General features: G+C 43.0%; 1 protein-coding gene across 1 annotated transcript; it reads left to right on the top strand.

Annotated features, from left to right (window-relative positions):
* Positions 1–14,882: 14,882 nt before the first annotated feature.
* On the top strand, positions 14,883–55,483 carry LOC112235614 (bromodomain-containing protein 4). Its single transcript, XM_042317352.1, is given in 24 exon segments — positions 14,883–15,512; positions 28,345–28,780; positions 33,292–33,429; positions 33,770–33,905; positions 35,333–35,721; positions 36,198–36,599; positions 36,807–36,935; positions 37,433–37,711; positions 38,032–38,246; positions 41,980–42,359; positions 42,660–42,767; positions 43,037–43,246; positions 43,249–43,397; positions 43,879–44,107; positions 44,498–44,667; positions 44,670–44,761; positions 44,763–44,958; positions 49,821–50,130; positions 50,379–50,470; positions 50,943–51,106; positions 52,277–52,418; positions 52,879–53,084; positions 53,463–53,730; positions 54,120–55,483. Coding segments are annotated over 24 exon segments (5,013 nt in total). The 5' UTR covers positions 14,883–15,408; the 3' UTR covers positions 54,189–55,483.
* The last annotated feature ends 16,606 nt before the right edge of the window (positions 55,484–72,089 follow it).

The following is a 72,089-nucleotide window of genomic DNA, read 5'->3' as shown; positions in this document are numbered from 1 at the left end:
ATCGGGATATATTGTATAAAAATACCTCTCTGTTTTTAGAATATTGGTTCCGAAATAATATCTATTGGTGAGCCAACTGGTAAATGCAGAGGGTCTTTTACTCAGTTATAAAGAATTCTTATCACTTTACAAGGTCCCTGTAACACCTAAAGATTTTGCAATTGTTTTAGATGCCATTCCCTCAGGTGTTGCTATGTTATTCAGGAACATGTCAAGACCTGACCCTCAGAGCCTACCTTCTGTTGACCCTGTTGACTCATCAGTGGGAAAGATTTGTTTCTCTTTTGGTCCATTCAACAACAGAGCGATATGATCCTTGTTTCAGCAGGATGTTGTATCTATACCTTATGTCATACCTTATTGGAATGGATTTACTGATAATATCTGTTGGAAAAAAGTTTGGATGCTGCCACACACATACCTACTTGTTAACAAAATTAAGGAAGTTTCCTTTAAAATTATTCATAAATATTATCCTGCCAACCACTATATGAAGAAGTTTAAGGAAAACATCAACTCAAATTGCTCCTTTTGTAATGACCACCCAGAAACAGTTGTGCATCTTTTTTGGCATTGTATTCATGTAACTGTGGCAAGACATCAGTATATTTATAATTGAACACATTTATGAAGATTTTACACTATTGTGGAGAGATGTACTGTTTGGATTCTTTACATACAATAGAAATAAGCGCAATCATTTTTACGTAATTAATTTCATTATACTTTTGGCCAAATTTCATATACACAAATGTAAATTTACAAACAGAAAAACACATTTTCGTACCCTACAAAAAGAAATTGAACTGTATTTTAAGACGGTTAAATGCTCTACTAACAAAAAAGCTGTTAGAATTGTAAGTATATGCATGTCCCTTAAGGTCCTTGTGTAATTGTAATGTGATATTGTACCCCCTAGCTCGATTGTCTATTGTTTGTCATCTATGTATGCTTGTGTTCCCTCATGTGCTTTATGTATTGATTTGATATTAATATATATATATATATATATATATATATATATATATATATATATATATTAAAATGTGTTTGTAAAAAATAAAAATAAATTTAAAATAAATTTAAAAAAGACTAGAGTCCCATTTATTTACGGTCAGCGCTATTCGCGGTCCTTGGTACGGCCTTTGATACTGTAAGCCATACGTTTATTTTTAATACCCCCCACTTTTTTTTTTACATTTGGAGATGTCTTTATTAAATCAATAAGAACTCTTTACAATGGAAGTAATAGCTCTGTAAAACCACACCACTACATTTGAAGTCAACAGAGGAGTGAGGCAAGGTTGCCCAATTAGTCCATTCCTCTACTTCTTGACAGCTCAGTTTTTTTCTTTTTTTTCCTCACCTTTATTTAACCAGGTAGGCAAGTTGAGAACAAGTTCTCATTTACAATTGCGACCTGGCCAAGATAAAGCAAAGCAGTTCGACAGATACAACAACACAGAGTTACACATGGAGTAAAACAAACATACAGTCAATAATACAGTAGAAAAATAAGTCTATATACAATGTGAGCAAATGAGGTGAGATAAGGGAGGTAAAGGCAAAAAAGGCCATGGTGGCGAAGTAAATACAAAATAAATAAAATAAAATAAACACTGGAATGGTAGATTTGCAGTTTAAGAATGTGCAAAGTAAAGATAGATATAATGGGGGTGCAAAGGAGCAAAATAAAGAAATACAGTAGGGGGAGAGGTAGTTGTTTGGGCTAAATTATAGATGGGCTATGTACAGGTGCAGTCATCTGTGAGCTGCTCTGACAGCTGGTGCTTAAAGCTAGTAGTGAGGGGGATAAGTGTTTCCAGTTTCAGAGATTTTTGCAGTTCGTTCCAGTCATTGGCAGCAGAGAACTGGAAGGAGAGGCGGCCAAAGTAAGAATTGGTTTTAGGGGCTGACCAGAGAGATATACCTGCTGGAGCACGTGCTACAGGTGGGTGCTGCTATGGTGACCAGCGAGGTAAGATAAGGGGGAATTTTACCTAGCAGGGTCTTGTAGATGACCTGGAGCCAGTGGGTTTGGAGACGAGTATGAAGCGAGGGCCAGCCAACGAGAGCGTACAGGTCGCAGTGGTGGGTAGTATATGGGGCTTTGGTGACAAAACGGATGGCACTGTGATAGACTGCATCCAATTTATTGAGTAGGGTATTGGAGGCTATTTCGTAAATGACGTCGCCTAAGTCGAGGATCTGTAGGATGGTCAGTTTTACAAGGGTATGTTTGGCAGCATGAGTGAAGGAGGCTTTGTTGCGAAATAGGAAGCCAATTCTAGATTTAACTTTGGATTAGAGATGTTTGATGTGTGTCTGGAAGGAGAGTTTACAGTCTAACCAGACACCTAGGTATTTGAGGTTGTCCACATATTCTAAGTCAGAACCGCCCAGAGTAGTGATGTTGGACTGGCGGGCAGGTGCAGGCAGCGATCGGTTGAAGAGCATGCATTTAGTTTTACTTGTATTTAAGAGCAATTGGAGCCCACGGAAGGAGAGTTGTATGGCATTGGAGCTTGTCTGGAGTCCAAAGAAGGGCCAGAAGTATACAGAATGGTGTCATCTGCATAGAGGTGGATCAGAGACTCACCAGCAGCAAGAGCGACATCATTGATGTATACAGAGAAGAGAGTCGGTCCAAGAATTGAACCCTGTGGCACCCCCATAGAAACTGCCAGAGGCCCGGACAACAGGCCCTCCGATTTGACACACTTAACTCTATCAGAGAAATAGTTGGTGAACCAGGCGAGGCAATCATTTGAGAAACCAAGGCTGTCGAGTCTGCCGATGAGGGTGTGGTGATTGACAGAGTCGAAAGCCTTGGCCAGGTCAATGAATACGGCTGCACAGTATTGTTTCTTATCGATGGAGGTTAAGATATCATTTAGGACCTTGAGCGTGGCTGAGGTGCACCCATGACCAGCTCTGAAACCAGATTGCATAGCGGAGAAGGTATGGTGGGATTCGAAATGGTCGGTAATCTGTTTGTTGACTTGGCTTTCGAAGACCTTAGAAAGGCAGGGTAGGATAGATATAGGTCTGTAGCAGTTTGGGTCAAGAGTGTCCCCCAAATTTGAAGAGGGGGATGACCGCAGCTGCTTTCCAATCTTTGGGAATCTCAGACGACACAAAAGAGAGGTTGAACAGGCTAGTAAATAGGGGTTGCAACAATTTCGGCAGATCATTTTAGAAAGAAAGGGTCCAGATTGTCTAGCCCGGCTGATTTGTAGGGGTCCAGATTTTGCAGCTCATTCAGAACATCAGCTGACTGGATTTGGGAGAAGGAGAAATGGGGAAGGCTTGGTTGCGAGTTGCTGTGGGGGGCGCAGTGCTGTTGACCGGGGTAGGGGTAGCCAGGTGGAAAGCATGGCCAGCCGTAGAAAAATGCTTTTTGAAATTCTCAATTATAGTGGATTTATCGGTGGTGACCGTGTTTCCTATCCTCAGTGCAGTGGGCAGCTGGGAGGAGGTGTTCTTATTCTCCATGGACTTTACAGTGTCCCAGAACTTTTTTGAGTTTGTGTTGCAGGAAGCAAAAAAAGTTTTACATCTACTAGTATCCCAGAATTCCTTTACGGGTATTAAGATAGATTAAATAATTAACACTTCTGCATAATCAAAACAGCTTATGTTAAAGTTCACAGTTGGCTAGTGTTATGTAAATGCAAGCTCAAAAGAAGCAGTGGCCTGGCTTTGGCCCCAGGTGAGAGCAGGTGCCCATGTAAATGGAAAGTTCGAGCCTTTTGGGTAAACACTTGTGCGTTGCTTTGCCATGTGGTATAATGAACTGAAGTAGATAAACCAATGATGAAGCTGATAATGTGTAGCGTGATCATTTTTGTTGTGATGCAGCGCATGGGATTGTGAAGAGTAAAATGTACGGTATAGCAATGTACTAATGCAACCTGTGCGTGTACGCGGCGTTACGTACTTCACGTTCTGTCTGCGCATGACGTCACCGACGACGAGAGGTGTTTGTTCTGGATCCTGGGAAAGAAAGATCCCGCGCACCTTGACAACCGAATAAACGAGGTAAAACGTATTCGTTTTTTTTTTTTTTCACACCATGTGAATGCACGCCTTTATAAAGTAATGTATTTCACACGAAGCTCCTGTTGAGCACAAATCTAAGGACTTCGTCGTTTGAGGTCGACGTAGCGTGCGCCTACAGGGAGCGAGCGGTCTGTGAAGGCCTGCTACTGAGACACGGGAATTAAACAAGCTAACTAAGATATCCCTTTCTAATATCTCTGACTAAGCTAACAAAAAACGAACCCTTCAGTGTTAACGTTATGCCCTAGTATTGTCCTGATTACATCACAACCTACTTCGTTTGGATTTCCACGGGCCTCTCTTAACACAAGATTACAGTAACGTTAGCTAAGCTAACTGTATCAACTAGCTACCTATCATCACTAGTATTAGATGACTACCTTTCCACAGGTCGTTGACTTGGCTAGTTGTTGGCCAGCTAACAACATCAACAGTATTGACATCTAGTTGATTAGCTAGCAAGTAAGACAACTAAAGTTGCTTTCGTATGAGCTCAGTTTGCTGTGTTGGATGGTATGCGCGAGACTACCTAACCTTTTGGGAATACTGGTACAAAAAATTGTTACGTGGTTAGCTTACATTCTAGAAGAGAAGATACGTAAGAAACACATGATTTTCAGTTCAGTAGGTCGCTAACTAGCTGGATTTTTAACAAATGGTCACTGTCCAAATTTAACGAGGATGAACGTGTTTACTTCTCACATATCTGGCCTGACAATTTGACAATGACAAGTGACTGTTCATTACAACGCCATTTTCGTTCCCTCAACTGGATTTGAAGTAGGTAATATTTCGTAACTACGCCAAGGATCCACCACTGTAATGTTAACTTAGCTTGCTAGCTAACGTTAGCTGCTTCGGACTGGACTCTGTATATCTAACGAGACTTCGTTTTAAGCGTTGTCCCTTGCTCGGTTTGGCGAAACCGTGACATCTGCACTTATGCAGTTGCCACTAGAGTAATATAGTAACAAAACATTTGAAAAGGCGTTTGGGATTTTGAATAGGGACTTGAAGCTGCTTGCTTGCAGTCGCCATTTTGTGTTGTCCCAGGAGGTCTGAAGAGAAGGGGAAAAACGTTGGTGTTTTATAGAACAGATGTAAGGAAACAAGCCGAATTGTCATATTTTGTTTGTCTAAAATCTCATCCATAGAGTGAACATTGTTGGTGTATTTCAAGTACAGTATCGTAGCCTTGTTTTCCGTGACAATTTCGCTGCTGCTGTCGACGCTGTACTTTCGTTTTGACTGGTAACTCTCGACTTTGGCATACCGTTAGTATCCTCTGATTAGGGATAGAACAAGCATTTCACGTATTGGTGTTGCCCAGGCCTTGTATTTGTATCCTTAAGTACAGACACTTCACTTAATGGTATTTTTCCTACTCTATGTACCAGGACCCCTCGGGGGCTGTCACCACTTTTTCTCTGTTGCATTGCTTTTCTGACAATCAATTGCATTTACCATTAACGTTATTGGTTAAGTTGAATTGCTTTTATGAAGCTTTTAGGTTAGTGTGTTTATGTCCATCCGTATCTATCTACACTGGTACCAAATGCATCTGGATTTGTGTCAAAGGGCAGTGGAAATAGTTAGGGAGCATCCAATAAAATGTGCTGTAAACAGGAGGGGTGTTGAGTTTAGAAGAAGAACAGGAGAATTTGGCTAAACCATTTGATCAAGTTAAATGTGTGACGACACCACTGTTTAGCCTAGCAACGAAGCAGGATGTAACCAAATATTTCCAGAAAAATGCATGTTAAATATTCACAATATTAGTAGAGTGAGAAAGTTAGGGCTATATTAATTTAGGATGTGACAAATGGAAGAATAATCATTTTTTAAACTGCTATTTTTTTAACAGGTTAGCACTAAAACTATAAAATGCATAAAGTTCCATGTGAATTCACAATGCAGCTTTGCTGCTGCTGCTGGCAATGGTTTGGGTCCCACGGTGCATCCCTTTCAAATGATTAAGCATTGCACCTGTACTGCCATTACTGTATTTCTTTCTCATTTAACTGCTTGCCATACAGGACTTTGTTGCTGTTGCTTGTCTTTTGCTGCCATTTTCCAACTGTTAACAATGATGGCTTAATGGTGGGTAGTTGACTCAAATAATTGATGAATCGACTCCTACAATGTAGTGATTAATTGTCCTACTTCCGAGAACACAGACACTCGCATCTTTCATAGCTAGCTTACAGAGGGACGGGGAGAGGGCACAGTATAAGCAGGTTGACCACCAGGTCGACAGTCAAAACCGTGCACTAGGCCTGTCTATCGGCAATCAAAAACTATCTCGCAATGGAATGCTGTATTTCATAATTTCTTGGCTTGCAATGTCTCAAACCTTCAATAAACCAGGGCCTAGCATCAATGAATTGGCTAGGATATTGAGATGAGTGAGATGCAACACTTCGCTAAAACACAGTATTATGCGCAGGTTTGGTAGCCAGGGCAACCAAAGAGCTGGGAAGTTGAACCTCGCGCTTCAACACTCTTAGTTGTTGCAGAAATTGAACCACTAGGCTGTTTACTTTCTGCATCAACATTTTCACTTTGGGATTTTTCTTGCCGTTAAGGATCCCAATTTCTTTTTAAAAGTTTTAACATTTAAACATTCACACCATTTAATAGTAATCTAATACAACTCTTGAATTGAGTTGTGACCATCCCTAGTGAGGATATTGATTTTGAGGCCTACGGTGGGGGATGGATAATTTCTTGGCTACATCTGTCTATATGCTGTTCAGATTGTCATTGAGGCCATGTAAGCTATAGGGCAATTCCACAGTGACAGAATGATGCTGAGACTCAGATTTGCCTCTTAAAATGCATGCCAAACAAAAAAAAACAATGATTGCAAAGTTAAACAAACATACAACTCTATGCACAAGAAACACTTTTAACAATTTCCACAAAAAAATTCATACGTTTGCTTGAACGGTGCAGATGCAAATTTTGGTCACAGAATGCCAGCACAAATAGCAAAAACCAGAATTCTGTTACCAAAACATTGCATCTGCACTGTTCAAGTAAATTTGTTTTAGTAAAATGTTCTGTGAACATATTAAAAATAGTCCAGTATCATTCTGTTACTGTGGAATTGCCCTCGATCTTACTTGCCCTCCTTAAGAAAATCTGCGGGTACTCTGTGGTTAAGTAACCATGGTAACTCCATCCTTGGCCTAGTTGTGGGAAAACCTCAATGGAGGGGAGCTAATGGAGTGGAGGATAAACAAAATCACTTAATTTTAACCTTGTCCTGTTTTAATCATGATTCATTAATCAATAATGATTTACAGTCTTGATTATTACCATGTTATGGTCAAACTATACTAGTCGTCTAATATTAAACAGCTCGTATGGATTTTCTTTCCGTCTCCCTGATGAAATTGTCTGAAAGCAGCTCCTGGAACATTGTTGACTCATCATGCCTCCCTTGTATGCCATTCCATAAAAGCCTTTCAGTAGAGCTGTGTCCGGCATACACTACATGACCAAAAGTATGTGGACACCTGCTTGTCGAACATCTCATTCCAAAATCATGAACATTAATATGAAGTTGGTCCACCCCTTTGCTGCTATAACAGCTTCCACTCTTCCAGGAAGGCTTTCCTCTAGATGTTGCTACATTGCTGCGGGGACTTGCTTCCATTCAGCCACAAGCATTAGTGAGGTTGGGCGATTAGGTCTGGCTCGCAGTTGGCGGTCCAATTCATCTCAAAGGTGTTCGATGGGGTTGAGGTCAGGGCTATGTGGATGCCAGTCAAGTTCATCCACACCAATCTCGACAAACCATTTTTGTATGGACTTCGCTTTGTGCTTGGGGGCATTGTCATGCTGAAACAGAAAAGAGCCTTCCACAAAGTTGGAAGCAAAGAATCGTCTAGACCATCATTGTATTCTGTAGCGTTAAGATTTCCCTTCACTGGAACTAAAGGGCCTAGCCCGAAACATGAAAAACAGCTCCAGACCATTAATCCTCCTCTGACAAATTTTACAGTTGGCATAGTTGGCACTATGCATTTGGACAGGTAGCGTTCTCCTCGGGTAGCGTTCTCATCACTCCAGAGAATGCATTTCCACTGCTCCAGAGTCTAATGATGGCGAGCTTTATACCACTCCAGCCAATGCTTGGCATTGGGCATGGTGGTCTTAGGCTTGTGTGCGGCTGCTCGATCATGGAAACTCATTTCATGAAGCTCCCGACGAACAGTTCTATTGCTGACGTTGCTTCCAGAGGCAGTTTGGAACTCGGAAGTGAGTGTTGCTCTCGGGTGCTTTTAGTCAACTGTAAGTGCTGTTATTATATATATATATATATATATATATATTTTTTTTTTATTTTTATTTTTTTTTGCACTCTGCAGTACTGTTCTGTGAGCTTGTGTGGCCTACCATTTCGTGGCTGAGCCGTTGTTGCTCCTAGATGTTTCCACTTCGTTTCCACTTCACAATAACAGCACTTACTAAAAGCAGCTCTAGCAGGGCAGAAATTTGTTGAACTGACTTGTGCCACGTTGAAAGTCACTGAGCTCTTCGGTAAGGCCATTTTACTGCCAATGTTTGTCTATGGAGATTGCATGACTCCCCCCTTGCACACCTTTCCTAAAAACAGCCGTCTGATTGCATCATGTGTGCCAATGCCAGGACCAGAGGATGTAGCACCGGGCTGCGTTCAGCATGAAACAACTTTTAGGTTCGTTGAGAATCAGATGTAGGCGTAAATATTATATAGTAGAGTAACACCCATGCCTCTTACCTGTAGCGGGTGAATCATGTCAGCTCTTCTGGTGACATTTCTATCTGACATTTCTATCTGTACGTTGCACCTTCCTGAATGCGACCCAGATTTCTAGACCCTAGGGTCTTTGTGCGTGCGTCATGTTTTAGAGTTTGCTTCCCTCTCTCTCGCTGGTGTTCTCATGGGCTGTCCTCTCTGTCCTTTTCCCAGGTGTACTCCCCTTTTCCTCGTCAGCAGTGTGCTCTGTGATCAATTAGCTGGGTTTGGACCAGCGTCTCTAAGGGGACTCTTCTCTGGATCAGGTGACGGGCCGGGCCATGCGGCACCTCTTTGCTGAATGAGGCCGGAGAGGAAATGCACTCTCGATTAAGGACCTCCACGCAGAGATACACATGTAAGTTTATCATCTAGCGTACTAGTATATTTTCCTCTGGAACTGACTGAGGGAAAAGTATAGCTTCCCTGGGCGTGTGTGTAATGTGTACTGGATCGTGTTCAGGGAGAAAGCGTTTCAAATTGAAGTGAAACAGTGAGGCACTAGGCTAATACCTGCCTTTGTCCAATAAAACCACTGATTGTTGTTGCATGTAAAAACACACACACCCAGAGCCAGCAGATTGGCTGGCTGTCCCTTCTCTCTCCTCGACCGGGGTCCCTGTTGGTTTTGGCTGCTCTGTTGCCCACATGATTAATGGCCTCTGAAGTCTGAAGGCACTTCCTCCTCCTGGCCCACTCATCTCCTCTGTGTGTGCGCGCGAGAGATGGTGTTTAATTCTTCTTGTGTGACTTTTTAAATAATTTTTGCTCTGCATTGTTAAGTGCTCATAGCAAGTATTTCAATGTAAAGTCTTCCGTTGTATTCGACACATCTGACAAATAACATTTGAATTGTGTGTGTGTGTGCCTCCACTGCTGTCTCTGCCTCTCCTGCCTTCTGACCCAACCCCCCCATCCCATCCTCCCTAATAATGCAGGAAGCCAGACCCAGGCAGCCCCCTACTCCCCTCTCCCATCCATGACTGAATGTTGCAGTAAGTGCTCAGTAAGGTAGGGCGATGTCAACATTAGTCCTGTGTGTCTGTTTGTGTGGTACGCACATAATTGAGCAGTGACCGTCTGGGGTATTGTTTGTAGATTGCTGAGGATTTTTTATTTATTTAATACATTTTTTAGAATAAGGCTGTAACTTAACAAAATATGGAAAAAGTCAAGGAGTCTGAATACTTTCCGAAGGCACGGCTTTTGCCCAGGTCCGAAAGCAATAGGGTGCCGTTTGGGACGTAGCCCCAGCCTCTATGAATCTGGAGCTTTGTCACTCTGGCAGCTGCTGTATTGTCCCTGGGTAGGGGTGTGTATGGCACGTGGATAGTCTGGGAGGAGGGGATGGGGCGTGCTGCTAGGAAGACAGTGTCTGTAGTACAGAAGGTGTCCTAGGGGGCGTTTGAAATGGCACCCTAATCTCTAAAGTGCATTACTTTGGACCAGTGTATACTTTTGTCCAGAGCCCTATGTTACCATAATCTTTGTGTAGTGCACTACTTTTGACCAGAACTCTATGGGCCCTGGTCAAAGTAGTACACTATATAGGAAATATAGGGTGCCATTTGAGACACCCCTACACTGGCTGTATGTGTGAAATCAGATCTGACACATCTCTCACTGATCAAGGCTAGACAACAGTATAGAAATCAGTGCTCAGCAAAATTGAATGAACTTAGTGGGAAAATCAACTAAATGTATTGACTTGATTAGAAAATCCATTCATTTGCCAAAGATTGTCATAAGACATGAACGAAATGCGTAAGTGATACATATTTTCCTTCAACTTGCTGAAGTGGCAAAAGCACAGGAATGCCCCTGTCTGTGTCTGCGCGTGTTTGTCAACCACTTTGTGTAGCCCAGGCTAAATCTAAGCCACCCTCAACCATAATAGCTTCATTATTTTATAAAAAGTTCAACCTGCTTTTTTAAAATGCAGTAATCACTGGTCTGACTTTTGTCTTCTTCAAGTAATGAAAATGCCCATTTTGTTATAAAGTTAAGCAGAACCATGCATAATGCACATTCACTAATAATGGCTAACTTTTTGTAGCACTGCAGGCATTATAGAACATTAACACAGGTCTCAAAATCAATCTCTCAAGCACAAACCCACGTGCTAGTGAGCAGCCAGCTAATCTTTCTATTTCAAGTTTAGCCAACTTGGATCTATTTGCTAACTGACAAGGTAGAACAGTTGAATTGTTATGAACACACCCTTCTGTCCGTCCTCAACTGTTTGAACAGCATACTAGCCTGTCCACTTGGTTCAGATGTTGAAATCAAGTGGCCTACCTTATTTCTCAGATTGAGAACCAGTTGCCAATTCCTTATATAATTGTGCTTTATGCTTATTGCAGATGTTGTGTGTATAAATGGGAAGGAGCACATGGCACAGGTGGAGATGTGACCAAAAAGACATCTCGAGCTTGATTCTTGCGATACAGGCATTTGGAATATCACGCTAAACATACATTTGAATTAATTTGATGTATTGCCCAGCGCTACCCGATTCTCCTTTGACCATTGAAATGCGCAGTCTAATTGTGTAGGTGTTAAGAAACAAATATGAAGATATATATACACACAGCCCTGATTGGCTGATAGGATGGTCTAGAGCCCATCCCCTTACTCAGAAGAACAGTCATTGGTCTATTATAATCCGATCACATTGTGATGTAATGATGTGGAACAAAAGTTCCATCCCACACGAAAAGGCTGAAATTCCAAACTTTTTTTCCCCTCCCAGCATCTTACACAAAATGGCATATCATACTTTTCACAATTTCAGACTTATTTCAACCTCGATGTAGAAATAAAAAAACAAAAACCATGTTTTTTTTAAACTGCACTGCCCCTTTAAAGTGTGTGTGTTTAGTGCGGTGGGGGTGATTGATCTGCACATGTGCCAACACCGGTAGCGCAAGCTTTATATGTCCAAATTCAGAATCAAATAGTATTTGCAAAAATAAAATGGTCACTAACTGTGGTAAAACACCAATTGGGTTGCTGATTTTCTGCTTTGATCACAAGTCCCATCAGGTAGCCTGATTTCAGATGTCATATAAACAGGATGATTAGAGAGATTGTTCTTCTTGCAAAGTATGTAAATGTTTTAATTGAAGTCATATTTGAATTTGATTCTCCACAATTGTATTATTGTGTGCATGTAACCGTGCTCTCTTTCTCTCCCTTCCTCTCTATCTCGCTTTCCATCTCTTTCTTTGCCTCTCGCTCTCTCGCTCTCTTTCTCTCTATTTCGCTTGCACATAACACACATTAATCACGTGATTTTAGGTCAATTGAACAGTGAACAAATGGTCTGACAGACACCGATATCTGTTCCACACAATACATTTCTACCTGAACATTTGTTCTGTGACGTTGCACCCCCCTGAACAGAGCCTTGATCTGTGCATCAGAGCCATGAGGTAAAGGTGTCGTTCAGTTGGTTGAGCTCAGTCTACTACTCAGGGTTTTCGTTAGCTGTTAATACCCGGCTTTTGCCCATTTAAAAATAATGGAAAAGACGATAAATACAATTGGCACAGGCCACATGTCAGGGAAAAGAAGAAGAAAAAAAAAATATGAATTGCTTTTTAATTTTTATGAAGCTTAGACCAACTGGTTGTATGACTTTGGGATCTTCCGTCCCAGAGTCTGTTTAGGCTATTTCTTTCTCGACAAGCTGACCAATAGAATATGTAAAGTTTTCTACTATGGTGGATAGTAGGTTGACATAGTTGACATACTCTTGTCTATACCAAAATAAATACAATTATTCATAATAGGCTAATAAAACATGATTTGGCCACAGAGGATCATTAGCTTCCCCTAGCCTTCAAAATAAATATTTTGTCTACAGTCACATTGCTTACTATCGGAAGGAAAGGCAGTGCACGCAATTGGTGCAGCACGTGCTGCAAATAGCAAATATATTATTGAGTTGCACCTGTCAGTGAAAAGTATAGGCCCAGCCAGGCATATGGCAATATTTCCAAATTAAATTGCGGGATAACATAGTTTGGAAAGCGAACGGCTATTGTTGTAAAGAAAATACACTAAACTAAAAAAAGGACACATATCAAAAAACTTAATTGAGCGAACAACAGTAGGCCAGCGGAGTGCATGAGTGCGCACAGCACATCTTCACTCTCATTGTTGGGTCAGTACCACTGTTTGTCTCCCCTTCTCATAGGCCTATTATATGGACAACGTCATTTTTATTGATCTGTTGGTCAGTGTCAGCACCGTAGGCTACCCGGTAGTCTACCCGGTAATCTAATCTACTCATCACATTACGAATAGTAGGCTATCTTACATCAGTCTGCAAATGCGATGATTCATGGAATGCTTTATTATAAAGATGCATTTTTATGGGGAAAATTTGCTTCACCAAACAACTCAGGCTTTGCCTATGCATAGGCTAGTGATTTTTCTGTTCCTTACAAGTCTTGTTGGCTGAGGAAAAGTAAATGTGGTCAGTTATTCTAACATCTTCAAGGTGCAAGGAAAGGACACACATCCTTGCATCCTCGACTTGAATGTTCTGTTAAGATGAATCACCATAATCTAAATGTGATTTCTGTCATTCTGATTAGGGTGGACACCCTAATCGGGCTACGGACCCAATGCATATGGGTACATTTCTCAAATGTCCTGTAAATTAAAATGTTGCTGGCCAAGTGTCTGGTGCCACATTTTCATAACTGAAACCCTGGTACTACTGTACCCTCAGACACCCCGGTCTTAATTACAGCACAGCAGGCTTCATTCTCTCTCTCTCTCCTGCAATCTATCTCTCTGGACATGGGTGATCTCTCCCTTTACTTCTGCTCTGTCACTCTTTCTGTCATGCCCTCAATTTTCTCTCTTGCTTTCTCTCTCCAGTTGTATGTGACGTGGTCTCTTGTCATCATGTTATTTGGTAAGACAGTAGTTACGAGGTACACACTGATTGGTGTCATTTTAATGGGTCATGATGAGGTGAATCACTGTTTCTTGAGACAGATGGCTGGCTGATTTACGGGGGGGGGGGATTATTAACTGTCTTCTGGGGAACGCTGTAGCTGTGTGTGTCACACTCTCTCCCGAAAACGCACACAGCCTTGAATGAAATGACTACTTGCTGACAAGTGTTTTATTATGCTCGTAAAGCAAGGGATGCCTTTCTGTTAACTTGTGTGGGAATTCCATTATTCCACAGTATATTGTTGGGCAGTATGTTTGAACAGCCTGTCTCGTGCCAAATTTCTCCCCCGTGTCTGAGTTGATATCAATTTGTGGGAGATGAATATCCACTGTTTCAAGCAGGATTTATTTCAGCCAACTGCGCCGTCTCTGACCAATGTTTTATATAGGCCTTCCTATTGGCTGCGGAGACAAAATGTTGGTTGTTTTAAAGCTAATTTGTTGCAGTTCTACACATTTTGCCACGGTTTACACTGTGTTCTTATGCTACATACTTTATCTCGCTTAAGTTTACTCTGAATGTTTACCATCCTAAAATGTGTTATTTTCAATTTAGCAGTGGCGGCCCGCTGGCCTTGTGAAGAAAGGAATGGATAGCTCGATCCTCCCCTTCTGATAGCACTGTCTTACATATCTCTCTCTCCCTTTCATTGTTTCTCTTCTTTCTCTCTCTGCATTGACAAAAGCCTGGCCGGCGTGGATGCTTTTGTTTTGGTCTAGTCTAGACCTGCTGCGTGAGTGTGCGCGTGCAGCAGCTGTGTGGTGGTGAGGGAGGGATGTAGGGAAAAGGAGCGAGAGCAATAGATAAGGTAGCCCTTGGTTTGGTGGGGGTAAGCAGGCTTTGGTTCACAAGATCAGCCCGAAAGGAGAACAGCAAGTGGGGGAGGGGCAGGGTGTTATGGAAGGAGGGAGGGAAGAAGGGTGGTGTGCCAAAGGTGTGGAGGGAGAGAGAGAGAGGGAGGGACCTCAAGCTATTGATGGGGGAAAAGGGAGGGGTGGAGGGAGAGGGAGGGGTAACAAGCTGTGGGCTGAGACTAGCGCTCAATGAGGAAGCGAAACAGCCGAGCCATTTTCAGCGTTGAATAACCACCGCACGCCGCTTGCTGTGTGTGTGTTTGAGAGAGCGAAGAGCTACGAGAGAAAGGAAAGAAGCAAGCTCTCCTGGATATTTATTTTTTTACCGGAGCCCTCTCCTTCCTTTCACACTCTTACTGCTTGTGAGGGGGAGGCCCGGGGTGGACACACAATGGGGCTAGGAGCCTGTGGCTACTGGGCCGTTGTATTGCTGCTGAGAGGGGGAGGGGGTCGAGCGAAGGAGACCGGCACACACAGCTAACTCAGCCAGCCGGCTCCAGCCAGGCCTCAACAGGCTCAATCTTACCCCGCTCCCTTGCCCTTTTCTGTTTTTTTGTGGGGGTTTTTCAAGGAATACCCCTCACTTAAACCTGGATCAATGGATTAATCGTGTGTGGATTATTGTTTTCGATTTCCGATTTCTCTCTTCCTGTGTTTGTGGGATAAGGAGAGAAAGGGAGCCAAACTTCTCCTGTTTTCTTTTTTTGCTTTGTGTTGAGGGAAGCTTCTAGATGGATTACAAGATGCATGCTAAATCTAACAATCTGCTGGATTTTCAGACTCTGGATGCCCTCTTGGAAAAAATTGCACATTATTCTTCTGTATCTGTGAAAAGGTAACGTTTGGCAGATAGAGATTTTTTTTTAAGTATATATATATATATATATATATATATATATATTCCCTCGTGTTTCCCATTCAAGATTTTACTGAGCTACAGTTGATAGGAGGAAATCAGTCAATTTAAATAAATTCATTGGGCCCTAAACTTATGGATTTCACGTAACTGGGAACACGCATGTATCTGTTGGTCATTGTTGTCCTTAGCTTATACCTGCTTATAACCCCACTGCTACCATGGGGCACTCTGTTCACAACGTTGACATCAGCAAACCGGTTGCCAACCCAACGCCATACAAGTGGTCTGCGGTTGTGAGGCCGGTTGGACGTGCCAACAAATTCTCTACCGTAATTTAATGTTCATTTCTCTTATCTGGCAACAGCTCTGGTGGACATTCCTGCAGTCAGCATGCCAATTGCACGCTCCCTCAACATTTGACAGTGACAAAACTAAACCTTTTAGTTACCTTTTATTGTTCCCAGCACAAGGTGCACCTCTGTAATGATCATGCTGTTTAATCCGCTTCCTGATATGCCACCCCTATCAGGTGGATAGATTATCTTATCTTGGCAAAGTAAAAATGCTAACAGGGATGTAAGCAAATTTGTGCAAAAAATCTGAGAGAAATAAGCTTTATGTGCGTATGCAACATTTCTAGGATCTTTTCATTTCAGCTCATGAAACATGGGACCAACACTTCATAGGTTGCGTTTGTTTTTTTAATTCAGTGTACATAAACTAAGCCTACAGCTTACATTTGTACTCTATTAAGGCCACCTAATCTAAAATGTGGAACTGAAATGGAAATCTCCAGTTTACAGAGAGAGGTCTTTGTTTGTGGACATCAAATATGACCTATTAATGTGTCATTTTCTCTGAAGTAGCCTATTAGTTGAAAGCCTGTGGTAATCATTGGTTTCGGAGGATTGCATTGTTTGCCACCATTCTGCCAGTAACTCTCCTGAAGGGCGACAGGTGTGGGGGGTTATAGAGAGAGTGGGTTGTATTTGTGGCAGCAGGGCTATTTTCTGGGGGTAATGTATCCTGATTCCTGGAAATGCCTTGGTGAATGAATCGGCCCTGTGAGTTCAGCCTGTGAGGAAGGGAGGGAGAAAGAGAGCAAGGGGGTTCCTTTATCTCCAGTTCTCTGTGTTTTGTTTACAAAGTGACTCAGTGAATCGTATGTGAGCGTTATCACTCTCTTCTCTCCAGTCTTGGTGTGTGTTCTCCTCACCCCTTCGTCCTGGCTTTTTGTCCACTTTTAACAGATTATTTTGTGTATTGAAACTTTTTGCTCCTGTTGAGCACCACTCTGTGTGTTTGGTGCACCTAGATGCAAAGTCACAGATGAGTGTTTCACCACAGTGTTCTGTGACTTCGACCAAACACAACCAACCTGGTTAATGTAGGCTTGTCACCAGCAGCAGTGCATGTGTTAGGGTTGGCTGATATACTATATGAAAATATTGAGTATTGGTGATATTTGAACTTGACAAATCAAAACTGTGCAGTTTTATCAGTGTGTATCAATATGAAGTCTAAATTAATAAAGCCTCTTTTTTTTTTTGTCATATGTATTTTTTTAATGAGAAGGCAACTATACTATCATAAATAAGCACAGTGGAATTATTTTTGTCATCAACAATGCACAATGATAATATCACATATCTGCAATATTTGGAGTAGCATATCATGGAATAGGTCTCCCCAAATATCGCCCAACCCACGTGTGTGCGCATGCGTGTGTGTGGTGTTGAGTCACTCAGAGGAAGCCTGCTTGCCTCTACAGAGCCCCACAGCACACACAGCCAGTAGAGAGAAGGAGGACTTTGAACAGTCAGACATTACGCATGCTTCTGACTCAGATTGGCTCCCTCAAAAAAGTGGGTTTAGGTTCCATGAATGGCATGCCAGATGCGTGCATGAGCCTGCATCCATGTAGGTGAGAGCTGACGTGAGAGTTGAGGCAGTTTGCCTCCCAAATGGCACTGCCTCCCTGGTCCACAGTAGTTCCATATGTAAGGCAGGATTCCCCAACTGGTGGTCTGCAAGTGGTTTTAATTTGGCCCCCAAGTTTCCAAATATTGTTGTTGCATTTTCATTGTTGGAAATAAAAACACCAGGAAATCACCTACAATTGATTTTAATTCGGCAGTTAACAAGGTTTGAAATAATTGTTTTAGTCAAATATTACATATGTTTGGGCTTCTTGTGGTCAATTTGCAGTATACTAATTACTTGTAATTATGTTCTGGCCCCTTAACCATCCCCTCAATACAAAAATGGTCCCCCGGCTGAATCTAGTTGACGATCCCTGATGTAGGGAATGAGGCGTTATTTGGGACAAAGACGTAGCCTAAATCTGGCCAGGCTGACCGAAAGCATGCTGTGCCCATTACGGACCCCTACTGGGTGAAGATGTGACGGTTCACTCCACTGTCTTACGCACAACATACTTTAGACGGAAAGAGTTAAAAATGAAATAGGCTAGACCCATTAGTCTATAGGCTGTGTATTTCCCTCAACTTCATCAAACCAATAGTTTATTTATCCAATGTTTCAGATTTTTGTGGCATAAATAACTAACTACAGTTTGTGTCCAAATATGAAATTCCAGAATGATGAGTACTTTTGATTGCCGACTGCTGGGTCTAGCGCACGGTTCTGACTGTCTGCCTGGTTGCCGACCTGCCTATACTGTGCCCCTCCCCTCTCTCCGTCCCTCGCTAGCTTGCTATGAAAGATGCGAGTGTTCTCTGAAGTACGGCAACTAACCAGTCTCCTCCGTTCCAAAAGTAAAGAATCTTAGGAGTCGATTGAATGTTAACAGGTAGAAATGGTGGTTGACACTGGGAGTTGATGTGCAAGGAGTCATGGAATCAGTTATTTTTGGAGTCTACTCTCCACCACTGTCATCACTGTTTAAGTTGGAAAAATGGCAGAGGAAGGCAAGTGACAGCAGTGAAGTCATGTTTGGCAATACTGTGAAGTAAAATGAGAAGGAAATGCAAACTTTGCGAGGTGGAATTGAGGTAAAGTAATAGTAGTACAGGTGCAATGCTTAACCATCTGAAACAGCTGCACCGTAAGACCCAAACCAATGCTGGCAGCAGCACCGCTGCGTTGTGAATTCACATAAGGAATTTTTGTGGAATAACTATGTAAAAATGTGTTTTGCAGTTTAAACATCAACTTTCTTTGTGGCCACTTCTCTAGTCACAAGTAGTCCACTTTTTTTTTTAGCCATTTGGGACCTACTTGTAGCTGCATGTCTCTTACTGCACTGTTGTATAGAGTGGGATCCTCTGGCCTACTTTCCTACTGGCTGCAGCTACCTCCCCTCCCCAGGTGTTTTTAAATGTTTTATTTGACCTTTTATTTAACTAGGCAAATCGGAACAAATTAATATTTACAATGATGACCTAAACCGGCCAAACCTGGACGATGCTGGGCCAATTGTGTGCCGCCCTATGAGACTCCCAATCACGGCCGGTTGTGATACAGCCTGGATTTGAACACGGGTCTCTGTAGTGATGCCGCGAGCACTGAGATGCAGTGCCTTAGATCGCTGCGCCACTCGGGAGGAAAACGTGAATGATTATTTACTTTCTAGATGGAATAGATTAGCCTAGTAGATACAGTACATCTATTTTGTAACCTGACATGAGGTGTGTGTCCCTCAAATGGCATCCTATTCCCTATGACGCTAGTCAAAAAGTAGTGCACTATATAGGGAATAGGGTGCCGTTTAGGACAAGATTTCCCTTTTCAAGTGACAGTCACTGATAGATCCTGATTTCCTGGCTACGACTAGGCCCCTTGATAACCAGAGCCGCCTCCTCCCCTCTCTCCCAACATTCCTCGGCAGTCTGTGGTGATCTATGTCCAGGTCAACTGTTGTTCCAGAGCCCAGAGCGGTAGGGGGTATGTGGTAAGACACGCACATCGGTAGGCAGGAAGTCACAACTCTTGTTGGAATCTGCATCTGCTGAGTCATATTTACAAAGTGCATCAGAGTAGGAGACAGTGCTGATCTCGGATAAGGTGCCCCCCATCCATATAATCGAAAACTGATCCTAGATCAGCACAGCAGCACTCCGACTCCTGAGACTTTTTGTGAATACGGGCCCTGGTGTTGATGCCCTTTGGACCGCAGCAGGAAAGAATCAGAGCGATTTATGTATTTATGCTGTTTTCTTTTGAAGTGTGGTCGTGTAATGCACCAAGACTGAGCCCCCCTCCCCAGTGACGAAACAGTTTAATCGCAATGGATGTGTTTTGGCCATCAAGCATTGGTCAGCCATCAAGCATTGGTCAGCCATCAAGCATTGGTCAGCGGCTTTGTCAGCATCTCGATTAGCCACTTCTATTCCTGGTGAGATTAGTCTTTTTGACATGTTACATGTCCATTGTCTGTTGGACTACCAGTCTGAAAAGGTTCCTGTTGCCAATTGAAACCAAACGTTTTGCTGTCACTTATGTGAAGTAGGAAGATGAGAATGGACCCAAGTAGACCTGATTAGGGAACATGTCTCAAATGGCACCCTATTCCCTATAGTGCGCTACTTTTGAACTGGTCATAAGTAGTGCAATACATAAGGAATAGGGTGCCATTTGGGATGCAACATATGTGTAAAAGGGGGGGAGGAGGGGGGGCTAAATAAACATCTCTTCAAACATGGGAAACTGCAGTAAAATCTGGTGAAAACCAACAGGACTTGTGTGGCATCTTTGCCTGAGCTAATCGTGTTTGCTCTGCATCTTATCTGGTCAAATAGGTTCAGTCAGCAGTTAGTTGAGGGTTTAAGTAATCACACTAAACTAGACCCAATAGTGGAGCAATAGCACACAGTGGGGATAAATTGTGTACTTTGTACTGTGTGTGTGTCCCTGGATTCCCTGATTGTTGTTGCCTGGCTTTTGTGAACCATCTGGTGGTTATGTTTGTGTGTGCTGGTATACGTCGGCAGATTCCTAGTCCCAGAAAACACTCCATCCCGGCCCAGCCTGTTGTTGTGGCTAGCTAGAAGCTACCTAACGAACACATTGCTACACTCTGTCCCTGTAGAGGGAGCCCTCCTGTCTGTCCCTGACCTGTCAGTCTGTACTTGCCACAGACACCTCCCCAATATCTGTCCTCCTCCTGTGTCTAGGAGCTGGGTGGTGTTCTTCTGTTTATAACAGGGAGGGAACTGTCCTGGATTTGTCCATTATGTCCAATGAGGAGATTTTAAAATGTTTTCTGCCTGCCCTAATGAACACGAACGACCCTGTTCTTTGCGGAGGGGACTGTCAGTTTCTTCCTTATGTCTGCTGCTACTGCTGCTTGGTCCTATTGTCTGTCCCGGTCAACTTCTTTTGTACCTCCACCTCAGTTGAGCACACACACTGTACAACTCACACTGTCTGTACCACCCAAATGTATTGCCAGAGGAGCCCCAGCTTCTCCCTCCTTTAAAGTTGCATGGTACCAAAGCCACCACTGTCGCAATCTGCTTTCCGCTAGGGAGTTATGTGGATCTTTGTCTCTTAATGCAGGCTGCTATTCGGTCATCAGCAGCAGCTCTGTCCTGTAACATGTCTAGCATTATATTCAGGAAGTTTGTACTCTGTTATAAGAAACGTTCAATTAAATGTTTTGGGTGGTGCTTTGACCCGAGTGGGAAGGCAAGTAGCAGACAAGTTAAAATTCCTCTTTCCTGTTGTCGTCCCATACAGAGGTCAGTCAGTCAGTGTGTGGGTGTGTTTCCTCCAGGGAGGCCTTGGCAGTGATCATGTGCTTGGTTAACTGCTAATTTATCAGAAAGGTGACTCATCAGGAATGTGGTTAGTTCGAGTGAGGTCCACGCAACTGGCCAGAGTTCTAAACTAAAACCCCTCATGATCAATAATTTATGGTATGGCACATTGCTACACTTTGCTTTGTCTTTGTACTCTGTCTCCAACACACTGGCCTTGTGACGTAGTAGCCTGGGAGGGGCAAGGACAAGAAGGGTAGAGGCAAGATGAGGCATGGGAACACTGGGTTCCACCAGCAGCCAGATGATGCCAAATGTACCACACACACACACACACACACACACACACACACAACACAAACAACCTCCCACATCCTGAAACACTCCAGAGACCAGATATTTCCAAGGAATGGGATAGTCTGTTTCTTACCAGGGACCCGCATAAACCATTACAGCAACACACACAAGCCCTGCCAAAACCCCAGTGATGACCTAACCACTAACCCACCTCTGATCTCTCTCACACACACACACACAGTGTTGGGGTCAATTTCAGTTCTAGTCCATTCAGAAAGTAAACCATAATTGGAACTAGTATAGTTTCAGTATAGACCTTGAATTGACAGGAATTTAAATGGAATTAACCCCAACCCTGACAGCCTTTTTATTTTTATTTTTTGAGTTTTATGAAGGTCTGGGGGGGGACCGAAGGCCTGTGTCCCCCTTTTGGACTCAAGAGATTTTTGCGTTTTTGTACACCTTGTAACTGCCATTTCCTCCAATCCAGAGCAAAAATAATCCTTATATTTTTTTTATTTTACACAAAGTGGAGCAACGCCTCTCTTACATTCTTTGGGGAGAACCCTGAAACCTGTAAGGTCAGAGCTCAGAACAGGGATGGTTGATCTTCCTGCAATGCACCAACTCACAGAACACATCTGGTTTAGGTGCGGTAATTGAATGTGGGATCATGATGATAATGACGACGCAGGATTTTTTTGTGGGTAGGTTTTGGGGCATGATGGTAGCGCTGGGATGATAAACCGAAAATTAGACACACATTGCCTTCCTCTTACTGACGCATTTAGCATACGTTTTGTAATTTTATGTGATTTTAGTTTCCCAACGTTCTTGTAGATTGTTCTAAAACCATTATTTGTTCAACAGTAATGGCCTGTGCATTATGTTGATTCCTGCCATGAAAGTGTCTGCCTGTTCTTGTTTCGCTGTCGGCTGCTGTATGAGCGAGCCACTCACACCCCTTCCCCCGCTGCACACGGAGAAGGGGGAGATGCATCGTGAGAAGCACAACCATATGACCGTTGCGCAAAATGCAATGGCGGAGAAAAATACAGTTTTCACAGCAACTACTGTATTAGTTATAGTTATAGTGAGGTGTCATGTCTTTCTGTGAGTATATAATTTAGTTCTCCCCTTTTTAATATTGCGTTCATGGCACCATTTTACAACCGGAGTAGGGTGTGGTAGCCTATGGTTTTGATGTGCCCGCAGAGCACGCCATTCGCAGTGAAGCCTATCAAGTAGCCTAGGCCTAGCACTGGAAAGTTTTTGGAGTAGCCTACATTTACTGATTAGATTAATCAAGTTGCCTATATGGCTATATAGCAACACTATCATAGTTAGAGTTAGCAATCTAGCTAAGTGGGTTTTTTTGAGTTCGCACTTGCTCATGTTGTGAATAATAGGTCAATATGGTCAAAGATTCTGCAAGTTCTCTGAAGAGGCAAAAATACACCTGATAATTCTGGGTCCTATTTTTGACAGGTTACCATCAAAATATAAATTATGCATTTCCTGGATATGTTAGATGAAATAGGCTACGATCTCAGTTGTCTTACTTTAATTTGCTCTAACTGTTGTGTTCCCATGGAAAGCCAGGTTTTTGTTATATCTGTGTTGTCTTGTTGTGGTTAAAATGTCACACGCTGAGTAGAATGGGGAAATCCCAAAACATTTAGGAAACTACAGTACTCTACCCGCAAACTGTGCAAACTGGACTGATGGACTGTACAGAATTTAACTAACATTTGTTGCATAAACGCATACATTTTCCATTCTAAAGAAAAATCTGCTGCTGATGGAGCTCATAAGCTGGGCCTCTGAGCTGACGTTTGTGTGCGTGAATGTCTGTGGTGTATGCACTATGTAAGCACCTGAGCTGAGCCATAAGGGAGACTAGATATCTACCCTAATCTATATCAGATTGGGGGGCAGATTGGGGGGGGCAATGTAACCTATGTTTTTGCCACCCCACTGGTTCTGCAATGACCTACTAATTAACAGTATTCTGACCCCTTGACTTATTCAACATTTTGTTACGTTACAGCCTTATTCTAAAAAAATTTTTTTTTTAAATCCCCCTCATCAATCTACACATAATATCCCATAATGACAAAGCAAAAACAGGTTTTTAGAAATGTTTGCCAAAAAAATTAATAATGAAATATCACATTTACATGTGTACTCAGTACTTTGTTGAAGCACCTTTGGCAGTGATTACAGCCTCAAGTCTTCTTTGGTATGACTCTACAAGCTTGGCACACCTGTTTTTGGGGAGTTTCTCCCATTCTTCTCTGCACATCCTCTCAAGCTCTGTCAGGTTGGATGGGGAGTGATGCTGCACAGGTTTCCTCCAGGCGTAACGCTTGGCATTCAGGCCAAAGAGTTCAATCTTGGTTTCATCAGACCAGAGAAACTTGTTTTTCATGGTCTGAGTCCTTTAGGTGCCTTTTGGCAAACTCCAAGCAAGCTGTCATGTGCCTTTTACTGAAGAGTGGCTTCCATCTGTCCACTCTACCATAAATGCCTGATTTGTGGAGTGCTGCAGAGGTGGGATAACTTTCCATAAGGACAACCATCTCCCCAGAGGAAATCTGGAGCTCTGTCAGTGACCATTGGGTTCTTGGTCACCTGCATGACCAAGGACTTTCTACCCCGATAGCTCAGTTTGGCACAGCAGCCAGAGTCTTGCTGGTTCCAAACTTATTTTATTTAAGAGTGATGGAGGCCACTGTGTTCTTGGACCTTCAATGCTGTAGAAATGTTTTGGTACCCTTACCCAGATCTGTGCCTCGGCACAATCCTGTCTCGGAGGTCTACGGACAATTCCTTCGACCTCATGGATTGGTTTTTCCTCTGACATGCACTGTCAACTGTGGCACCTTACATAGGGACCTTTCCAAATCATGGCCAATCAATTGAATGTACTACAGTTGTTGAAACATCTCAAGGATGATCAATGGAAACAGGATGCACCTGAGCTCAATTTTGAATACTTATGTAAATAAGATATTTCTGTTTTTTTAATTTTATATACTTTAAAAAAAAAATGTGTAAACTGTTTTTGCTTCGTCATTATTGGGGATTGTGTGTAGACAGAGGATTTTTACATTTGAATCCAAGGCTGTAATGTAACAAAATGTGGAAAAAGAGAAGGGTTCGAAATACTTACTGACTCCACTAGGACAACTTTAGATTTCACTATCTCATAATCTAATGGTTTTGAATTTTTCGAAGGTTAAGCAGTGGTGTTCTCTGTCTTCGGCCATGCAGGGCTCTCGCAAAAGTGATGTCCTCGTTGTGAAATGATCAATTTTACTCTATCTAATAATGGCCATATAGACTGACTGTTTAAAGCAAAACTACCTAAACTATTGCTGACAGTGAACCTGAACGATCAAAATCAAATCAAATGTTATTTGTCACATGCGCCGAATACAACCTTACAGTGAAATGCTTACTTACAAGCCCTTAACTAACAATGCAGTTAAGAAAAATACCTAAAAAAATAAATAACAAATAATTGAAGAGCAGCAGTAAAATAACAAAGCGAGACTATATACAGGGCGTACCGGTACAGAGTCAATGTGTGGGGGCACCGGTTAATTGAGTTAAAGTGACTGCAAATTAAATATATTGTAAGCCCCCTTAAGCAGGTAGGCTATTAGCCTGATGACATTTCTCCGGTAGTTAACGTTTTTATTAAGATGAAACAATTTTCAACAGAGTGGATAACAGTAGCCTACCTAGCAAATTACATATGTTGGATCAATGGCTGTCACTTATATGCAGTTCGAAACTGAAGGAGAGGACTCATCAGTTGTTACAAGAGATTCGATTTTGAGAAGGTAGAAAATGTAATACAACGTGAACCGGCCATTTGTATCTTAAACATTTTGAATCGGGGACCGATACATATTGGTGAATCGTTACCATGCCTTTCGGAGTTTAGCAGCTGCCGAGTCACCCACAGAGTCACCCACAGAGTCACCCACAGAGTCACCCACAGAGTCACCCACAGAGTCACCCACAGAGTCACCCACAGAGTCACCCACAGAGTCACCCACAGAGTCACCCACAGAGTCACCCAGAGTCACCCACAGAGTCACCCACAGAGTCACCCACAGAGTCACCCACAGAGTCACCCACAGAGTCACCCACAGAGTCACCCACAGAGTCACCCACAGAGTCACCCACAGAGTCACCCACAGAGTCACCCACAGAGTCACCCACAGAGTCACCCACAGAGTCACCCACAGAGTCACCCACAGAGTCACCCACAGAGTCACCCACAGAGTCACCCACAGAGTCACCCACAGAGTCACCCACAGAGTCACCCACAGAGTCACCCACAGAGTCACCCACAGAGTCACCCACAGTCACCCACAGAGTCACCCACAGAGTCACCCACAGAGTCACCCACAGAGTCACCCACAGAGTCACCCACAGAGTCACCCACAGAGTCACCCACAGAGTCACCCACAGAGTCACCCACAGAGTCACCCACAGAGTCACCCACAGAGTCACCCACAGAGTCACCCACAGAGTTGCAAAGGGGAGGGTATATTACTGGAAACATTCAAAGTTTACCAGTAAACTACCATTCATTTTGTTAACTTTTAAAGAATATATGCAATTTTATCATTACATTTATTGGCTTTTTTTGGGTACTCCAGGTAATCACAGCTGTCTGTAATTATCTCTGTCCCTCTGTGGCTTTATCACGTCTTTAAAATATATAGATATTATTACTTTTTTACAAAAATCTAATCTTTTTTTTAAAGCTGTATAACATAATCCTAAATATATAAACCATTAATTTATTGAATACCATTGTGGGTTTCAGTGTTCTTTTTTTTTGCACACCTTTTATTTTGTCTTTGTTGTACATGTTTTAGGACCAAACTGATGGCAGTTGTGAAAAAAAGACAGTTGGAAGAGCTATTTTCTCTTGAACCTGACAGTCTATCCACTAGAAGCTCATGGACAATATGGGCACATATAGAAAAATGTATACAATATATGAAAAAGTTATTCAAGTATAAATGACCAAAGTGGCAATAGATTACCTGTTACTTACCAAAATGAGTGAAGATTCCGGTAACTGGTAAATTAGAGGGAGCTTTGCAACCCTACAGTGGGGCAAAAAAGTATTTAGTCAGCCACCAATTGGGCAAGTTCTCCACTTTAAAAGATGAGAGGCCTGTAATTTTCATCATAGGTAGACTTCAACTATGACAGACAAAATGAGGGTGAAAAATCCAGAAAATCACATTGTAGGATTTTTAATGAATTTATTTGCAAATTATGGTGGAAAATAAGTATTTGGTCACCTACAAACAAGCAAGATTTCTGGCTCTCACAGACCTGTAACTTCTTCTTTAAGAGGCTCCTCTGTCCTCCACTCGTTACCTGTATTAATGGCACCTGTTTGAACTTATCAGTATAAAAGACACCTGTCCACAACCTCAAACAGTCACACTCCAAACTCCACTATGGCCAAGACCAAAGAGCTGTCAAAGGACACCAGAAACAAAATTGTAGACCTGCACCAGGCTGGGAAGACTGAATCTGCAATAGGTAAGCAGCTTGGTTTGAAGAAATCAACTGTGGGAGCAATTATTAGGAAATGGAAGACATACAAGACCACTGATAATCTCCCTCGATCTGGGGCTCCACGCAAGATCTCACCCCGTGGGGTCAAAATGATCACAAGAACGGTGAGCAAAAATCCCAGAACCACACGGGGGGACCTAGTGAATGACCTGCAGAGAGCTGGGACCAAAGTAACAAAGCCTACCATCAGTAACACACTACGCCGCCAGGGACTCAAATCCTGCAGTGCCAGACGTGTGCCCCTGCTTAAGCCAGTACTTGTCCAGGCCCGTCTGAAGTTTGCTAGGGAGCATTTGGATGATCCAGAAGAAGATTGGGAGAATGTCATATGGTCAGATGAAACCAAAATAGAACTTTTTGGTAGAAACTCAATTCGTCGTGTTTGGAGGACAAAGAATGCTGAGTTGCATCCAAAGAACACCATACCTACTGTGAAGCATGGGGGTGGAAACATGATGCTTTGGGGCTGTTTTTCTGCAAAGGGATCAGGACGACTGATCCGTGTAAAGGAAAGAATGAATGGGGCCATGTATCATGAGATTTTGAGTGAAAACCTCCTTCCATCAGCAAGGGCATTGAAGATGAAACGTGGCTGGGTCTTTCAGCATGACAATGATCCCAAACACACCGCCCGAGCAACGAAGGAGTGGCTTCTTAAGAAGCATTTCAAGGTCCTGGAGTCGCCTAGCCAGTCTCCAGATCTCAACCCCATAGAAAATCTTTGGAGGGAGTTGAAAGTCCGTGTTGCCCAGCAACAGCCCCAAAACATCACTGCTCTAAAGGAGATCTGCATGGAGGAATGGGCCAAAATACCAGCAACAGTGTGTGAACCTTGTGAAGACTTACAGAAAATGTTTTACCTCTGTCATTGCCAACAAAGGGTATATAACAAAGTATTGAGAATTTTGTTACTGACCAAATACTTATTTTCCACCATAATTTGCAAATAAATTCATTACAAATCCTACAATGTGATTTTCTGGAAAACATTTTCTCATTTTGTCTGTCATTGTTGAAGTGTACCTATGATGAGAATTACAGGCCTCTCTCATCTTTTTAAGTGGGAGAACTTGCACAATTGGTGGCTGACTAAATACTTTTTTGCCCCAATGTATGTCTGACAGAGATGCTAATGACTGTCTTTTTCTGTCTGTCCCACCCGCTTCTCCTAGAGAGCCTAGTGAGGAGTGCAATGGAATCATCGGTGCTCTCTCAGTGGAGTCGTCCGCGCCGCCGTCGAGACTAAACAGCTGGTGTCCCGCGGCCTCCGCCGCCCCTACCCCAACCCTTACCCCTGCTCCAGCCCCTGTGCCCGCGCCCCCAGTCACCTCTGCAAGAATGGGGGACGGCCTGGACGCAACCACAGTGCAGATGTCTTCGTCGGGCAGCAGTAGTAGCAGCCAGGGGGGGCAGCCCCAGCCATCCACCTACGTTCCAACCGTGCCAGAGTTTAACCCGCCGCCCCCGGAGTACATCAACTCATCGCAGCCCAAGCGGCAGACCAACCAGTTGCAGTACCTGCTGAAGGTGGTGCTGAAGACCCTGTGGAAGCACCACTTCTCCTGGCCCTTCCAGGCACCCGTCGATGCTGTCAAACTCAACCTGCCGGTGAGTGTTGTGTTTCTGCCTGGCTGGCTGTTGTGTCTCACTTATATGGACTAGAAAAGGAGAAACGTACGACCTGAAAATAGTCTTTGAAAGTTTATTTAATTTAAAAGTTGAATTCACTAAATATTCTTCAGAGCAGGGTTGGAGTGTAGCCTGCTTTAGACCTATCCTGACTACCCATCCACATTGCTCTGACCAAACGACTAGTGTTTCTTCCCCACCATGAGTCTGGGTTTGCTTTTCTCCCTGGTATTTTATAAAATGACCTTTCTGATTGGTCCCAGATACAGAAGGGTTGGGCCAGAGCCGTTATTGGCTTTGATACAACGCCCCTCATTTTGACGTCAGCACAAATTTTGGGGGGTGGCAGTTTCAGACTAAATAAATGTATGCAGTGGAATTAATTTCAGGATGAATCATCAGGCAAATTAATTGCATTTCTATTTATCAAATCAGTTGTAGACCAACAGTGAAATGCTTTCTTAACCTCTCTGGGACCGTTCGGGACATGAGCGTCCCACCCCTCAACAGCCAGTGAAACTGCAGGGCGCCAAATTCAAAACAACAGAAATCCCATACTTACAATTCCTCAAACATAGAAGTATTTCGCACCATTTTATAGATAAAATTCTCGTTAATCCAACCACCGTGTCCGATTTCAAAAACGCTTTTCGGCGAATGCACAACATATCATTATGTTAGGTCAGCAACCAGTCACAGAAAGCATTCAGCCATTTTCCAACCAAAGAGAGGAGTCACAAAAAGCAGAAATATAGATAAAAGTAATCACTAACCTTTGATCTTCATCAGATGGCACTCATAGGACTTCATGTTACACAATGCATGTATGTTTTGTTCAGTAAAGTTCATATTTATATCCAAAAATCTGAGTTTACATTGGCGTGTTACGTTCAGTAGTTCTAAAACATCCGGTGATTTTGCAGAGATTCACATCAATTTGACAGAAATACTCATAATAAACATTGATAAAAGATACAAGTGTTATGCATGAAATTTTAGATCCACTTCTCCTTAGAGCTACCCCTCCCGGATCCAGGAGAATTGTCATCAACTGACACTAATTAGCATAACGCAGCGGACAAAAAATATTACTAGAAAATATTCATATTCATGAAATCCCAAGTGAAATATAGTGAAACACAGCTTAGCCTTTTGTTAATCACCCTGTCATCTCAGATTTCGAAATTATGCTTTACAGCCAAAGCAAGACAAGCATTTGTTTATGTTTATCAATAGCCTAGCATAGCATTATGTCCAGCAAGTAGTAAGGAACTTGGTCACGAAAATCAGAAAAGCAATCAAATTAACTCGTTTACCTTTGATGAGCTTCGGATATTTTCACTCACGAGACTCCCAGTTAAACAGCAAATGTTCATTTTGTCCCATAAAGATTATTTTTATAGCCGAAATACCTCCGTTTGTACTTCACGTTTGGTTGAGAAATCCACCGGAAACTGCGGTCACGACAACGCCGAAAAATATTCCAAATTAGATCCATAATATCGACAGAAACATGGCAAAAGTTTTTTATCCTCAAGGTGTTTTTCAAATATCTATTCAATAATATATCAACCGGGACATGTGGCTTTTTAGTAGGAAAGAGAGAAAAAGTGGCCGCATTTGTCTATTATGCACAAATCACTCTGAGAGCCACCAGCTGACCACTGACGCAATGTTGTCGTTCAGGCTCATTTTTCAAAATAAATACCTGAAACTATGTATTGTGACACTAGACACATTAGGGAAGCCATAGAAAAAGGAATCTGGTTGATATCCCATTCACTGCTCAATAGGGACGCATAGGAACGCAGAGCTTTCTAAATAAGAGTCCCTTTCCTGATTGGATTTTTCTCAGGCTTTCGCCTGCAATATCACTTCTGTTATACTCACAGACAATATTTTTACAGTTTTGGAAACTTTAGAGTGTTTTCTATCCTAAGCTGTCAATTATATGCATATTCTAGCATCTTGTCCTGACAAAATAGCCCGTTTACTTTGGGAATGTCATTTTTCCAAAAATGAAAATAGTGCCCCCTAGTTTCAAGAGGTTAATGTCAGATTTAAATAATAATAATAATAATAATAATAAAAACTCAACTGAAAAAGCACACCATGCTATAATCTGAGTAGAGCGCTTAGAGTCCATACATATGTCTGCCATGTTGTGGAGTCAACATTAGTCAGAATAGCATTATAGCATACCTTTGATCTTCATCAGAATGCACTCCCAGGAATCCCAGTTCCACAATAAATGTTTGTTTTGTTCGATAATGTCCATTTATGTCAAAATAGCTCCTTTTGTTAGCGCGTTCAGTCCAGTAATCCACATTTTTAAAGCGTGTTCACTAGTTTCAGACAAAAAGTCAAAAAAGCTTTGTTACAGTTAGTAGAAACACATCAAACGATGTATAGAATCAATCTTTAGGATGTTTTTAACATAAATCTTCAATAATGTTCCAACCGGACAATTCCTTTGTCTTCAGAAATTAAGTGGAACGTAGCTACCTTTCACGTGAGCGCGCGAGACTGAGCCTGTGGCACTCTGCCAGACCACTCACTCAAAGAGCTCTTACGAGCCCCTCCTTTAGAGTAGAAGCATCAAACAAGTTTCTAAAGACTGTTGACATCTAGTGGAAGCCGTAGGAAGTGCAAAATGACCAATATCCCACTGTGTATTCGATAGGGGCTGAGTTAAAAAACTACAAACCTCAGATTTCCCACTTCCTGTTGGGATTTTTTATAAACTTCAGTGTTTTCTATCCAAATCTACTAATTATATGCATATTCTAGCTTTTATGGCTGAGTAGCAGGCAGCTTAATTTGGGCATGCTTTTCATCCAAAATTTCCAATACTGCCCCCTACCCCAAAGAAGTTAGCGGTCCTTTTCCAACTATTTTAATGTTACGGGACCTTTTCTAACAGAGTTAAGATAAAGAACAATGGTTTATTTTGTGGGGGAGGTAGTGACATGAGGAATAAATACACAGTGGATAATGAGAAACAATGAGTCCAAGTAACATGGCTATATACAGGGAGTACCAGTACCAAGTTGATGTACAAGGTAATTAAGGTTGCGATGTACATATACATTCATTGACCAGTTTATTAGGGACACCATCTAGTACTGACTCGGACCCCTGTTTACCTCCAGAACAGCCTGAAATATTCAATTGTTGCTCAATTGGTATCGAGGGGCCTAACGTGTGCCAGCAAAATATTACACCACCGCCACCAGCCTGTACCATTGACATCATGCTGCATTGGGGCAATGGATTCATGCTGCTTACATTAAATTTTGACTCTGCAATCAGCATGATGCAACAGGAACCGGGATTCGTCAGACCAGACAATGTTTTTCCACTTCGGTTGTTCAGTGTTGGTGATTGCGTGCCCATTGGAGCCGCTACTTCCTGTATTTAGCTGATAGGAGTGGAACACTGTGTGGTTGTCTGCTGCAACAGCCCATCCGATGAATTGTGTGTTCCGAGATGCTGTTCTGCCCACCACTGTTGTGCTGTGCTGTTAATTACCTGTTTGTATCCCGCCTGTTAGCTTGCACGATTCTTGCCATTGTCCTATGACCTCTCGTCAACGAGTTGTTTTCGCACCCAGGACTGCTGCTGACTGGATTATTATATATATATATTTTTTTTGTCGCAGTATTCTTTGTGAACCCTAGACACTGTCACGCTTGAAAAGCCCAGGAGGCCGGCCGTTTCTGAGGTTTCTGGAACTGGCGCGCCTGGCACCGATGATCATGCCACGCTCCAAGTTGCTTAGGTCACTCGTTTTGACCATTCTAACATTCAATCAAACAGTAACTGGATGCCTGTCTGCGTGATTTATGTAGCAAGCCACGGCCACGTGACTCACTGTCTGCAGGAGTGAACCAATTTTATGAATGGGGTGGTATTCCTAATAAACAGGCCAGAGTGTAGGTAAGAGTGAAGTGACTGTGCAACAGGATAGATAATAGACAGTAGCGTGTGTGTGTGTGGCGTCCGTATGCATGTGTGCGCATGCTGTTTGTGTTATGTCTGTGGGTAGAGTCCAGTGTATGTCCATAGTCGGTGCATGACAGTTGGTGCAAAAAAGGGTAAATGCAGGTAGTCTGAGTAGCCATTTGATTAGCTATTTAGCGGTCTTGTTTAGTTGTGTTATGGCTTGGGGTAGAAGCTGTTAAGGGTCCTGTTGGTTCCAGACTTTGTGCACTGGTACCTCTTTCTTTGCGGTAGCAGAGAGAACCGTCTATACTATTTCCAGTGAGTGATAGTTTTCCCTTTTCTAAGTCACACCCTTACAACTCTGCACCCCAAAGAGCTTTTTTTTTTACATGAAGTATTGAGTTGATTATTGATTCTACTAGTGTTTCTATGTGTGGCTGTGCCACCCAAGCACCCAACATGCACACTTGGCAGATTCCTCTGTCTGACTGCGACTGTCTTGTTTTAATTGAATTGTACTTAAAAAAAAAAAAAATGTTTTTCAGGACTACTACAAGATTATTAAAGTTCCTATGGATATGGGAACAATCAAGAAGCGACTTGAGAACAGCTACTACTGGAACGCCCAAGAATGTATTCAAGATTTCAACACCATGTTCACCAACTGCTATATTTACAACAAGGTAACGATGCAGTAATGTACTGTATCTGTTGTCAACCACCACCATAGAAATATCATCTATAGAAAGGGCTTGGAACCACTAACCCTGACAATTTGAATGAGGTGGTTCATTTTATGACCACCACACCCCATATAGTTAGTATCAGAGACATATTTAGTTTGGCTAACTTTTAGAATGGACACTGTTTTAGAATGGATGCCTTTTTTTAGGTAGTGCTAGATAAATGTATGTCTAGGTCCTAGATAGTGCTAGATCTGTGTACTTCTAGGTCTTAGGTATGTATAGGCTTTGGTTTCTGGTACTGTATTAACATGGAGTGTCTGTCTCCCCATGACTGAAGCCTGGAGATGACATAGTGTTAATGGCTGAGCAGCTGGAGAAGATGTTTCTCCAGAAGATTACTGAGATGCCCCAGGACGAGACGGAGATTGCTGTCATGACCTGCAAGGGACGAGGCCGGGGCCGACGGGAAGGAGGTAGGGTACTGCACACAAACACACAGGCACACACTGAAACGCATACACACTCCTGGCCTGGGGTTTCCAATACCCTACTGAACTGTGCTGGCCAGGTTATGCGTCCACCATAGTTGCTGGAACTTTGCTCAAACTTTGCACAGTAGGTTTCAGGTTGTCTTTTGTCATATCTTGTGACTTTTTGGGGGGGGTTTCATGTTTCGAGTGTGTAACCTCCACTTTTCATACTAAATAAAAGGAATAATTATCACTGTGTATCATCATAATGTATGTTTGTGTCAATTAATCCTGGGATGGGTTGCCAACTGGCACCAAAATACATTTAAGTTAATTCAATTTAGGGTTTGGCGGTATCCACGTTTTTATACCGTCATACCTTTTTTGTACCATACCGTGTATACGGTGTTACCGTAAGTGGACGCAATTTAAAAATTGTGTTTTTACGCTCAACAATTTAGGCAACAGGGATAGAAGAAGAGAAGTGTTTCCAATTACATTAGTAGACAATTAGTATGCAATGCCTACTCATAATAGGTTGAAATCACACGAGGCAACAACAATGTAATTGGAAACACTTATGTTCCTCTGCCTTTTTACTGCAAAACATAGATATGCACGATTTTCACATGTTTATTTTGGGGTGGTGCTGGAGATGATGAATATGAAGTATAATAAAACAAATTTAACCACATGAAGAGACCACTTGAGGTCTGGGGAAACATTTGAGAAAGTAACATTTTGGGGTGAACTTACCCCTTTAATTACAGTGCACACCAGCAAAAGGCTGTTATTTAGCTGTGTTGTTTTGGCACATGTGATGATAGAGTTTGCTAAACAAATATCCACTGGATTGATGCAATAGGCTACTTTGTAGTTAACGTTTAATTGAGAAGGTTTTTGTGGAAGCCTTTCCATATACCAGAAGACTTTTCATTAGCATCATGCTAACGGCTGCACAAAGTGGTAGCGCGCACCGTACATACATAGACAGGGAATGTTCCTTGCGTCTTCAGAAAGTTGCAGGAAATGCAAATCAATGATGCATTCTGTTCATGTCTTATGGTAAACTTGGATTAATTGCTACGTTTTCTATACATTTAGTTGATTCCCTACTAAGTTCAATGCATTTTAGAATTTTGTTGAATTCCGTTTTAATGTCTGGATTCCGTGATTTCCGTCCACATTCTACGTATTGCGGATTTTATAGGGCCCTAGATCATTCTCCAGGAGGGGATTGAATGTCTACTGTAACCAAGAAGCTTGATCTTGACATCTAGCCACTTATCTAGCAAGTTAGAAAACCAAATGCATAGCTGGAGCCCTGAGCTGGATATCATTTAATTAACATCTTAGATTTCTTGTAGTTCTACTTATTCAATTTCATTCACGCATTGTTCTGTCTCTCTGTGTGTCTCACACCCTCTCAGGTCTGAACTTGAAGCCAGGCCCGACTATGGATTCTCCGTCCACCACCCCCCATACACGGGGCTTCTCAAGCCACTCCCCAGGCCCTCAGACCAGAGGACCACCAGTGCAGCAACAGACCCAGGACCAGGGGCCACCATCTCTACCTCCTCAGCCCCTCATGCAGGCCCTGCCCTCCCGCGTGCCCCCAACGCTACCTGTCCACACCCATGCCCATGCGCCACAGCTGGGGGCCCCCTACTCACTGGCCCCGTCGGACCTGCCTCTCCAGGCCCCTCCTAAGCTCCCGATTATGACCTCCGTGCCTCCTCCACCCACCCAGACCACTCTGCCCCCCACCTCCATCCAGAGCACTGCCCCCATACTGCAGAACCCCGTGCCCATGGCCAAAGTGAGTCAGATGGAGGGTTTGGCATGCACAGGGAGGGTGCGGGGTATATTGCTTGCAGAACTGGGTTGTGTTTATTATAGCGCAAAATGGAAAATGAGAATGAATGAGAGTTTCGAGGTGGTCCCTCCCTTGTTTGTCTGGGTTTTTTTTTTTTCATTTTGATGCATAATGAACGACCCTTCAAATAGTATTTGATTCAAATAGTGTTTGCGTTCCTTCAAATACTTTGAGCTTTTAATTGAACCTCTGGAGTGCCAAATGGACATGGTTTGCACTTTTAGGGCTACTCCATTGGTTCCATTGCGCCAAGGAAGCTCAAATCGATCGCAGTTCAGAATGCTTTTGACAAAAGTACACTGTGTATTACCTTGCATCTGATCTAAAACAATCACATTCTCCTCTCATACTCTGCCTCTTCTCCTTCCCCTTTCTGTCCCTCTCCCTGTGCCCCTAATTTCTCTATAACCCCCTTCTAGCAGAGAAAGAGCCAGAAGAGGAAAGCAGACACGACCACCCCCACGGCCAACGACCAGCTGAGTGAGTCTTCTCCAGCCGAGTCCAAGTCGGGGAAGACACTGCCGCGACGTGAAAGCGCCAGGCCCACCAAGCTAATCAAGAAGGAGGCTCCAGACTCCCAGCACCACCTGGGCCTTGGGATAGGTCTCGGTCTAGGGGGACCTGGAGGACCAGGGGTAGGGGCTCATAGCCCCAAGCAGCAGGAGCAGCTACGGTACTGCTCCAGCTTGGTCCGAGACATGTTACATAAGAAGCACGCGGCCTACGCCTGGCCCTTCTACAAGCCAGTAAACGTGGACATGCTGGGGCTGCACGACTACCACGACATCATCAAACACCCCATGGACCTTGCCACTGTCAAGGTGGGTTTGAATGGAACACAATTATGGCTGTGTCCCAAATTGCACCCTTTTCCCGATATATAGTACACTGCTTTTGACCAGGGCCCATAATAATAGTGCAGTACTTTCGACCAGAGCCCTATGTTGGATTAGGTTTGGCAGGAAAGCCTGAAGAAGGATTCCAGCATTGTGACGTGGTTTTGTTGACATGTTGTGATGTGTTTGTAGTTGAAGCTGGACAACAGGCAGTACAGAGACGCCCAGGAGTTTGCTGCCGACGTGCGGTTAATGTTCTCTAACTGCTACAAGTACAACCCACCTGACCACGAGGTGGTGGCTATGGCACGCAGACTACAGGTAATACACTTCTAACACGGTAAATAATACCCTCATAATTATATTTAATTACTTACATTTTCCAGAAGGAACTTAAGTTGTGGCAAGTCTGATGAGATAAAGATAGTATAGTATAGTAAATATATAAATAGCAACGTTCACGTGTGACAGATAAACATGTAAGGTAAATACGAGATAAATGTAAGTCACAAAAATCTATTTCATAACGAATGCCCACATGAGCTTAGGCCGTTTCATGTACCTGTTTGCCAAACTATTTTCTGTGTTTTACTGGTGCAGCAGATGTCTTTGAAATCTGGGTTGTTCAATAGGGAGAATACGTTTTGAAACCGAGTGAAATTCATAGGTTCCTGAACTTTTCCAAAATCAGAACGCCAATGTTTGCTTTTCCATTGCAACTAGTTTTGCTACGGTGTGTCCGATTGAACACCACCCAGTTCTGTTCTCTATCCAGACTCTGACACTGAGTATGTCCCCTCCCTCTCTCTCTCCAACAGGACGTGTTTGAGATGCGCTTTGCCAAGATGCCAGATGAGCCCGAGGAGATGTTGGCTTCGGCTCCTGCCCCCGTGCTGCTCCAGTCCTCCGCCCCCATCATCAAGGCCCAGCCGCCGCCCATCCTAAACCCTGCCTCTTCCATCCTAGGTCCTGCCTCCTCGGTCAAACACCCCGCTTCATCCTCGGACAGCTCCAGTGATTCTTCTTCTGAGTCGGAATCCTCCACAAACGACTTGGAGGAGGAGAGAGCCCAGAGACTGGCCGAGCTACAAGAACAGGTGAGGAAAGACCGAAACAACAACATGGAATGCAAATAGGATTGGATTTTTCCCCCTGATTGGGGGATTCCAGCCTCTCTGGTGACATCTCTATTCATCATACATTATTGAAATGAACCATAACCCCCTCCTAACTCTTTTGGCACTAATAACATCCAATTGTGATACATTTGATGGATAAATAAAGTTGTTTCAAATCTAATTGAATCCCTGAAGATGGATGAAGGGTGCTGTGTCTTTTCTGACCCCTGGAATATTTGGTGATGTCCAGTCAATGACTATCCATTGTTTTTTGACCGTTGTCTGTCTGTCTGTTACAGCTCAAAGCTGTCCACGAGCAGCTGGCGGCCCTCTCGCAGCCACAGGCCAGCAAACCAAAGAGAAAAGAGAAGGAGAAGAAGAAAGACAAGCACAAAAGGAAAGGAGCGGTGGAGGAGATCCCGGAGCCGGCCATTCAGTTCCCCAAGAAGACCAAGAACAACAACAGCAGCAGCAACAACAAGGAGCTCCTGCCCAAGAAGACCAAGAAACCCAGGTTGGAACAATAATAGCTTTTTCACACTACTGAGCCAAGCTGAGAAGAGGGGTATGCTACAAAGCAGGACCAAGGAGTTAGCCAGCTAACTTGCCTGAATAATTTTTTTAAGAGGAGCTTGAAATGGGCAAATTCATTTAAAAAATGGTGGAAAAAATATTTAAATGCAGCTATTTTAATTAAACAGAAAATCACGAGTTATTTCCGGTTGCTTATTAAAGTTAGCTGGCTAACTCCGTGATCCTGGTTTGTCATATACCCATCTGTACTGCACTGACCCGGTTCTCCATCAGTACAATACACAGCTATGGGAATTTCTGTCTTAGGTGTGGCATTGGGGCGGCAGGTAGCCTAGTGGTTAGACCGTTGGACTAGTAACCGAAAGGTTGCAAGATCGAATCCCCAAGCTGACAAGGTAAAAATCTGTCGTTCTGCCCCTGAACAAGGCAGTTAACCCACTGTTCCTAGGCAGTCATTGAAAATAAGAATTTGTTATTAACCGACTTACCTAGTTAAATAAAGGTAAAATATATATTTTTTTACAGAAGTCAGGACCTGTGACATTTTCAAGGGGACACATAATTTGCTGAGCGCATGGATTGTATTGGCACATTATAAAAGTACTGAAGCTGTTTCGTTGTTAATCCTCTAAGCCATTTATAAGCTTCTGTCTCATTTCCACGGCAAGTGTGGTAACATGATTTGTATACTCCCTCTGCTCTTTCTGCATTTCACAGAGATGTTACGTTACTGTGGCTACATTACAATGCCCATCTTCTAGCATACTATTTAGAATTCACTACTTCAAATCTAAATTTTATTTGTCACATACACATGGTTAGCAGATGTTAATGTGAGTGTAGCGAAATGGTGCTTCTAGTTCCGACAATGCAGTAATAACCAACAAGTAATCTAACCTAACAATTCCACAACTACTACCTTATACACACAAGTGTAAAGGGATAAGGAATATGTACATAAAGATATATGAATATGATATATGAATGAGTGATGGTACAGAACGGCATAGGCAAGATGCAGTAGAAGGTATCGAGTACAGTATATATGAGATGAGTAATGTAGGGTATGTAAACATATTAAGTGGCATTGTTTAAAGTGGTGAGTGATACAGATTTACATCAATTTCCATCCATTTCCATTATTGAAGTGAGCTGTTGGCAACAGCCACTCAATGTTAGTGGTGGCTGTTTAACAGTCTGATGGTAGAAGATAGAAGCTGTTTTTCAGTCTCTCTGTCCCTGCTTTGATGCACCTGTACTGACCTCGCCTCCTGGATGATAAGCGGGGTGAATAGGCAGTGGCTCGGGTGGTTGTTATCCTTGATGATCTTTATGGCCTTCCTGTGACATTGGGTGGTGTAGGTGTCCTGGAGGGCAGGTAGTTTGCCCCCGGTGATGCGTGGTGCAGACCTCACTACCCTCTGGAGAGCCTTACGGTTGTGGGCGGAGCAGTTGCCGTACCAGACGGTGAAGTTTGTGAGTGCTTTTGGTGACAGGCCGAATTTCTTCAGCCTCCTGAGGTTGAAGAAGCGCTGCTGCGCCTTCTTCACAACGCTGTCTGTGTGGATGGACCAATTCTGTTTGTCCGTGATGTGTACGCCGAGGAACTTAACTTACTACCCTCTCCACTACTGTCCCGTCGATGTGGATAAGGGTGTGCTCCCTCTGTTTCCTGAAGTACACAAACATCTCCTTTGTTTTGTTGATATTGAGTGTGTGAGGTTATTTTCCTGACACCACACTCCGAGGGCCCTCACCACCTCCCTGTATGCCGTCTCGTCGTTGTTGGTAATCAAGCCTACCAGTGTTGTGTTGTCCGCAGACTTGATGATTGAGTTTAGAGGTCAACCGATTACGATTTTTTTCAACGCCGATACCGATTTATTGGAGGACCAAAAAAGCCGATACCGATTAAGCAGACGATTTTTATGTATTTATTTGTATTAATGACAATTACAACAATACTGAATGAACACTTATTTTAACTTAATATAATACATCAATAAAATCAATTTAGCCTCAAGTAAATAATGAAACATGTTCAATTTGGTTTAAATAATGCAAAAACAAAGTGTTGGAGAAGAAAGTAAAAGTGCAATATGTGCTATGTAAGAAAGCTAACGTTTCAGATCCTTGCTCAGAACATGAGAACATATGAAATCTGGTGGTTCCTTTTAACATGAGTCTTCAATATTCCCGGGTAAGAAGTTTTAGGTTGTAGTTATTATAGGAATTATAGGACTATTTCCCTCTATACCATTTGTATTTCATTAACCTTTGACTATTGGATGATCTTATAGGCACTTCAGTATTGCCAGTGTAACAGTATAGCTTCTGTCCCTCTCCTTGCTCCTCTGTGGGGTCGAACCAGCAACACAACGACAACAGCCACCCTCGAAGCAGCGTTACCCATGCAGAGCAAGGGGAACAACTACTAGAAGGCTTAGAGCGAGTAATGTTTGAAACTCTATTAGCGTGCGCTAACTAGCTAGCCATTTCACTTCGGTTACACCAGCCTCATCTCGGGAGTTGATAGGCTTGAAGTCATAAACAGCGCAATGCTTGACACACAATGAAGAGCTGCTGGCAAAACACACGAAAGTGCTGTTTGAATGAATGCTTCTGCCTACCACCACTCAGTCAGATACTTAGATACTTGTATGCTCAGTCAGATTATATGCAACGCAGGACACGCTAGAAAATATCTAGTAATATCATCAACCATGTGTAGTTAACCAGTGATTATGATTGATTGTTTTTTACAAGATAAGTTTAATGCTAGCTAGCAACTTACCTTGGCTTACTGCATTCGCTTAACAGGCAGTCTCCTTGTGGAGTGCAACGAGAGAGAGGCAGGTCGTTATTGCGTTGGACTAGTTAAATGTAAGGTTGCAAGATTGGATCCCCCGAGTTGACAAGGTGAAAATCTTGTCGTTCTGCCCCTGAACAAGGCAGTTAACCCACCGTTCCTGGGCCATCATTGAAAATAAGAATGTGTTCTTAACTGACTTGCCTAGTTAAATAAAGGTGTATAAAAAATATATAAAAAATCGGTGCCCAAAAATACCAATTTCCGATTGTTTTGAAAACTTGAAATCGGCCCTAATTAATCAGCCATTCCGATTAATCGGTCGACCTCTAATTGAGTTGGAGGCGTGCATGGCCACACAGTCGTGGGTGAACAAGGAGTACAGGAGAGGGCTCAGAACGCACCCTTGTGGGGCCCCAGTGTTGAGGATCAGCGGGGTGAAGATGTTGTTACCTACCCTCACCACCTGGGGGCGGCCCGTCAGGAAGTCCAGTACCCAGTTGCACAGGGCGGGGTCGAGACCCAGGGTTTGGAGGGTACTATGGTGTTAAATGCTGAGCTGTAGTCGATGAACAGCATTCGCACACAGGTATTCCTCTTGTCCAGATGGGTTAGGGCAGTGGGGTTGCGATTGCGTCGTCTGTGGACCTATTGGGGCGGTAAGCAAATTGTAGTGGGTGTCAGGTAGGGTGGAGGTGACATGGTCCTTGACTAGTCTCTCAAAGCACTTCATGATGACGGAAGTGAGTGCTACGGGGCGGGGTGGTAGTCGTTTAGCTCAGTTACCAGGAACCTACTTCATTCTAAGTAGTATGCTTGTTTGGACATTGGAATAGAGACAAAGGTTATTCTCTTCCAGTTGAAATTGTACTGATAGTTTATATATTCTGCTCTGATCTTGCAGTAAGAAGGAGGGAGGTGCGGTGAAGAACAACCACTCTGCAGCCCTGGGCCCTCAGGCAGCGCTGCAGCCCCCAGCTCTGCAGCCCGTGTCGGGCTTGGGGGAGGGCCTGGAGGACGACCCGGCTGCAGCTGGAGCCCCCGGGGAGAAGGGTAGGCCCATGTCGTATGAGGAGAAGAGGCAGCTGAGTCTGGACATCAACAAGCTGCCCGGCGACAAGCTGGGTCGTGTGGTCCACATCATCCAGTCCAGAGAGCCCTCGCTGAAGAACTCCAACCCCGACGAGATCGAGATAGACTTTGAGACGCTCAAGCCGTCCACGCTGAGAGAGCTGGAGAGATACGTTTCGTCGTGCCTCCGCAAGAACAAGAAGAAGGTTCCTGGTGAGTCTCAACATGCGTATCTTTGCCTCCCCCTGTGGCCAAACAGAAACTCCCTAACCTCCTTTGAAATGTAATGATGTTGCGTAATTCATTCAAATCAATCCCGAAATTACAGTTACAAAACATGAATAACGAGGTATTGATAACTTTTCCACAGCTTTCCTTTAGCGCCTAGGTCACTTTTTATCATTTTGCCAAGCGGTTTCCTTTAACTTTGTCTTAGCAATGTAGTTTTATGTTGACCTAACATGTTAGTGTGTCTTGAGAAGATGTCGAGTCATGTGCCGCCCTCTCCTATAGTGGCAGAGAAGACCATGGAGGCCATGACTGCCGCCAAGATCAAGGCCAGCTCCTCCTCTGACTCCGACAGCAGCGACTCCAGCTCCTCAGACAGTGATGAGGAGAAGGGTAGGGACACGCATTAAGCTCTTCTCATTTCACTCCTCAAATGTTGTTTTTAAGCCTTTATTATCTTCTTTGGTTTGAAGCGTAACATTGAGGTATTTCGCATGTGCCCCATATTATTTACCTCATGCCTATATCATGGTCAATACTTGAATATTTGACAATCTCACATTGTGGCTGTGGTCAACAACAGATTTTTATCACGTATTCAGAATTGATAGACGAAAGCTTAATTCAGTAGTCAGGATATCCTCTCTGCCTTCTCTTGTCAGGAATCCCTCCTAAACAGAAACAGAAGAAAGGCCACGGGACCAACGAAGGGAAGAAGCCCCATCTCCACCATACCATGTCTGGAGCTGGGCCCCTCCCCCAGGGCCACCCTCACCCCCAGGGCCACCCTCACCCCCAGGGCCACCCACCCCCAGGGCCACCCTCACCCCCAGGGCCACCCTCACCCCCAGGGCCACCCTCACCCCCATGGCCCCCTCACCTCCATGGCCCCCTCACCCCCATGGCCCCCCTCACCCCCATGGCCACCCTTACCCCCAGGGTCCTGTCCTGCAGCCCAGCATCCACCTGAAGCAACAACAGCACCATAACCCCTCCCCCGCCACCTACATGGCCCCTCCCCCGGTAAGATTGATTGATTGAATTTATGAGAACTAAAAGTAGTAGGCTGCCCCAGCCGGAGACATATTTAACAGTCGGAAGTACATGTTCCCTCAGAAAAGTCAGTGCTAGTAGGAAAATACACAAGGATTTATTTAAGATACTTAACATTACATACATGATCCATTATCCAGGATAAAAACACAAAGCTTGAATGTTTATTTCATATGTGGTTTGAAAGATACGACATGATAGAATGTTATTGTCTGTTTTCATAAAAGCTTATTACAGGACTTAAAAACAGCAGTAAGATGAAATAGAAAACATGTAGTGGGGCACTTCTCTACACACACAATAACATCTGCTAAATATGTGTATGCGACCAATACGATTTGATTGGATGGGGACTGTACAGTGGGACTTTACAAATGACTAAAATAGCATTTGAAAAAGTGCAGCAGTGAAGTTCATTGTATGATGGTGCGTGCGTGTGTTTAATGCCTAGGTAACGGTCACGGCGTTGGAGTCCTCCCAGTTGCTGGAGAACACGTTTGATTTGCTGCCCCACTTCGGCCAGCAGCCACTCATGCACCTGTCCCAGCACCACCACTCCTCGTCGCCTGCCTTGCCCCCCCACCTCAACGTTCACTCGGCAGCGGGGCCGGTGTCCCCGGAGACGCACCCCTTTCTCAACCAGCACCCCATCCACCCCAACCCTCCCAACCCTAACCCAGGTAAGTCCCGGCCTCTTCAAGCCAGACCTGCCTGAGGTCAGATAGTCTTTCGTATTTTTTTATAATGCCAATACTATGGTTGATTTGAGCTTGCCTGGCGTAATGGGACCAATGGACAAGTCTATAATTTGCCAAACCCACCCATCTGGTGCACTGGGAAGGAGCGATCAAACGCAAGATAGGTATTTGAAAGAACACTATTTGAACCCAGTTCTGCAATAAGCTGGTCTTGGGTTATCCGAAGGCTTCCTAAAAGTTTATTCTAAGAATTTGTTGACCTATGATTAGATTAACTAGGCAGTCCTTTGACTTTTTTTCATTGTGATGTTTCCATCATGACTCTCCTAACCACCTTTTCTCATTATTTCCCTTCCTCCTCTTCACATGTAGCTTTGCACAACGCCTTGCCCCAGCAGCCATCTCGACCCAGCCACAGGGCAGCAGCTCTACCTCCCAAACCCCCGCAGCAGCAGCAACCAGCGACCCAGCCAACCCTACTACTACAACAACAACAACAACAGCTCCAGCCACAAGCCCCTCCACCCCAGCACCACCTCCAGCCCCACATTCTCCACCCCGCCCCCCCAGTCCCTGCAGCAGCGGCCCCTTTCCCCCCACCCTCACCCCTCAGGGTCTGATGTCCTCCCTGCCCCCAGATGCTCCTGGAGGACGATGAGGAGGTGATTCCGCCCTTACCCCTCAGCCAGGTGCATCTCTACCTGCAACAGCTCCAGCAGGGACAGAGCCAGGGAAGACCTGGCCAACAACCACACAATCCCCAGCAGATCATGCAGTCTCTCCAGATTCGCCAACAACAACAGAACCAGGCTCCCCTCCTGCAGTCTGTACAGGTCTGTATTGTGTATACGTTGAGTGTGTAATATATTTTAGGGCTGTCCCCGACTAAAAAATAATATTGGTCGAATGAATGGTTCTTTCGACCAATCCATTTGTTGAAATGTTTAAACTTACTTTTCCATATATGGGCAGACACAACCTATGTGTTTAAATAAAATCAACTACGTACGCACTGAGCTTGTCTGATACACACGGTTTGATGAGTATAGATGACTGGAGCACGTTGTCTCGCTCTCCTCCCTACTGCAGAGAAAGACAGCACAGCAAGTGTTTATGTGAGCTGTCTGTGCTGAAGCTGCAACATCATTACAGCCATATAGTTTCTCACTTGTTTCTGACAGAAGTTCTGTTACCGAAATCCCAAATTGGTTTAGGAAAAACTTTCCCTATTCCCTCAACCCTTGCTCTCTCTTTACGTGACACATGTAAGCATCGCATGTATGTGACAAATAGGGCCTGACCTATAGCCTATCATAATCACATCAATTAATTGGTTAAAATAAAATAAACGCAGTAATATCGACAGCAAAATGGAGCGGATGACGTGAAAAATAAACACTAACTGTGCCAGAGACTCTGTTCTAACGAATAATATATAAAGCCTTTATTACAGCAGGCTAAAAACAGTTGCATGCATTTGTGAATTGCGGTTTATTTCTTGTTTAGGTTAGTTATCCAAAGCTCCCTTTATTTAATTTTAAAACAAAACTGCTTGATTTCATTTCAAAGCATGAATGTCTCGTGTGATTGCATGAACGAATAAATGATTGATTAGACTATATATTAAAATATAGGCCTAAGTAATTTACCGTATTAAGACTGAACAGGACACGCTCTTAGTCCTAAAGCTCGATTGTGGTTGTACAAGGCTACTCTACAAAGCCTTCTAAGGATAACAACATTACTTATTATTATAATAATTGTAATAATAAGGAGAAGGAGATAAAGAAAAAGGAGGGTATAGGAGCGAGAACTACGCACATATTATCCATGACAAACAGGTGCTGTGATGGATTAAAATTTTATTTTTCTGCTGGTTTGTGACAGCGTAAACGCTAAATAATAAGTAATACCAGTCTGTTCTAACTCAAGAAAATTATAAAGCCTTTATTATAGCAAACATTTAAAAAAGCAATTTCACAGATTTGGCTGTTTTCAGACATTTTGCCATTTCATGAGACTTGGTGCTCTTGGAATCAGTAGGCTATTAAACACTCAACAGAAGCTAGATCTGTCTTATTTATTTAGATACAGTACCAGTCAAAAGTTTAGACACACCTACTCATTCAAGGGTTTTTCTTTATTTTTACTATTTTCTACATTGTGGAATAATAGTTAAAACATCAAAACTATGAAATAACACATGGAATCATATAGTAACCAAAAAAGTGTTAAACAAATCAAAATATATTTTAGATTCTTCAAAGTAGCCACGCTTTGCCTTGATGACAGCTTTGCACAATCTTGGTATTCTCTCAACCAGCTTCACCTTGAATGCTTTTCCAACAGTCTTGAAGGAGTTCCCACAAATGCTGAGCACTTGTTGGCTGCTGTTCCGTCATTCTGCGGTTCAACTCATCCCAAACCATCAATTGAGTGATTGTGGAGGCCATGTCATCTGATGCAGCACTCCATCACTCTCCTTCTTGGTCAAACAGACCTTACACAGCCTGGAGGTTGTTAGGTCATTGTCCTGTTGAAAAACAAATGATAGTCACACTAAGAGCAAACCAGATGGCATGGCGTATTGCTGCAGAATGCTGTGGTAGCCATGCTGGTTAAGTGTGCCTTATTCTAAATAAATCACAGACAGTGTCACCAGCAAAGCCCCCCTCCATGCTTCATGGTGGGAACCACACATGCAGAGATCATCCGGTTACCTACTCTGCGTCTCTCAAAGATGGTGGTTGGAACCAAAAATCTCAAATTTGGACTCATCAGACCAAAGGACAGATTTCCACTGGTCGAATGTCCATTGCTCGGGTTTCTTGGCTCAAGAAACATTATTGGTGTCCTTTAGTAGTGGTTTCTTTGCAGGAATTTGACCATGAGGGCCAGATTCACGCACTCTGAACAGTTGATGTTGAGATGTGTCTCTTACTTGAACTCTGAAGCATGTATTTGGGCTGCAATCTCAGGTGAAGTTACTCTAATGAACTTATCCTCTGCAGCAGAGGTAACTCTGGGTCTTCCTTTACTGTGGTAGTCAGTTTCATCATAGCGCTTGGTTTTTGCAACTGCACTTGAAGAAACTTTGAAAGTTCTTGATATTTTCCGGATTGACTGACCTTCATGTCTTAAAGTAGTGATGGACTGTCGTTTTTCTTTGCTTATTTAAGCTGTTCTTGCCGTAATATGGACTTGGACTTTTACCAAATAGGGCTACCTTCTGTATACCACCCCTACCTTGTCACAGCGCAACTGATTAGTGCAAACGCATTAAGAATAATTAAATAAATAACTTCCACAAATTTGCACACTAGTCCACAATAGTGTGCAAAGTTGTCATCAAGGCAAAGGGTGGTTACTTTGAAGAATCTCAAAAATGAAATATATTTTGATTTGATTAACACTTTTCTGGTTACTACATGATTCCATATGTGTTATTTCATAGTTTGGATGTCAAGTGAAAAATTAAGAAAAACCCTTGAATGAGTAGGTGTGTCTAAATTTTGGACTGGTATTGTGTATATATGGATGATTTTATAAAGCCAGGCACATTTAACAGTTAGGCTATTGATTTATAGACCTAATTAAGTTGGTTTGCTATCTCTTCAATTTTCTTAAACATTAGGCTAAGCCCTATTGGCACGGGACTTGTATTACTAGACGATATTGGCTATGTAATTGTTACTCCAGAATGTCCGTTATTCCAGAGGACGATTCGGGCGGGATTACTTTTTTCCAAACTGCCCCGTAATAATTTTTTACTGCAATCCTAGATGTCCTAAATGTCCCCCAGCCTTCAGATGTGAGCTAAACAGTGCACTTGGGTGCGAAAGTAAACTTATCCTTTCCAAAGGTTTAGGTCAGTTGTATGCTGCTTTGCAATCTATTAACGGAAAGGGTTACATTAAATAGGCAAATTAATTTTTTTACTGATGCATTTGGCAATATTCAATCCATTCCTACAAAACATATGAACAAAAGCATTCACTGTGAATGTTGATACATTCAGGCCCTTCGTATATAGGCTATGCGCAGCACTTCGTTCATTTGATCGAATCAGTTATTGTTTTCTTCCTCAATCCGTGAGCAACACCTGTCAAACAGACATTTCTCTCAAAACACAGGGATGTCGATTCGCAAGGGTCTAGTATTATCAGAAGACCTTGGAGTTCGTCAAAAAACAGTAGGTTATTCTGTCTGGAATTGTTTTTAAAAATATTTTTTTGAATACAATCTGCCTGCAGTGACGCCATTCAACCTTTACATTACATTCAGTCATCTAACCGTCTCCCGTCCAGAGCAACCCACAGGAGGGGTCAAGGACCCCGCCCAAGGGCACGTCGACAGATCTCCCACCAAGTTAAAACACGGACCCGAACCAGCGACCCACTGGCCCAAGACCCCAACCTCCAGGCCACCAACCATCCAAGATCCTCCCAAGAGTTGCCCCTCAACCAACTGAGCCCCCCCCCCCTAACTTAACCTCTAGGATAGGGGGCAGCATTCGGAATTTTGGATGAAAGCATGCCCAAATTCAACTGCCTGCTACTCATCCCCAGGAGATAAGATATGCATATTATTAGTAGATTTGGGTAGAAAACACTCTGAAGTTTCTATAACTGTTTGAATCATGTATGTGAGTAAAAAAACAGAAAGAAAAAAAAACAGAACCCTGCGGAAAACCATTCAGATTTTTTGGGAGGTCACCCTATTTTCAATGAGGTTTCATTGGGAATTCAGATTTCTAAGGGACTTGCTTGCAGTTCCTACCACTTCCACTGGATGGCACCAGTCTATAGAAATTGGTTGAGGTTATTTCTTTGTGTATTGAAGAAGCATGGCCATCTTGAACGAGGGTCACTTCATGTGTACTGTTTGATAGAGGCTTGTGACCAGAAAGCATGCTTCAGTTTGTTTTCTTCCTGTATTGAACACAGATCATCCCATCTTCTATTTTATCGATTATTTACTTTAAGAAATACAAAGTTGTATTACAAAAGTAGTTTGAAATGTTTTGGCAAAGTTTACAGGTAACTTTTGAGATATTTTGTAGTCACGTGGCGCAAGTTGGAACCAATGTTTTTCTGGATCAAACGCACCCAAAATGTCCATTTATTTGGCGTATATGGACGGAATTAATCGAACAAAAGGACCATTTGTGATGTTTATGGGACATATTGGAGTGCCAACAGAAGAAGCTCGTCAAAGGTAAGGCATGATTTATATTTTTATTTCTGCGTTTTGTGTCGTGCCTGCAGGGTTGAAATGTTTTCTCTCTTTTGTTTATGGAGGTGCTATCCTCAGATAATAGCATTGTTTGCTTTCCCTGAAAAGGCTTTTTGAAATCTGACATGTTAGCTGTATTCACAACACGTGTAGCTTTAATTTGGTATCTTACATGTGTGATTTCATGAAAGTTTGATTTTTGATTAGGAATTTATTTGAGTTTGGAGCTCTGCATTTTCTCTGGCTTTTGGCCAAGTATCCCAGAGAGGTTAAGGCAAGGGCTGTTTCCTCATCTATTCTGCTGCTGCCTTTGCATTGTTCTCAATCCCAACATCTCAATATTTGTATTGTGTACGTTGAGTGTGTAATGTACATTGTTTATTTCTTATACAGAGTCACTGTGTGTCTTAGTCAAATTTGCCCTCTGGGACATTAAATTGATCCTATCCTCCTATCCTAGGTCCAGCCCTCCCAACCCTCTCTTCAGCCACCCCAGCTCTCAGTCCAGCTCCCCCAGCCCCAGTCCAAACCCACCCCCTCGCGCCAGCCCCAGCAGATCCTACCCCCGCACCAGGTAGCCCGCCACCTGCAGCAGCATGCACAGATGGGTTACCCCTCCCAGGGGCCTGGGGTGCAGCAGACGGGTCAGTCAGACAGGCACGCCGCTGCAGGGCAACACAAGGGTTCCATGCAGTCCTCCGCCAAAGCACAGCATATCATCCAGCAACACCTCTCCCCTCGACAGATCAAGGCTGATCCATACAACAGCGGTGAGACTCAAGTGTTGATTGAGTGATTAAGTTGGTTGATTGATCAATTTATTGGAAGACCTCAGATCTCACAAAACCTGGCCGTGTGTTTTGTCTCAGGAACTACATTATTGTAACATAGCAATCTATACAGCGTGACTGCAAAAGAGACCATTTAGAACGTTGTGTGTTTCGGTGTGTTAGGACACTGCTGTAGGATTTGAATCCGACTAAATAGTGTTTCTAATCATGCCCTGTTCTGCCTACAGGGCACCTAAGGGAGAACCCCTCCCCCATCATGATGCATTCCCCCACCTCCCCCAGTATCCCCCATAACGCACCAGTCTCCGCCACACAACCTGCAGCCCAAGAAAGTGAGTATTGTGTGTGTGTCGGTCTCTATTTCTGTCAGTCTGCATCTGGATCTGTTTAGAAAACGTGCATTCAAAGAATATTTGTTTTCTCTCAAGTACTATAGTGCTTCACTGGATTGTTTGAGCTTGCCTGGCACAATGGAGTTTATAGACTAGTCCTAAAAAAAAGTGCGCTCCAGGCCGGCTCAATCAAAAGTTGAACATATTTAAATGAAAACAAATACTATTTGAATCCCTGGTCTTGTCTGGTTGTGCCTTGTGAAGTTCGAGCCTCTGTGTGGGGAATGTACGCGTTAACCTATTTCTATGTGCTTGTTGAAGGGACAGCAAGCATTTAAGCCACAATCTTAAGTCTGTTTTTTAATGGGTGAATAGCATTCATCGAAACGACCATTGAACAGCAGAACATCTTCCAGAATGTGCCTTTAACCCAGTCCGGCTTTGTGCTGTGTGTTGAAGGAGCAGCGTGCGCCCCCGGCCCTGGTAGGCTTGAAAGAAGAGAAGTTGCCTCCCTCTCCAGTGATGAGAGGAGGAGAGCCTTTCAGCCCAGCCATGAGACAAGACCCTCACAAACACCTAGATTGCCACAGCAAGCCCTCTCTACCAGGTCACACACAGCAGAGTGAGTACACCTGTGGGGGGGATCCTTGATGACACAAGGGAAAAAATATATTTTGGGGTTTAGGGTTAGTATTATGGCTAGATTTAGGGAAAATAGGATAGGGATCAATTCTTTGGTCCCCACAACGATTGCAAAACAAAACTGTGTGTGTGTGTTAGGGCTGGGCGTTATACTGTATTTGACTATATACCGGTATTTATGCACTGACCGGTTTGGGTTTTTACTTTAACTTCTATAATGGCATTTCAATGTTTGGTATGTTAAATGTGATACGCCACTCTGCCGTGTGTAACGTCCTCTTTTATAGTTTACTCCGCTACTTGAGTTGTTGCTCTCACTCTCTCACCAAGCCCCGCCCCCTGTCAATCAAGTAGCGCAGTTAATGCTTCGACCATGAGACTGCATAGTCAATGCAGCAGATACAACAAGATGTCGAATGACAACAAAGCTCCTTTCCACTTTGCTTATTAATATAAATCCACAAAGGTAAAAGTAATAGTAAACATTTAATGTAGCCAAAGATTATAGGGTCCCCTGGAAAACACTGACCAACACTTTGGTTGTCTACTCTGTCACAAATAACTCTGGCATTTTCATTCGTTATGTCAAACACTGTATTCAAAGTGCCTACTATTATATTCTAACTATAGAATTATAATAATCATTATATTTCCATGATTTACAACCGTTCAGTGTTTTGATCTAAATCGCAAGTTAACGTTTGGTTAAAAACAAGGCCTAGATGTATTGCCCATATCGTGCAGCCCTATGTGGCAGTGTGGAAATGATCTCAAGTGAGAGCAGGAAATGCACTCGGAAAAAGTTGGATTTAAACCGTACAAAACAATCAGAATGGAGAAAGCCACATTAAAAACACTTAGAATACATGTTGCCACCCTAGGGTCATGCACTACTCATAAAGCAAATTTAGAACTTATATGATTCAAAAACATAAAATCGTGTCAAATACCTTGGCCATATTGCCCAGCCCTAGTGTGTATGATTTTATATGGGGGGTGTACTGTGTATGGAAGAACAATATTTGGGAATAGTGTTCATCTGCAGACAAACACGTAAGAATAAACGTGGTTGTGTGTGGTGCACAGCAAATGAGTGCATATGTGTTTCTTTTTTGACCATGTTCTGTATTCCTTGTATGTGTTTATGTGCAATCAGATGTAAAGTCGATGGACAGCTCTCGGCCGGTCATCCGTTCCTCAGAGCCCAGCGGTCCTCCCTCCTCCTCCTCCCTGCCAGACAAGGACAAGTTCAAACAGGAGCCCAAAACGCCCGTTGCGCCCAAAAAGGTACAGGTGGGTGGAAGACCAAGCAGCACGTTGCCATACACCTTATTATAAACATATGGGGCGGCAGGTAGCCTAGCAGTTAAGAGCGTTGGGCCAGTATCCGAAAGGTCACTGGTTCAATTCCCAGAGCTGACTAGGTGAAAAATCTGCCGTCATCCCCTTGAGCAAGGTACTTAACCCTAATTGCTCATGTAAGTCGCTCATGGCACCGTTTTTTTTTGTCAAGCTCAACAGTTTCCTGTGTGTAATCAAGCTGTTCCTAATGTTTGGTATACTCTGTATATTATCTCTTATAATGAGAATACCGTCATAGCCAAACTATTGAAATGAGTGGCTATGTGATAAGTCGACCCCTTGTTCAGTCATGATCAAATACTAACGTATCTGCTCTTCCTCAATCCCCTCCCTCGCGCTCATCTGTCTATCTGTGTCTGTCTCACTCTCCGTCTATCTTTCCATCGGTCAGGATGTGAAACTGAAGAACATGGGTTCGTGGGCCAGCCTGGCCCAGAAGCCCACGTCAGCGCCCTTGTCTGCAGTGAAGTCGTCTAGCGACAGCTTCGAGCAGTTCCGCCGGGCCGCCCGGGAAAAAGAGGAGAGAGAAAAGGCTCTTAAGGCCCAGGCAGAGCAGGCTGAGAGGGACAAACTGCGCCGGGAGCAGGAGAAACTACGGTGAGGATCAACCCCAAAGTTTTTCAACCCTGCATTCAATGTTTCTCTGTGTATTTCAACATCGATGTTTGACAATACATTTTCTGTGTGTGTGTGAGCAAGCTAAATTTGTCAAATGAAGTTTCACTTTGCTGTTCTATGAGTCTTGCGGGTCTGGGATTGTCGACAGAAAGAACATACCATGTTAGCTACCAAGCGAAACCGAGTGAAACTCATTCCTTTTCTCTCAATTCTCATTCCTTTTCTCTCTATGAATGAACAAAATATGTCAAATTGAAGCACTTTGCTTTTCTATGAGTAAGTCTTGGTCGTCAAGAGAATGTTTGCTATAAAGCCTTTGGGGAAACTCACTCCTCTGACTCTCTCTCTCTCTCTCAGTGGTCGTGACAGGGATGATGAGGATATCCTGGAGCCTCAGCAGCAGTCGAGGAGGGTTCATGAGGAGCCTCGAAGCAGACGTCTGGAGCAGCAGCAACACATCCAGGCCCCCCAACCCCAGCAGCAACCCCAGGCACCAGCCCCCCAGGCCCAGCCCGCTGCCCTCCCCCAGCCCCCACAGGCCCCCACGCCGCCCCAGCCCTCAGCCCAGGACCAGCAGAGGGAGCTAGCGCGACGCCGCGAGCAGGAGAGGAGGAGGAGAGAAGCGGTGAGACAAGTTTCCCATATATTTGGTAGGGCTGGGAAGTGCCAGGGTCCTCACGATATGTTATCACGATAATAATTATTGCGATTCCATGGTCCAAACATTGCTCACCATGTATCTGCTGTAGATAGACGAGAGAGCCACAAAAAAAAAGTTTTGATCATTCATGGAAACATGTGCTTGAAAACAAATTGGTTCCATATTTAAAGACTATTGCATGTCCTTGTCCTATCTCATGTATTGCATATATATTTTACACATCCATTCTTTTTGGGAATTGACAGGAGGGGAGAAGCACAAGCAATGTCAGAGTTTATGTTATGATCAATCTCCATTCTATGTTCAATCTCTCAGCTCTTCTGACACCTCAATCTCTCCTCTCCTATCTACAGATGGCGGCAACCATTGACATGAATTTCCAAAGCGACCTGATGGCTATCTTTGAGGAGAACTTGTTCTGATGACGAGAGAACCCCCAGAAATGTAAAACTGCAAAAATAACACATAATGGAATAATGATTATGGAATGGAACATTTCTTATGAAATGGAATCTTCTGTATGACATCACAGATGGTGGGGGGGGGGTAAATGAACCAAGATACAGGACGTGAATTAAACAATCCCCCCGCAGAGCAGAGAGGGTGATCTTCAGCTGGACTGGCCCAGACTGGCGAGATGCTACTGGGCTGTTACCTGCTCTGCTATGCAGCCTCTTTGGAAGTAAGATGCCACATTGAAGGAGCAACATAAACAGGATATTTTCAACCACGTTTGGTGTCATTTCTCTGGGGATTTGACCCTTGTTGTTGCCCCTGGCAACAAGACATGAGGGACAGGACTCCTGGTGGTCATGTAATGTCACACCTGTTTGATACTTTCACATGGGACAGAGCAAAGGAGAACAATGTTGTAAATGGAAGTTAAAGATGATAACAGAAAAACACAGTAACAGTGACATGCTCTGAGAAACAAAGTACTGATGCGTATGTACAGACCGAGACCGAGGCGCTCATATAGACTGCCAAGACAGATGTCTTTCTGATAAGAGGAGAGGCAGAATAAGTATTTTTATGTGATCTGCTTTTCATTTTGTTATAGAAAGAACACATGAAAGGAAATGGTGGGGACATGTGTGTGTATAGAGGGGGAGGGAATTTAACTTCTGACATTTTTGTCAGGAGAGGAGGTACAGTACAGCTTTGCCTTCTGCCTCACTCCTGTCCATTGTCCACACACACACACACACACACACACACACACACACACACACACACACACACACACAGACAGTACATAGGCCTATCTCTCCCTTGCCTGGGCATACGAACAAATCAGTAACAAAGTATGGGACAGTCCGCCGGCAGCGGGAGGGAGAAAGCGGATTTCTTTTTTCATTATGTAGGATCTACTGTAAAGAGGTATTTTCTTATTCTATGATTACTGTTTATTTGTTTGTTTTTATATATATTTTTTGTTTTTACCCCTCCCTCCCCAACACACTTCCCCCACCGTCTATGCCAAACAACCATTACCTTTTTAATGCTGAACTCCTCCCACTTCTCCTTTTTTTTATGCTTCTTTGTTCAAATAAAGTGTTTTTTTTTTCTTAATATATAAATAGATTTTTTTTTCCCTTGTCCTCTTTACCCCTCTTCAAACAAAGCATTTAGGTAGTTTTTTTAAGAGGATAAAACCTAATATATGCATTATTCCATCAAGTGTTAATTAATTAAAGAACCATTTGAAGTTGTCATATTTCATGTTTTCTTCCTCATCTGAAGCTGGAGCAAAACATTCTGATCAGTACTAGAGGCAGAGGCTCAGTCCCAAATGGCACCTGATTCCCTACATAGTGCACTAGTTTAGTAGTGCACTAAACAGAGAATAGGCTCCCATTTGGGATGAAGTCAGAGTCCAGCTGTTTCTAGAGCTATGTCTTGGTTGGTTTGACTCCGAGTTCACCATCACTGTAACACCTTATTGTGTATTATTGCTCTTAGAGACAGCTAGGAAAGTAGTCATTAATTAATGGCATTTTCCTCTTTGTAGCTGATTCACAAACTATTGAACCAGAGAATCCAATAACTATTACTGAACTGTTTGATTTCTAAACTGTGTTGATTCTTCCCTGTTCCTTGCTCGTATAGTGTCCTGGAATTTGCGTAGTTAAAATGAAAATGTTACTTTATCCACACTAGCATACTACTTATAAAAAAATATTAAAAAACAGCAATGTATTGGTCATGCAATATAGGTGGTGTGCTGGTATGGTTATTAGAACATATCCAAAGGGTTCTAAATCTGGTAGTGAGTCCACCACTCTACTTTATGTCATTTGGGGACAAGGAATGGGATGAGGCACAAACCTCAAAACATAATTAGTTCTAACAGCAACTTTATTGGGCTCTTATAAGAACAGATGGGACACTACTCATCGATGTAGTTCCATGATGCAGCCAGGATGCAGCATTACTTTTGACCAGGGTACTATAGTGTACTATATAGGAAATAGGGTGCCGTTTGGGATGTACCTCCACCCTCCAGACTTTACTAATGCAGAGACTAAAAGAGAGCTCCACCTCCTGGCTAGTCTGTGCGTGAGTCTTGCTGTTAATATTATGACTACAATTAATCACAGGGAAACTTTTAGCTGTACAAATTTGAGAAATAAGGAAATTGCATAAAATTTGACGACATATGTTCTAGAAAACCCTACAAAAACAGCTCTGATTTCTGTAATTTTTCTTGTTCGATTCTAGTGGATACATGTGAGTTCTAATTCTGTTGGCGTCACAGGTCGAGGGTCACGACGAGTTGACCTCTGACCCGGTCCTCTGCGTTTTCTCTTATGGTGTAATTCTCCAGTGCCTGTATTGTTCTAGGATTCTAGTTGGCAGATATTACACTTGGGGTGGATACGGAAGGGGAGGTGTAATATTTGATGGGGAGGGAGATTTAGGATAAGCTTGTGTAAAAAGGAAAAGTCAGCATTTTATATTTGACCCAATTAACGATATTCAGGTTTAAATCTAGTTTTAGCTGGACTTCTGTGGTATGAGTGTACACTTGGCTCAACTACTTTATAATTTTCAATCAGTACACTTAAGTAGACATGTCTCTGTGCCGCGCCACTTTAGCATTTGTGTGTCAGAATGTTTGTGTGGATGAGTGTGTATGTATGATTTTAGTATGTGGCGCAGGGATGCACGTGTCCCTTCGTAGAAAAGCATTTTAAACGGGGATGAAGATTAATATACAAAATGCTACAAGAGAACGAGTTTCTTGGCTAAAGTCAGTCATTTTGATGAATTCCACCATATATGAATAGCCTACATATAATTTTGTTTTGTTAGACAAGTTATGAAAAAGTCATACTTTTTCATTCCTTCAAGCCTTTTATTAATTCCTTAATTTTATCCCCATGGTAACTGATGGAAGTTATGTGCCATAGATATGGATTATTCAGAATGTGCTCAGCAGAGAGTTTGCTTTATTCAGGTATTTTATTTTGTGTTACATTTTTGGTCTTGTTTTTGGGGGGGGTTTTGTGTAACATTTTCCTTGATTTATTGTTTGGTATGTGAGTGGTCTGTCGGTCAATGATTAAATCTGTTATGATCATGGAGTAAACTCATCTCTTTTATAGAAAATAAAAAATTAACAAAATGTTGGTCTTTTTTATTACATTGGATTATGGTAATAAGGGCTCTGGACTGGTTTCCTTAGTGAAGTCCTACATTTGTTTCTGTGATGTTGGACTAGAGCACAATGTAGTACAGTACTGGTGCAATCTATCTGTAAAACTAGCCCATGCTGTCTTTAGGGATACAAACTTTTGAGAGTTAGAGATTGGAGGAATAGTGAAGCTTCCCATTTGTAGCATTTGTAGCAGTGCCTTCAGAAAGTATAAATACCAGGACAACATTTTTTTAATGCTTTGACACATTTTTTGCAGTATTTTACTTCAGTGCCTTGTTGCAAACAGGATGCATGTTTTGGAATATTTTTTATTCTGTACAGGCTTCCTCCTTTTCACCCTGTCATTTAGGTTAGTAATTGTGGAGTAACTACAATGGTGATCCATCCTCCGTTTTCTATCACAGCCATTAAAGTCACCATTGGCCTCATGGTGAAATTTCTGAGTGGTTTCCTTCTTCTTCGGCAACTGAGTTAGGAAAGATGGCTGTATCTTTGTAGTGATACCTGTCTGAAGTGTAATAACTTCACCATTCCCAAAGGGATATTCAATGTCTGCATTTTACTATCAGAAAGTGGTTGAATACTTATTGACTAAAGATATTTCAGCTTTTTGTTTTTAATTCTAAAAACATAATTCCACTTTGACATTATGGGGTATTGTGTGTAGGCCAGTGACACATAATCTCAATTTAATACATTTTAAATTCAATAACAAAATGTGGAAAAAGTCAAGGGTGTTAATCATTTTTTTATGCATTCAGAAAGTACTCAGACCCCTTAACTCTGCACATTTTGTTACGTTACTGCCTCATTCTAAAATGTATTAAATAAAACATTTTCCTCATCAATCTACACAATACCTCAAAATGGCGACGCAAAAACAGGTTATTAAAAATAAAACAAATTTATTTACGTAAGTATTCAGACCCTTTGCTATGAGACTTGAAATTGAGCTCCGGTGCATCTTGTTTCCATTGATCATCCCTGATGTTTTTACATTGATTGGAGTCCACCTGTGGTAAATTCAATTGATTGGACATGATTTGGAAAGGCACATACCTGTCTATACAAGGTCCAACAGTTGAGAGTGCATGTCAGAGCAAAATCCAAGCCATGAGGTTCAAAGAAATTGTTCGAAGAGCTCCAAGACAGGATTGTGTCAAGGCACAGATCTGGGGAAGCGTATTCAATGCTGCACAAATGTTTTAAGGTCCCCAAGAACACCATGGACTCCATCATTTTTAAATGGATGAGGTTGTAACCACCAAGAATCTTCCTAGAGTAATTGGGGGGAAAGGGCCTTGGTCACTCTGACAGAGCTCCAGAGTTCCTCTGTGAATTTGGGAGAACCTTCCAGAAGGACAACCATCTCTGCAGCACTCAATCAATCAGGCCTTCATGGTAAAGTGGCCAGACGGAAGCCACTCTTCAGTAAAAGGCTTTTGACAGCCCGCTTGGAGTTTGCCAAAACACACATAAAGACTCTGACCATAAGAAAATATTCTCTGGTCTGATGAAACCAAGACTGAACTCTTTGGCATGAATGCCAAGTGTCACATCTGGAGGAAACCTGGCACCACCGTACAGTGAAGCATGGTGGCAGCATCATGCTGTGAGAACAAAGAATGGCGCCGGAGAGAATGGCTGCCGTTTTAGTCTCATAACCAATTGTGCAATTGTGTTTTTTTGCGTTATTTGTAACTTATTTTGTACATAAAGTTTCTTCCACTGTCTCTTATGACCGAAAAGAGCTTCTAGAAATCAGGACAGCGATGACTCACCTCGTTTTAAAAGACCATTTTTTTATTTAACGAGTATCCCTGTAATTCGCAGGAGAAAGAGACTGAGATGAAGGTCGGGGTGCCTTGTGAGGAGACAGCGGCGAGTGAGTAATTTTCCTTAGCCAACGTACAATCATTGGCTAATAAAATAGATTAACTACAAGCACGTATATCCTACCAATGTGACTTGAAAAACTGCCATATCTTATGTTTCACCGAGTCGTGGCTGAACAACGACATGAATAACATACAGCTGGCAGTTTATAAACTATCGGCAGGATAGAACCGTAGCCTCTGGTGAGACAAGGTGTGGCGATCTATGTATATTTGTAAACAACAGCTGGTGCACTATCAAGGTTTTGCTCGGCTGAGGTAGAGTATCTGATGATAAGCTGTTGACAACACTATTTACCAAGAGTTTTTATCTATATTCTTTGGAGCTGTCGAGCACCACAAACCGATGCTGGCACTAACTACCTGTTTATGGCCATAAGCAAACAGGAAAACGCTCATCAAGAGGCAGCGCTCCTAGTGGCCGGGGACTTTAATGCAGGCAAACCTAACTCTGTTTTACCTCATTTCTACCAGCATGTTAAATGGGCAACCAGAGGGAAAAAAACTCTAGACCACCTTTACTCCACACACAGAGACACATACAAAGCTCTCCCTCGCCCTCCATTTGGCAAATCTGACCATAATTCTATCCTCCTGATTCTTGCTTACAAGCAAAAACATAAACATAACCAGTGACTCGGTCAATAAAAAAAGTGGTCAGATGAAGCAGATGCTAAGCTACAGGACTGTTTTGCTAGCACAGACTGGGGTGCATGCTCAGTCCCCTCCTGTACTCCCTGTTCACTCATGACTGCATGGACAGGCAAGACTCCAACACCATCATTAAGTTTGCTGATGACACAACAGTGGTAGGCCTGATCACCGACAACGACGAGACAGCCTATAGGGAGGAGGTCAGAGATCTGGTGGTGTGGTGCCAGGACAACAACCTCTCCCTCAGCGTGATCAAGACAAAGGAGATGATTGTGGACTACAGGAAAAGGAAGACAGGGCTGTAGTTGAGCAGGTTGAGAGCTTCAAGTTCCTTGGTGTCCACATCACCAACAAACTATCATGGTCCAAGCACACCAAGACAGTCGTGAAGAAGGCACGACAAAACCTATTCCCCCTCAGGAGACTGAAAAGATTTGGCATGGGTCCTCAAAGTTCTACAGCTGCACAATCGAGAGCATCCTGGTTGCATCACTGCCTGGTATGGCAACCGCCTCCGACCGCAAGGCACGATAGAGGGTAGTGCGTACAGCCCAGTACATCACTGGGGCCAAGCTTCCTGCCATCCAGGTCCTCTATACCAGGATTGTCAGAGGAAGGCTTGTTGGGGAATAATCAGAATTGGTTGGTAACATAGGTAAGATGTTTTATATTCATCATATGTTTGTAAGTTACTTCTCATCAAGAATGTTATTTTTGTATAATACTGTGGCAGGGTTGCAGTATCTGTTCTATGTCAAGACTAAGTTGCATGGGCCGCAGAGAGGGGAGAGGTCAAAGTATCATCATGTGTAAACATATCTTTTGCTCCACTGTGTCTGTGTGCCAGTCACTCCCTACTTTTCCCATCGGGGATGGCAGTGTCTGGAATCATTCTATGCTCTCCGTGAGTTTGTCCAGGATTGGTTGTATTTAGAGTTGGTTGTATCTAAATGACAATTTGATATATGCCTGTTGATATGGAGGATTGGTTTATGTTTCTGGGTTTGAGTAAGGAGACAAAGCTGAACGATTTATTTATGTCTATGCTGTCTGACTATGTGTGTTCATGGCTATTAAAGGATCTCAGTTGCAATGTAGGGGGTCTCTCAGAGAATTCATTGATAGACACTGAATTGCCTGAGAGTCACAGGGTTGTGATAAAGCTCATATAATTAAAGATGGACTTTGATAACTAACTCTGACTTGTGTTGTGGTTTGCGCTCATGATTTGGTAAATAGAGAAAATTTCCACGACAGGCTCTAAAAATTGTCACACTCCAGCCACCCTAGTCATAAACTGTTCTCTCTGCTACCACACGGCAAGCAGTACCGGAACACCAAGTCTAGACCTAGGTACTGACCTAGGTCCAAAGGGCTTCAACAGCTTCTACCCCCAAGCCATAAGACTCCCTGAACAGCTAATTAAATGGCTACCCAGACTATTTGCATGGCCCCCACCCTTGTTTACGCTGCTGCTATCCTCTGTTTATTATCTATGCATAGACACGTTAACAGTGGGTGAATGGGTAAGACAAAATATTTGTGCCTTTATGGTAGTAGGTTCCAGGCGCACTGGTTTGAGTATGTCAAGAACTGCAACGCTGCTGTTTTTTTTAATGCTCAACAGTTTCCCATGTGTATCAAGAATGGTCCACCACCCAAAGGACATCCAGCCAATTTGACATCACCATGGGAAGCATTGGAGTCAACATGAGCCAGCATCCCTGTGGAACGCTTTCGACACCTTGTAGAGTCCATGCATCGAAGAATTTAGTCTGTTCTGAGGTTATAAGGGGGTGAAACTCAATATTAAGAAGGTGTTCCTAATATTTTATACATTCAGTGTATGGTGATGTTTAACTCATTGATGCTTTAGGCTAGAAACAAGCTGTGAATTTCACAAGAAAGATGTGATTGTGATGCCAGCAGAGATTGTTACGTTACAGACCTCAGACTGGAGCGAAGGTTCAGCTTCCAGCAAGACAAAATAGGAGTGGCTTTAGGACAAGTCTCTGAATGTCCTTGAGAGTCCTAGCCAGAGCCTTGAACTTGAACTTGATCGAACATCTCTGGAGAGACCTTAAAATAGCTGTGCAGCAACGGTCCCCATCCAACCTGACAGGGCCTGAGAGGATCTGCAGAGAATAATGGGAGAAACTCCCCAAATACAGGTGTGCCAAGCTTGTAGTGTCATACCCAAGAAGACTTGAGGCTGTAATCACTGCCAAAGGTGATTCAACAAAGTACTGAGTAAAGATTCTGAATACTTATGGAAATGTGATATAATTTGCAAAAATGTATAAAAACCTGATTTGCTTTGTCATTATGGGGTATTGTGGTAGATTGATGAGGAAAACATAATTGAATCCATTTTACAATTGTATTTTATTTAACCTTTTACTAGGCAAGTCAGTTAAGAACAAATTCTTATTTGTAATGACGGCCTAGGTACAGTGGGTTAACTGCCTTCTTCAGGGGCAGAGCAACATATTTTTACCTTGTCAGCTCGGGGATTCAATCTAGCAACTATTCGGTTACTGGTCCAACGCTCTAACCACTAGGCTTACCTGCCGCCCCGATAAGGATATAACGTAACAAAATGTGGCAAAGTCAAGTGGTCTGAATACTTTCCAAATGCACTGTTGTTCCATTAGCTAGAGGAACAAAGAAAAAGCATGGTTGGAAGCCTGATGACTGGATTTAGAATGGACAATAGTGGACCCTTTATTTTCCTCACCAGCCCAATCGGGCTTGTTTACGAGAGTAGAGTGAATATTTATTGTCCAAAAGGGCACTTTACCCTCAGGCACACGGATCAGGGAGAGGGTTCTGATCATTTGAGCCAGCTCAGAGGCTGATATTCCAGGCCTAACATGGGTAGTTTTCTCATCTAACCAAGATATCAAATTGTATTTGTCACATGCGCCTAATACAACAGGTGTAGGTAGACCTTACAGTGAAATGCATACTTACAAGCCCTTAACCATCAATGCAGTTAAGAAAAATACCTAAAAATAAATAAATAGTAACAAATAATTGAAGAGCAGTAGTAAAATAACAAATCAAATTGTATTGGCCACATACACATGGTTAGTGGATGTTATTGCGTGTAACGAAATGCTTGTGCTTCTAGTTCCGACAGTCCAGCAATAACAAACAAGTAATCTCACAATTCCATGACAAACACACAGATCTAAGTAAAGGAATGGACAGGTGCTCATCATAGCACCTGTCACAAATGGAAATTGGTGTTTAAATCATTTCATAGATATGACTAGCTGTAAGTAATTGGAAACTGGAAGAGCGCTTCACACCTAAAACAAATCTTTCTCTGTCTCTCACTCGCTTTCTCTCTCTCTCTGAAATGTGAGCTCGCTAAAGCATAATTGCTTTACTCCATATTGGACATCCCTGTGGTGGAGGAATAGGGAAGAAATTCTGGGTCCCTTGGCATCCCTGTGGTGAAGGAAAGAAATCCTGGGGCCCTTGGCATCCATGTGGTGGTGGTGGTAGAGGAAAGGAAATACCCTTTGACAACCCTGTTGTTGAGGTAGAAGGAAATCCTGGGCTCCTTGGCATCCCTGTGGTGAAGGAAAGAAATCCTGGGGCCCTTGGCATCCATGTGGTGGTGGTGGTAGAGGAAAAGAAATACCCTTTGACAACCCTGTTGTTGAGGTAGAAGGAAGTCCTGGGCCCCTTGGCATCCCTGTGGTTGAGGTAGAAGGAAATCCTGGGCCCTTTGAAATCCCTGTGATTGAGGTAGAATGAAATCCTGGGCCCCTTGGCATCACTCTAGTGGTGGAGGTGGAGGAGGTCTAGCCTGTGGAACTGAAGATGTATGTATTTTGATCAATTTTTATGTTGCTGTGTTCATTCCTTTAGCCACTTTTTTCCAACGGTTGTTGTGAAGGCTCATGTCCAACTTGGGTCAAAACATTTCGGGTAGCCTTCCACAGCTTCCCACAATAAGTTGGGTGAATTTTGACCCATTCCTCTGGACAGAGCTGGTGTAATGGAGCCAGGTTTGTAGGCCTCCTTGCTCGCACACGCTTTTTCAGTTCTGCCCACAAATGTTCTATAGGATTGAGGTCAGGGCTTTGTGATGGCCACTCCAATACCTTGCCTTTGTTGTCCTTAAGCCATTTTGCCACAACTTTGGAAGTATGCTTGGGGTCATTGTCCATTTGGAAGACCCATTTGTGACCAAGCTTTAACTTCCTGACTGATATCTTGATGTTGCTTCACTATATCCACAAAATTTTTCTGTCTCAGTAAGCCATCTATTTTGCGATGTGCAAAATACATCCACAGGTACACCTCCAATTGACTCAGGCTAATTGACATCATTTATCAGAAGCTTCTAAAGACATGATGTCATTTTCTGCAATTTTCCAAGCTGTTTAACCTTTCTAGTGCACAACATTCCACTGAAAAGGCAGCGCGCGAAATTCAAAACTATTTTTTAGAAATATGTAACTTTCACACATTAACAAGTCCAATACAGCAAATGAAAGATAAACATATTGTTAATCTACCCATCATGTCTGATTTAAAAAATGCTTTACAGCTAAAGCACAACATATGATTATGTTAGGTCACAAGTCGAAAAAACACAGCCATTTTTCCAGACAAAGATAGGAGTCACAAAAAGCAGAAATATAGATAAAATTAATCACTAACCTTTGATGATCTTCATCAGATGACACTCATAGGACATATTACACAATACATGTATGTTTTGTTCGATAATGTGCATATTTATATCCAAAAATCTCAGTTTACATTGGCCCCTTACATGCAGTAATGTTTTGATTCCAAAACTTCCAGGGATTTTGCAGAAATACTCATAATAAACATTGATAAAAGATACAAGTGTTATACACAGAATTAAATATAGACTTCACCTTAATGCAAACGCTGTGTTAGATTTCAAAAAAACTTTACGGAAAAAGCATAATCTGAGAACGGCGCTCAGAACCCAAAACAGCCAAAGGAATATCCTCCATTTTGGAATCAACAAAGTTAGAAACAACACCATAAATATTCACTTACCTCTGATTATCTTCATCAGAAGGCATTCCCAGGAATCCCAGTTCGACAATAAATTACTGATTTGTTCCCTAAAGTTCCATCATTGATGTCCAAATAGCCACTTGTTGTTAGCGTGTTCAGCCCAGTAATCCATCTTCATGAGGCGCAGGCACTTCATCCAGACAAAAACTCGAAAAGTTCCGTTACAGTCCTTTAGAAACATGTCAAGCAATGTATAGAATCAATCTTTAGGATGTTTTTAACATAAAACGTCAATAATGATCCAACCGGAGAATTCCTTTTTCTTCAGAAAACCACTAGATCACCAGGTAACTCTGTCGGGAGCGCATGTCATGAGACCAAGGCTCTCTGCCAGACCACTGACTCAAAGAGGTCTCATGAGCCCCTCCTTTATAGTTGATCCTCATTCAAGTTTCAAAAGATGGTTGACATCTAGTGGAAGCCGTAGGAAGTGCAACTTTGTGTATTCGGTAGGCCAAGCTTTGAAAAACTACAAACCTCAGATGTCCCACTTCCTGGTTGGATTTTTCTCAGGTTTTCACCTGCCATATGAGTTCTGTTATACTCACAGACATCATTCAAACAGTTTTAGAAACTTCAGTGTTTTCTATCCAATACTAATAATAATATGCATATATTAGCATCTGGGACTGAGTAGGAGGCAGTTCACTCTGGGCACGCTATTCATCCAAAAGTGAAAATTCTGCCCCCTATCCCAAAAGGCACAGTCAACTTAGTGTATGTAAACTTCTGACCCACTGGAATTGTGATACAGTGAGTTATAAGTGAAATCATCTGTCTGTAAACAATTGTTGGAAAAATGACTTGTGTCAAGCACAAAGTAGATGTCCTAACCGACTTGCCAAAACTATAGTTTGTTAACAAGAAATTTGTGGAGTGGTTGAAAAATGAGCTTTAATGACTCCAACCTAAGTGTATGTAAACAGCTGTACATAATTAGGCATAACCATTACTAAGGATCAGAAGTCTAGAGGCTTAATACATTTTAACCCTCTTGTTAAAAAAAACAGAAGATAAATCAATGACTACAGAGGGACATATCTTTTAAAGGAAAGGTCCTAATAACCAAGGCTGAATGTATCTCTAGGCTAAAATATGGCTCTCTCTTTATATCTTGACGGTAAAAAAAGCAAGGAGATGGACCAGATGCTTTTCAACTTTCTGTGGAGAAATCATACCAATTACATTTGGAGATCTGTTGTAATCAACACTTATGATTATGGTGGGCTGAAATTTCTGGACTTTCTGGACTACCTTAAATAATACTTTTAAGATCAATTGGATAAAACAATTCCTAAGAATACCCACTTCTATGTGGAATTTGATTCCTTGTGTCTTCTCTACTTTTGGTGGCCTTAACCTCATGCTGTTTTGCAATTATAATATTGACAAAGTTCCAGTGAAACTCTGCTTTTCATCAGCAGGTTCTTGTCATGGTCCTTAATTTATAAACATAATTTTTCTCCACACAGATATTATATATGGAATAATCAAGATATATTGTATAAAAATACCTCTTTGTTTTTAGAATAATGGTTCCAAAATGTTATCCTATTGGTGAGCCAACTTGTACATGCAGAGGGTTTCTTACTTAGTTATAAGGAATTCTTATCACTTTACAAGGTCCCTGTAACACCTAAAGATTTTGCAGTTGTTTTAGATGCCATTCCCTCAGGTGTTGCTTTATTATTCAGGACTTGTCAAGACCTGACCCTCAGAGCCTACCTTCCAATAAGCCTGTTGAGTCATCAGTAGAAGAGATTTGTTTCTCTTTTGGTCCATTCAACAACAGAGCGATACGAACTTTGTTTCAGCAGGATGTTGTATGTCATGCCTTATTGGAACGGTTTTATTGAGTATAGTGGGGCAAAAAATGATTTAGTCAGCCACCAATTGTGCAAGTTCTCCCACTTAAAAAGATGATAGGCCTGTAATTTTCATCATAGGTACACTTCAACTATGACAGACAAAATTAGGAAAAAAAATCCAGAAAATCACAGTAGGATTTTTAATGAATTTATTTGCAAATTATGGAGGAAAATAAGTATCTGGTCACCTACAAACAAGCAAGATTTCTGGCTCTCACAGACCTCTAACTTCTTCTTTAAGAGGCTCCTCTGTCCTCCACTTGTTACCTGTATTAATGGCACCTGTTTGAACTTGTTATCAGTATAAAAGACACCTGTCCACAACCTCAAACAGTCACTCCAAACTCCACTAGGGCCAAGACCAAAGAGCTGTCAAAGGACACCAGAAACAAAATTGTAGACCTGCACCAGGCTGGGAAGACTGAATCTGCAATAGGTAAGCAGCTTGGTTTGAAGAAATCAACTGTGGGAGCAATTATTAGGAAATGGAAGACATACAAACCACTGATAATCTCTCGCAATCTGGGGCTCCACGCAAGATCTCACCCCGTGGGGTCAAAATGATCACAAGAACGGTGAGCAAAAATCCCAGAACCACACGGGGGGACCTAGTGAATGACCTGCAGAGAGCTGGGACCAAAGTAACAAAGCCTACCATCAGTAACACACTACGCCTCCAGGGACTAAAATGCTGCAGTGCCAGACGTGTCTCCCTGCTTAAGCCAGTACATGTCCAGGCCCGTCTGAAGTTTGCTAGAGAGCATTTGGATGATCCAGAAGAAGATTGGGAGAATGTCATATGGTCAGATGAAACCAAAATATAACTTTTTGGTGAAAACTCAATTCGTCGTGTTTGGAGGACAAAGAATGCTGAGTTGCATCCAAAGAACACCATACTTACTGTGAAGCATGGGGGTGGAAGCATCATGCTGTTTTTCTGCAAAGAGACCAGGACGACTGATCCGTGTAAAGGAAAGAATGAATGGGGCCATGTATCGTGAGATTTTGAGTGAAAACCTCCTTCCAATCAGCAAGGGCATTGAAGATGAAATGTGGCTGGGTCTTTCAGCATGCCAATGCCAATGCCAATGCCAAACACACCGCCCGGGCAACGAAGGAGTGGCTTCTTAAGAAGCATTTCAAGGTCCTGGAGTGGCCTAGCCAGTCTCCAGATCTCAACCCCATAGAAAATCTTTGGAGGGAGTTGAAAGTCCGTGTTGCCCAGCAACAGCCCTTGTTTACAGATTTAGGGTTGTACCTGGTGGGTTCCTTGATGATTTTTGTGAGATTGAGGACATCTAGCTTAGATTGTATGACTACCGGGGTGTTAAGCATATCCCAGTTTAGGTCACCTAACAGAACAAACTCTGAAGCTAGATGGGGGGCGATCAATTCACAAATGGTGTCCAGGGCACAGCTGGGAGCTGAGGGGGGTCGGTAGCAGGCGGCAACAGTGGAGACTTATTTCTGGAGAGAGTAATTTTAAAAATTAGTAGTTCGAACTGTTTGGGTATGGACCTGGAAAGTAATGACATTACTTTGCAGGCTATCTCTGCAGTAGACTGCAACTCCTCCCCCTTTGGCAGTTCTGTCTTGACGGAAAATGTTATAGTTGGGTACGGAAATCTCAGACTTTTTGGTGACCTTCCTAAGCCAGGATTCAGACACGGCAAGGACATCAGGGTTGGCAGAGTGTGCTAAAGCAGTGAGTGAAACAAACTTAAGGAGGAGGCTTCTGATGTTGACATGCATGAAACCCAAGGCTTTTTCGATCACAGAAGTCAACAAATGTGGGTGCCTGGGGACATGCAGGGCCTGGGTTTACCTCCACATCACCCGTGGAACAGAGGATCAGTAGTATGAGGGTGCGGCTAAAGGCTATCAAAACTGGTCGCCTAGAGCGTTGGGGACAAAGAATAAAAGGAGCAGATTTCTGGGCATGGTAGAATATATTCAGGGCATAATGCGCAGACAGGGGTATGGTGGGGTGCGGGTACAGTGGAGGTAAGCCCAGGCACTGGGTGATGATAAGAGAGGTTGTATCTCTGGACATGCTGGTTGTAATGGGTGAGGTCACCGCATGTGTGGGAGGTGGGACAAAGGAGGTATCAGAGGTATGAAGAGTGGAACTAAGGGCTCCATTGTAAACTAAAACAATGATAACTAACCTGAACAACAGTATACAAGGCATATTGACATTTGAGAGAGACATACAGTAATAAAGGCATAAAGTAATCGCAGGTGTTGATTGGGAGAGCTAGCTAAAACAACAGGTGAGACAACCACAGCTAATCAGCTAACACAACAGCAGGTAAAATGGCGATGACTAGGCAGAGCGGGTCGGATTAACTGCACACAGAGCCTGAGTTCGCGGCTGGGGCCGACAGATAAAAAAATTAATAAACAGAATGGAGTACCGTGATTAATGGACAGTCCAGCAGGCATCAGCTATGTATCCAAGTGATCATAGTGTCCAGGGGGAAGCAGTAGATGGAACAGGGAACCCGCCACTACGCTAGCAGGCGACAAGGTGTTTAAAGTTAGTAGCCCTCCGACGGAGGCCGGTTGAAGGCACAGCGGATGGAGTATTCGTCGGCAGACCAGTTGTGCCGTGCTTCTACACCTGCATTGCTTGCTGTTTGGGGTTTTAGGCTGGGTTTCTGTACAGCACTTTGAGATATCAGCTGATGTACGAAGGGCTATATAAATAAATGTGATTTGATTTGATTTGTGGTGGTGCGGCGGGGCGCCGTGTCGACAGAATCCAAGCCAGATTGCGAAAGAGGTATTGTAGAATTTCGTTTGCTGGCCGGGAGATGCGCCTGGCTCACGGCTAACTGGTGCTAGCTTCATGGCAGTGGCGTTAGCCACTATAGCCAATCGGTAGCAGCGGTGATCCGGTGCCAAGGTCCAGAGTTAACAGCAAGGATCCGGTGGAGTATCGGGCTCTAGCCGTGTATGAGTGGGGTTCGGGTGAACAGCTGAGTAGGCCGGGAGGTGGGCCTCAGGATAGCTTCGGTACTGGGTGCCACGGTGATCTAGCTAGCTGCAAGCTGTGAGCCAGCTAGCTGCAAACTAGCTGTGAAGATCAGAAGTAGTGGTCCAGGGATTATGGCAGGAATCCGGCGTTGTTGTGGAGAGACAGTCCAATACTGGTAGACTGGCGAGTATTATCCAGGCTAAGAACAGGGCTGGTATCTGTGCAGAAGGTAAAAGCCGCTAGCAGTGGCTAACAATGACTGAATAGCTAATTAGCTGGTTAGCTTCTGGAGGTTCTTGAATGTGTTCTAAAATTTTAAATAATAGCGATACCATATCACGTTGGGTGAGGCAGGTTACCGGAAGGGATAATCGAAAAGAGATTGAAAATAAAATTGAAATATACATATAAAAAATACGAAAAATACAAAAGTATACGAGACAGGAACAAAACACGTCTTCACTGCTACGCCATCTTGGATGGATGATAATTTGTGTGAGATTGAGGACATCAAGCAAATATTGTAGGATGGCCGGGGTGTTAAGCATGTCTCAGTTTAGGTCACCTAACAGCACAAGCTCTGAAGATAGATGGGGGGGGCAATCAATCACAGTGCCACCAGAGATTCTGGGTTCGAGCCCGCCACGAGGAGGTCCATGGGGCGACGCCCAATTGCCCCAGCGTCGTCCGGGTTAGGGAGGGTTTGGCCGGCAGGTATATCCTTCTCTCATCACGCACTAGCGACTCCTGTGGAGGGCCAGGCACAGTGCACGCTGACCAGGTTGCTAGGTGTACGGCGTTTCCTCCGACACATTGGTGTGGCTGGCTTCCGGGTTTGATGTGCGTTGTGTCAAGAAGCTGTGTGGCTAGGTTGGGAAATGACTGACAACACAGCTCTTAGCTCCCTCAGTAGATGCCTACTGGACAACTTTTGTTTATATTGCTTTTAATCTTTTTAATTAATTTATCAAATTAACACTTTGTTATAGCTAGCTATTTGTGTAGGTAGTTATCAGGTAAACACAATGATATGGTGTTTCGGAGGACGCATGGCTCTCGACCTTCGCCACTCCCGAGTCCGTACAGGAGTTGCAGCGATGAGACAAGACTAACTATTGGATATTGGATACCACGGAATTGGGGAGAAAAATACAAATTTGCTGTTCATCGCTCCACATCTACACTGAAGAAAAATATAAACCCACCAAGTAAAGTGTTGGTCCAGTGTTTCATGAGCTGAAATAAAAGATCCCAGAAATGTTCCATACTCATAAAAAGCTTATTTCTCTCAAATGTTGTGCACACATTTGTTAACATCCCTGTTAGTGAGCATTTCTCTTTGCCAAGATAATCGATCCACCTGACAGATGTGGCATGTCAAGAAGCATGATCATAATACAGGTGCACCTTGTGCTGGGGCCACTAAAATGTGCAATTTTGTCACACAATGCAATGCCACAGATGCCTAATATTTTGAGGGAGTTGGTATGACTGCAGGAATTGGCATGACTGCAGGAATGTCCACCAGAGCTGTTGCCAGATGTTCATTTCTCTACCATGTCGTTTTAGAGAATTTCGCAGTACGTCCAACCACAGACCGCACGTGTGGTTTGCTGATGTCAAAGCTGTAAACAGAGTGCCCCATTGGTGGCGGTGGGGGTATGGGCAGGCAGGCATAAGCTCCGGACAACAAACACAATCGTATTTTAATGATGGCAATTTGAATGCACAGAGATACCGTGATGAGATTGAGGCCATCAGCTCATGTTTCAGCATGATAAAGCACGGCCCCATGTCACAAGGATCTGTACACAATTCTTGGAAGCTAAAAATATCCCAGTTCTTCCATGGCCTCATACTCAGACATGTCACCCATAGAGCATGTTTGGGATGCTCTGGATCAACGTGTATGACAGCATGTTCCAGTTCCCACAATATCCAGCAACTTCACACACCATTGAAGAGAAGTGGGACAACATTCCGCAAGCCACAATCAACAGCCCGATCAAATCTTATGTGAAGGAGATGTGGCACTGCATAAGACAAATGGTGATCAACACCAGATACTGCCAGGTTTTCTGTGACCAACAGATGCATATCTGTATTTCCTGTCATATGAAATCCATAGATTAGGGCCTAATTCATGTATTTTGACTGATTTTCGTTATATGAGCTGTAATTCAGTAAAATCT

The sequence above is a fragment of the Oncorhynchus tshawytscha genome, unplaced genomic scaffold (genome assembly GCF_018296145.1).
Source record: "Oncorhynchus tshawytscha isolate Ot180627B unplaced genomic scaffold, Otsh_v2.0 Un_contig_4474_pilon_pilon, whole genome shotgun sequence".
NCBI classification, from domain to species: domain Eukaryota; kingdom Metazoa; phylum Chordata; class Actinopteri; order Salmoniformes; family Salmonidae; genus Oncorhynchus; species Oncorhynchus tshawytscha.
Note: the sequence above shows the minus strand (reverse complement) of the source record. Positions and strands in the feature narration are given on the sequence as shown.